Consider the following 72089-nt stretch of genomic DNA (forward strand, 5'->3'; position numbering starts at 1 on the left):
ATCCCGTGTTTCTTAGGCTGACAATGACTATGAACAGCACGCAATAAAATTTGAGACTCAACTGGATTGATCCGAGGAGAAACGAAGGTAATTAAGAAGTTCAGGTGGCAGTGATTAAATCATGTGTGTATTTTCGAGTATACCACCCATGTTATTTATTTTTTTAATGTTTTTACACTCGGCTTAGAAACTAATTAAATGTCGGAATCTAGTCGCTAATTAGGAATAAAATAAGTGTTTGCACTGGCACGTTTGTGTTATTCAATTCAAAATAACTCACTAGCATTTCTACTCGGACACCAGAAAAAAAAGTTCTTGCAGCAACAACACATTTACTTTATTAAAAAACAAAAACAAAAAGAAACGAGAATAGACGTAAGAACCCCGTGCCACCAAAACTCATGCCATCGGCATGCATCATGCTTTTGTGAGACTTATTTTTAGCAGTAATCGGGAACTGGAGTCTCGGCAGTTGTGGTTGTCACCGGTTCTGTAGTGGATGGCTCCTTTGGTCGTATTGACGGAACCTTTGGCGGAACCTGTGTTTGTCTTGGCGCTGCGGTTGTTGTGGTGGTTGGGCTCGGCTTGACCGGTGGTTGTGGTTGTGGTTGGGACGGAGGTCCTGGTGGGGGTGGTGGTGCTGGTGTACTCTCTTCCGGGGCTTTTGTTGTTCCGGGAGTAGGTGCAGGTACTTCTGGCGGGGCTGGCTCTTCAGGACTACTTGGGGGTGCGGGTGGTGAAGCTGAAAGAATTAAACCTTATGAGAATATGAGAATACAGTTTTTTCGAGAAGTGCTTTTTCTGACATGGGCTAAACCGCGGCAATGAAATTAACGGATGCTATTGTTTAACGTAAATTTCGCAAAATGAAATTCCCCTAAAACAATAAAATGTGGTAAAAAAACAGGGGTAGTGGTAATTTGGTTTTAGAGCGCAGCTCTTAGGCGCCCATTTCCGGCTTGAGCGGGGTCGCCGTCGGCGTCGCCGTTGGCGTCGGCGTCGGCATCGGCGTCGCCGTCGGCGTAACCGCGCGGTGCATTATGGGTAAATTTCCCCGCTAAACTTAGCGGAAAAATTTCCCCGCTAAATCTAGCGGAAAAATTTCCCCGCTAAATCTAGCAGAAAAATTTCTTCGTTAAATCTAGCGGAAAAATTTCTCTGAGGGTCACGTGACCCCCCGAGGTCACGTGGGGGGTCACGTAACTTCAGGGGGGTCACGTGACCCCCCCCCCCCCTGTGGACCCCGTACCCCAAGGTCACGTGGCCTCGGGGGGGGGGGGGGGGCCCATGACCCTCCAAGGTCACGCGACCCTTCCCCCAGGTCACGTGACCCCCCCCGGAGAACATGTGACCCTCAGTACCCTTCCCTCCTCCTCCTCCTCAACAGTTGCGCTCTAATTAGGCGTTATAGGGAGTCGTCAACGGCTTTCACTTTTTAGAGCGCAGCTCTTAGGGGCCCGTTCCCGGCTGCGTATTAGCAAACCATATCCCGTACAGTGCCTGGCCACGCCCCCTTCGGCGCGACGCAAAAGCGGCCATTTCATTGGTTTTCAAAATGTCACGTGACATGACGTCACTTCCGCGCCGTTTGAACGCATTTTCGTCTCGTCAAGATGGCGTCCGCCGCTACGCTGGTGGGTGAGACGCGCGTTACGCTGCGCCGCTGTAAACACTTCGTTTCACACGCGTGCCTAGATGGCTCGAATGCTTTCAACCTAGCAATGTGAACTCGTTTTTCGGTAAGATGAACGCCCAGGCCTGCACGCCGAGATGATGCCACCGCATACGCGCCGCTGCCGAAGTCGCCCATACGAGTACGACCACTACGATCGTCGAAGTTCGCCGCTGCACCGTAGCACCAAATGCTAGCAACTAATGCTTTCACTTCGGCGATGTGAACTCGTTTTTCGGTAAGATGAACGCCCAGACTGCATGCCGACATAATGCTACAGCATATGCTGTGGCATTATGTCGTGAGATGCGCAACTCCAACCTACTGCGGTATATTTACTGAAGGTGTCAGTCATTCTGAGGGGCCCGAGTACTTGGATGGTGATATAACGACACCTCCATCGCTTTCCGAATTCGCACTGGAACGCGCGTGGACATCAGGCGCACAGCGCGCCCGTGTCACGATTAGGCGCGCATTCGCGTAACGAGAACATATTCACGTATAAAAAGCATTGCGTCCGCGTCGAGCCGTCCTCCTGCTAGCATTTGGTGCTACGGTGCAGCGGCGAACTCCAAGAATAGTTATGGGTCGTACTCGTAAGGACGACTTCGACAGCGGCGCGTATGCTGTAGCATTATGTCGGCATGCAGTCCTGGGCGTTCATCTTACCGAAAAACAGTTCACATCGCCGAGGTGAAAGCTTTAGTTGCTAGCATTTGGTGCTACGTTGCAGCGGCGAACTTCGACGATCGTAGTGGTCGTACTCGATAGGGGCGACTTCGGCAGCGGCGCGTATGCGGTGGCATCATCTCGGCGTGCAGTCCTGGGCGTTCATCTTACCGAAAAACGAGTTCACATTGCTAAGTCGAAAGCATTCGAGTCATCTAGGCACGCGTGTGAAACGAAATGTTTACAGCGGCGCAGCGTAACGCGCGTCTCACCCACCAGCGTAGCGGCGGACGCCATCTTGACGAGACGAAAACGCGCTCAAATGCGTTCAAACGGCGCGGAAGTGACGTCATGTCACGTGACATCTTGAAAACCATTGAAATGGCCGCTTTTGCGTCGCACCGAAGGGGGCGTGGCCAGGCACTGTACGGGATATGGTTTGCTAATACGCTTCCCGGCTTGAGCGGCGTCGGCGTCGCCATCGCCGTCGGCGTAACCAAGGTCACCCCAAGGTCACGCGACCCCCAAGGTCATCCCAAGGTCACGCGACACCCAAGGTCAGCCTAAGGTCACGTGACCCCCAAGGTGTGACCCCCGAGGTCACGTGACCCCTCTGAAGTCACGTGACACGCCCCCCCCCCCGAGGTCACGTGACCTCCCCGATGACGTCATCGTCACTGATGACGTCACCGGCATCCGCATCGTCATCATCGCTGATGACGTCACCGGCATCCGCATCGTCATCATCCCTGATGACGTCATCAGCGACATCCCTGATGACGTCATCAGCGACGTCCCTGATGACGTCACCGGCATCCGCATCGTCATCATCGCTGATGACGTCATCAGTGACGTCACTGATGACGTCACCGGCATCCGCATCGTCATCATCGCTGATGACGTCATCAGTGACGTCACTGATTACCTCACCGGCATCCGCATCGTCATCGTCATCATCGCTGATGACGTCATCAGTGACGTCACTGATGACGTCACCGGCATCCGCATCGTCATCGTTATCATCGCGAATGACGTCATCAGTGACGTCACTGATGACGTCACCGGCATGCGCATCGTCGTTGATGACGTCATCGGAGTCCGCATCTTCATCGTCACTGATGATGTCATCAGTGACGTCACTGGTGACATCATCGGCATCGTCACGTGACCCCCAAGGTCACGTGACCCCCCTCCAGGTCACTTCACCCCCCCAGTACCCTTCCCTCCTCCTCCTCCTCAAGAGCTGCGCTCTAATTCGGTGTTACAGGGAGTTGTAAACGGCTTTCACTTTTTTTCATTGTGGTATTACTAATCGAAATAGCCACAGTCTATGACAACCTAAACAAAAAATGCGTAGCTTGGCTTATTATGTACACGCCTCTTTCTTGGTGATTCTTGGCGCCTCTTTTTTTTTTTGTGGGGACGTATTGGCGAAGACATGTTTGTTTGGCGCCCTCATAGGGTACATGTCCCTTTACGTCACGACGAAGATTATTGTAACCGAGCGACAAGTTTGATGGTGCGTACAAAGCGTGGTGGAAGCCTGGCCGTCACGTTCATAAATAAACACACTCAAATTTGATAGTCTGACTTTCCTCTTACTTGCGTCGACGGGAGTAGAAATAATTCTACTCAGGACGTCATAGTGCGCGTTTGACCAATCGTGAAAGGCCGATCACAGCGACGCGTTTGGTCACGCACGTCGCCAATAGAAACATTTTTTTTTGTGTGGGGGGTGGGGGGGAGGTTGGAAACTACCTTGCTCGATCCCCCCCCCCCCCCCCTTCCATCTTGGCGACCCCATGTCCTAGTGTGGGGATTGTTGTCACCCAATTTACTGAGTTTTTTGTAGTTTTAATTTCGGGGTGCTATTTAAAGCGGCCTCCTAGATCTGTGGTGGCCGCGCCTTTTGTGTCGAAGACTACAGAGGATGACGACTTGCGTCTTCAAATACGCTTCCACAGTTTGTGCGAAGTGTTTGGACAAATACATTAAATCAAATACCTCTCCTTCAAAAACGGAGTAACACACCAACGCTTTAGCATGCAGGGTAGCGAAATTTGCAAAAAAGATTGGGACATATTAAGCTAAAATGTGCATCCAGTCAAACAAAAAATAAATATTATATGTGCCACCAATCATTTTAGAGTGCCAGTATAAGATTGTCAAGTTTTTTGTATTTTGTGAAAAAACAGATGTCTACTCACGAGCTTCGGGAGGATAGATGCCAGGCTCATCTAGATCCAAAGATCCGTTGCACTTCCTGCATCCATTGGTGTACAAACATAAAAAAACATATATTACACCAAACTTACAAATGACGAGCGAGACTAGGTACAGTGAACCATAGGCCTCAGGACAGAACAACTCACGTTCGGTCATAAACGCCATAGCTATACATATACAAACTTCTAGAAACTAGACAGGAAGAAAGCCGTAAACATGCACGCAATTGTTCGCACATGTGTTTGCGGCCAGGTAATTGTATGCCAGCATTATCAAACGCCCAGCTATAGTCACTGACATCTGGGCAAAGCAAGGTGCGGCTTATTAAGTTTATACTTTTTCTCTCCTCAATATTGTTTTGGTGTTCTGATCGGCAAATGGCACACTCTTATCGGTTGCGGAGTGGTAGTAGCACTCTTTTATAGCAACAATAGATCGGACGCTTGAACAGATTCTTAGTGATTTTAACGGTTTTAAAGTTTTTATATACGTAGATGATTTTTTATTGTTCTTAATGAACGATCGGCTTTAACGTACCTTGAGGAGGTGAATTCAGTGTTGGAGGCTTTCAGACACCATGAGAAAAAATACGAAAACCTACAGTTTTTGCATTCGAGGTTTTAGGTCCTGAAACGACACACTTGTTGGATGCATTCCCCGCAAACCAAAATGAATGCTCGACCTATGATTCCGGTCCGTGCATTCTAAGGTAGTAAAAAGAGGAATCGCCACGCTCTGCCTAGAGTCAGCCTTCGAAAAGCCGTGTGCACACCGGATGCAGACAAGTTTTAAGAACGAAGTGACCAGACTATTGTCAGCAGGCTACCCTGAAACGATCGTGAAGATTGTGGTAGAAGGCACCCTTGAAAAAGTTAGAGGACATACGAGTACGGGAAAGAAGCAAACAGCACTGAAGACAAATGGGGCCTGACGTGGTACCTTATGTGCACGAAATGCCGCACAATAGAGATTTTTAGGGAACCGTCTTTGTACGTCCGATATGGTACGATGGGCCCTCCGGTACGAACTGCCCATATGCCAGTCTTCTGTGGCAGCGCATGCGCAGTTCGTACCGGAGGACCCATCGTACCGTATCGGATATGCAAAGACGGTTCCCTAAAACTCTCTATTCTCAAGGAGGTGGCGAAACGCTTCGGTGTTGGATTAACCTCAGACTGGGGTAGAGAAAAAACATCGAAACGTAGAAGAGGCAGAAAATAAGCAGGACGGCGTTAAATAGGCAGGACGAGGACGCTTCTGAGACGTCGTGCTGTTTATATTTGTCTCTTCTACGTTTGAATGTTTCTTCTCTACCCCAGTCTCAGCTTAATCCGACATGCTTAATATTCACCAGCTCGTCTGCACCTATACGATATTTTCTTCCTTTCGGAGTACCGCTCGTTTTTTTCAGCTCCGAGCAGACTCGGCCAACTCTGCTTTCTCATTACCGGTGGCGGGGGTATAAGGCGAGGTTGCACTAGAACGCATGTCAGACCGTATGTTCAATGCGTCAAGGGGGTTGCACATGAAGTCCCTCTTACGTGGGGAAAGTCCTACGTAGGACAAACGGAAATACATGCTTATGGCCGACTAAGGGAGCACGCGCCACATATAAAGAAGAATGATGGGGTACATTTGCTTGAACACTGCAGGAAAAGTAAGTGTGAGCCTCGCCTTTCTCAAAGAAATATTCTGGGATTCAGACAAAGATTCAAGGCTATTGAGTTAGTTAATAAAAAAAAGCTGGCTATGTTTCGGTTTCTGTTGAGTAAAATACTTGCTGATAATAATTTTATTAATCGAGACTTTTAGTAGACCCTACGCTAAAGCATAGCGTTGCTAACGGGAACTCGTGCCATCACAGGATTTAACACGCACCCGCTGTGCTCGCAATATGGTCTATTTAAACTCTCTAAGGTTACAATGTTCACACTCCGCGCATACAATAAATTTAAGTAATAAAAATGTGTCGGTTCTAGACTTAATAAATTGAGCGTATTGGTGAATCAGTACACATTTTAATATCAAATTAATGCTAAAGATAGAGAAATGCAAAATCATTACAGAGCGTTACTTTTGTCGCTCGTCCTTTACTTTTGTTCATGTATGTTTTTGTAGACATTTGGTATATCAATATTTTCCGTCATTTCACCTTTCCAATCTAGCTGCAGCTAGATTAATATCACAATTTATAGCTGATTCATTACGTGCATCATAAAGGATAAAGGCATGTATGTTTATATCTTTACACTGTAATTGTATTAAGCGATGAACATCTCTCAAAATATTTTGTTTGGTCTTCATGTAAGTATACGAAGTTTGTAGCGCTCATGATATTGCAATCATATGTTTAAATTATCAACTTCCGTCATGCCATTGGAATACGCACCTTAAGTATTTCTTCATTTCTTTGTCATAACCATTTATGCGGAAGTGCAAGTTTGGTACTTCTTTCGGGTTAGCGCTGAAAGATAGCAGCAGGTAAACTTTTAGTACATTCGGTGGTGTGTTTATTACTTAATGCCGCATAATATTCAGAATCAAAATCTCATGACAGAGTGATGTTAATACGTAACTTCAACTATGAATGATAAGGGAAACACAGGTTCTTAGCAAAAATATTTCATTTTTTTCCTACTAAACTACGGTCACAAGGAGGCCATATCCAGTACACGAAAATCATTTTTTATTTTATTACTGTTCTTACTTTTAGCTACAAATTTTGTTTTAGTCCCCTTAATATGATGATCGATATGAACGCTTTGAAGGATTGCTTCATTGTAACCTACAGACAATTAATACTCTGCTTTTAATAAATTTTGTTTTGCACTGCGTACAAATACCTGCGCGAGGGGGCCATGTCCGAAGAAAAAACAACACCAAGAATCGTACATGGATCGAATTTTGGAGGAAGGATGAGAGAATAGGAACCGATATTCTGGAAAGCATAAGAAATAATTAAGGGAAATTTGCACCTTCGCATCTTAACGTCAGAGTATGAGCAGCTTTGTTTAATTATGGTGGGGGTCATTTGGAAAAAGTACCACGAGCCCGTCGTCCAGTTGAATCCACCGCTGAAGAAATGTGCCGCAAAGTTAAAGACATCAATATGAATAATAGGCGTTTGATGGTTCTTGAGCTTGCTACAGAACTGGATATTAGCAGACTACCTTGCACAACAGTTTAGGTATGTCAAAAATCTATCGACGCTAAGTATCAAAAGTGCTAACTGAAGAAATAATATAGAAATCGAGTGGATTGTTGACATAAAATCTTGGCAGTTGAAAATGACGATGCACACTTATTTTACGAAGGTTTGTCAACGGCAGATGAAAAAAAAATGTATTACTGGATAATTGGGATTGAGTAGGTAAGCTTGGCATGGTAGAGTACAATTCTTTGCAGCCCTGAACATTCAGGAAAACACCTGCAGGAAAAGAACATGTAAAGACAAAAAATGACTGTAGGACTAAGATGGTGTATTTCTAAGTGGTTACGTTGCATCTCGAATCCTAATAATAGGTGGGTGCGGTTTACATCGAGTCGAAAGTTTCTGCGGCTTCATTACAGCGCCCCAGCATAACGTCCCCTCTTGCACAGGTGACTGTATGAGAATGTGACTTTGAAGTAGACCATCTTCGGGTCTATTCTCCAGAACTTTCCCTTGGTAACTCTTCCCCCTTCCTTCATTTGGATAGCACCCAAGAGAACACCGGTTGCACAAAAATTATGAGCTAAAGAAAGCAACTGAACACTTGGGTGTGACAAAAACTTCTTCGCTTGGAAGAAACTGAGAGCTTGCTAAGCTTGCTGAAAGCTTGCTGCTCGTCGTGACAGTGAATCTGGCCCTTTAGCTGCTAAGCCCATTGCGTGGGTACGGACTGCTTGTGAAGTCTATGGAACTTTTTCATGTGAAGACTACACCAGACGCGGGTGGATTCACACTTCGGCCGGTTGAATAAAATTATTCATAAAGGCCTTCTTGGGCCGGACATGTCAGCGTCATTCGCAGACGGAAATAGCTCAAGACAACATCGTACGTCGACTACTCAAAGAGCGGGAAAAGTTGATCGTCTGCTACGAACCGAACACCGGGGCGTAGTGAGGTGGCATGCAAGCTGGAAATCTAATCGTCTGCTATTTTACGTAAAAAGTCATTGATAACCGGTGCTTTATTTGCAAATAGCAAGCTGTTCTGCTGCCATACACAAGCTTCCATTGACCGATGAATGAAGGAGTACTACTCACTAGAAAGTTTTACATACTTAAGAGTGCACATCAACTTGTCCTAGTTCTAACACTCTAAGTGCGGTGCAGCAATACTTCTTATATGCTGGTGAACTATTGAAAAATGTAATTTTGGTAATATTAGCACCATTCTGGCAGTTTTTGGCAAGCAGCAAGTTTACAGGCAACAAGTGCTTCACGTTGGTCTTACAGGCACAGCAACAAAAAATACAGACTCAATAGATTACAAATAAAAGAAGTATCATGGTCCTAGTGCCTTCTGAACCAGTTTATATGCTCGAGAGTTCAAAAATACTCATTCGCAGGTGGCCGAGACTCCGCCATTACGAAGGTTGCACGTATGTTGCTTTCTTCTCGTAAATATTTCACGCATTGACTACTCTTAGGCCAAGGACTGTGTCTTCAAGGAAAAGGTATTGGGACAGACCGTACTTATTTGAGATAGTCGCTAAAACAACCTTGGCTAAAGCGAACGTCAGTAAAGAAAACACCTTTAGAAAAGGTTGTTTGCTTCACTTTGGCGTTGAACACTTTTTTATACACTTTTAAACTCTTCAAACACGACAATTTTTTATTAGAACAACCCACATTTTGCAAATTAAAAAGGTTTATTAAATTGAAACACGTGTGAAAAAAGGGTGTATCTATGGGTGTAAGTCCGTTGAACAACGTTTTTACATCTTGAATGGTGTAAATTGTTTAAGTGTGTAAGGACAAGTGCTTTAGAGGCAACGAGGCATTCGCTTTATGTATGTTGGTTGTGGCATTCTCCCAAAACTATTTTCAGATTGCAAACTATCGAACGAGTCAAGCATGTCTTATTGGTTGAAATCCCGCAAGCTATGGCGCCACGTCCATTCAGAGGCCGAAAATGGTCTCGCCCTCACGTTAAGCGAAATTGAAGCCCTGCGAGCGTTATGTCGTGCCCCAGCGACACAAAAAGTTTGTCCAAAAATCAACACCAAGCATATATTATACTTTTGTTGAGTGCGTTCGAAATAAAGTTAAATGCTAGAAAGAATAAAACATGAAGGACGAACAAAGCAACACATTTTTCGTTTCGTTTCGACTTGCAATCGTAATCGTAATCGCAATCTTTATTGGCTGAGGAGAGCCGTGGCACCGCGGAAAGGCTACAGCCCGTACCATAGAGGCCCGCGGTGCCACGTCTAGTGATGATAATTATGAGATGATATATACAAGGGGAGAGACGACGCGGTCTTCTCAATATCGCAAGCACCGTTGTTTGAAGGTTCGGGGTTTGGAAAGACACTTCTACCAGCTGTCCCTCCTTCAAGTTTTGTTCTTTTTAGTATTAAAAATATAGTATTATTGTCCTTATAGTATTTCATGTTATCAGATGTAATTCAACAAGGCAAACTGATTAGTGCTTCATTTTTCAATATTGTTTTTTTTTTTTTTAACGGGGAAGTTATGGCAAATTGATGAGAGTCTGATTCGCTTAGACGTACTTCATTGGAAACGGGTAGGCAAACAGTAAGCATTTTTAACATAACGTACGCTACTTTTAGGGCACGTTATCGCTAAATTTAACGCGAAGTCTGCTATGCAAGAAAATTTCAGAATAGCGTTTTTCCGCTGCAATCCTAAACCCAAGCATATGGCGCGCTCAACGACACTAAGATGCAGTAACGACTTTTAGGGCGAACTATGGTTGGTTATTCGTGCTTGTGAGATTTGCCAGCTGAACGAAGGAAGAAATATACAAGATAGAGAGAGACAAGGAACATACACATGCATGTACTCCGCTGGACTAACAATCATTTACTGAATAACATATTTTCCTTCGTCGACTTTCATTCACTGAATAGTTTATCTTCCTTCGTTAACTTTCATTATTGCCTCGATGGAAAAGGTCTCCCTCGTCTTCATCACTGCAGCTTTAAAATCTTGCATCCTCAGAGGTAACGTCCTCTGAAGTGATGAAGACGAGGGAGAACTATTCCATTTAGGCGATAATGAAAGTCGACGAAGGAAAAGAAATTATTCAGTAAATGAAAGTGGACGAGGGAAAATATGTTATTCAGTAAATGGTTGTCAGTCCACCGGAGTGCATATGTATGTTCCTTGTCGCTCTCTATCTTGCTTATTTATTCCTTTGTTTACTTGGTAAATCTCACAAGGTCGTGAAAGTTGCGAATACGGTAATTGACAAAGCGGCGAATGAAAAAACAAAAACAGATTAAACAAACAAACTCTGGTGATGCGGCATCGACTGGAAAGAGGCTGAAGCCCTGATTAAACGTTTAAGGATGATATGCTGATATTGTTTGAATATGAAGAATAAATTAACCAAGTAGGGCGCGATTTTGGACAGCTTCGAGAGCGTTGATTAGATATATTTGGTGTGGGCTCCAGATTGCAAACGCATATTCTTGCTTTGATCGGATAAGCGATGTTGATAGTCACTAATCTCTCAACCGGCTGGCACCCGGCTCCTGTGATTTCTCAAACCGCTGGCATGTCGCGCGCGCGTAGCTCGAGACCGCACGTTCCTGTGGCTTTTATGGCTCTTTCCAACACTATACATGACCTTCCACTGTTTAAGCTTGCTAAGAATGACGCAGCCCATCTGTGTCACATGTGTGTAACAATGACTTTATGAATTTCCTCCTACAGTGTGATAAGGGATGTTTTCTCCTGAATACCGAAAGCTCGGGACTCGTGAAACTGGCAAAGGCGGAACAAGCAAGAGCTTAGATACTAGTAAGGACGATGGTTGTGGAGCACACTATGAACCCAAGTAGGGCGTGGCAATATATTAGTTTTTTTTTTAATTTCTTAAATACAAAACATCTTATTAAAAGCCAATTTAGAACCGCTTGGAAAGAATTATATTTGTTCGCATCACAAGCAGATGCGTTGACAACGTATCTAAGAATAGTAGTGCACCGTTATTGTGTTTTTTCAATATTTATCAACAACATCAATTTAAAAAAGTCGTACCTTATTTTAAAAAAAATAATTCAATTTGTTCGGATTTTTAAATTTTTTCAGGCGCATTTTTCAGGAGAAGTGAGCAGCACTAAACATAATATGAAAAGGATAATTTAGCATATACTTGCCTCTTCTTGATCATGTCGGCCAACATAGTGCCGGCGTATCCCTCCTTGCCGGGAGAGTATGCTAGCAACACAGATACGCCTTTCTCACACAGCGTCTGCTGCGTGTAATATCCTGGAATGGGGCACCTCAAGTCAGAGTCAAAGCCGTGTTTAATTTATCACAAAGGCTCTAGTTGTACGTGCGAAATACTTTGTGAATGTTTGCTACTTGTGTTACACTAATTATACTAAGGTCCTTTGACTCCTTTTTTTGTGCGAATGTTTATGCAGAGCGTTTTTTAGGCTTTACATATTTGATGAAATAGATCGTGAATGCTTGATTAACACTGTTTGTGCAAGTAAGTTATTCGGACAGGGGGACATATTATAGGACGCTAATCGTCACGAGAATGTCAAATAACTTTTAATTAAAACATGTGATTATATTAAAAATGCATTGTCAATTGTTGGGCGATTGTGTGGCATACGTGAAACAATGTAGCATCACGTGAGATCAGGCCACGTGACGTTCATTTTCCCGCTTAATTTAGCGGGGAAATGGAGGTCGCGTAATTTGATGTCACGTGTCCTACAGACCAAATCATGTTTTCCGCTAAATTTAGCTGAGAAACAGAATTGGTGTGCAGGTCTGTGACGTCCCGTAACGCAACCCTGCGCGCGTTGCATTATGGGACGTCAAACCTTTACGTGTATAGACCTAGATCAGTAAATTACGGGTAGTCCTTGAGCGCGTGGGAACCGCGGTATCTGGTACTCTAAATTTAGCGGTTGTGCAACAGGTTCAAGGCTGGCAGTACAAAAACGAGAATAAGAAACGCAAAACCTGCTCGGGGTGCGTTCCCACGCCTTCAGGTTTGTGCCTGTTACCCCAGTGGTAAATTTCGCGCACCACCGCACAATCCCACGCCCTCCGATAGTTCCTGAAATTTTCCGATTTTCAGCTTTTTGATGACATTTAGAAAGTTTTATTTTGAGCCGTGTGTTTATCTTAACTAAGTAAAACACAATTTAACACATTTCGGTTAATTAGTCGACCCAGCCTGCAGATTAGCTCCCTATATTATGTCTCCCTGGATACACAATTCACCTGCACAGTCTACATCAGCGTAGTTTTCACGGCTTTACTAAAATAGTCTGTAAAACCCCAAAACACTGTATATTTAGGCACAAAGCTAATATTCGCGTTGCTTTGCTTAATGTGCCGCTATTTTAACTAATTCGCACGTCCTGGCTTCAGTTTGCTCCTGTAAAGCAGACTTGGGCGGGACGGGTGTTGTGTATCTGACCCCTTTGTCGTGTGGCAGAGTGTACATAGGTGAGACGGGGAGGTGTGTCAATGTTAGGGCCAGGGAGCATTCCCTTTCCCTTCGGTCTACACCGTCGGGACACCTTGGAGTTCACTGCGATAGCTGTTTTTAGACCGCAGCTCTTAGGGGCCCGTTTCCGGCTTGAGCGGCGTCGGCGTAACTGCGAGGTCACGTGACCCCCGCCCCCCCCCCCCCCGAGGTCACCTGACCCGTCCCTCCCGAGGTCACGTGACCCCCCCCCCCCCCGAAGTCACATGACCCCTCCCCGAGGTCACGTTACCCCCCTCCTCCCCCCCCCCCGAGGTCAGGTGACCCCCCCGTAGGAAATTGAAGAATGAGGGGAGGAGGAGGAGAAGGACGAGGAGGAGGAGTAACCCTCTTCTCAGCACCCTTACCTCCTCCTCCTCAAGAGCTGCGCTCTAATTCGGCGTTACAGGGTGTTGTAAATGGCTTTAACTTCTTTTTCTTGTGAATAACAGGCCAAAAACCCGATTCAAAAGGGAGCTTTCGTAGATCGCTTCTTTAGCTCCGAATGTCGTAGCGGAGGTAGAGTCTGCTACTGAGCATGCTCACCGCTAGCTTTGTCTGCACAATACCAGGGATCATTTCCGGAGGCCGTAAGCTAGAGGAATGGCGGGTGTAATTGCAGCTTTCGGTGCCTTGTCAGCTTACAGGTGAACGGAGTGCACCTACACTCTTTCTCTTGTAAACAATATTTTATTTTTATAAGGACTACAATAATACGGGCTTATGAGAAATGAAAAGTAGTGTTGCAGAAGATTTTTGAAAATATCAAAATTGTTTCTATTGTTTTCTGGATAAGTGAGCGGGAAAAAGTAACGTGAAAGTGATTTGTAACGAGTAAAGCAATCCGTTACTTTTCAGCGAAAGTATTTTGTAACGGTAATCCATTACATTTGAGGCTCGGTAATTTGTATATGTAATAAACTGCAGTAAAGTTGACATTTGGGCTAGTTGGTAGCCTGACATATTAAGGTATTTAGCGCGCAAAGTAGAAAGAAGAAAGACAAGACAGGACAAGACAAGCGCTCTTTTCTGTCTTGTCCTTCTTCTTTCTACTTTGTGCGCCAAATGCCTTAGTACATGTAATCCATTACATTTTTCAAGTAACAACACAAAGTCTGCTGTAAAGTTTCTAGAAGGCTAACTGCATTTCGTACAGCAGACATTTCAATCAAAATGCAATTAAAAAAATGCACGTGCCAATATCAGACGCTTCTACAATACCTATATTTTTGCGCTTCTTTGTGAACGTCTATTGTATTGCTTTGAGGTCTTAACATATCCCTAACAAAATATACGTAACAATTTTATCAATAAATTGCAATGATTCAAAACAGAGTGGTTGCGTAAATATTTAACTTCATAGATTTTCACGTTTTTAAAAAGTGTTCTCTATACTTTCGATGTAGTAGAATATATAATTGGGTTTAGTAAAAAGAAGTTGTGTTCAATCAAGGAATTGAACTTGGGTTCTTATAATTTGAATATTCAAATCTTCGTTTTATTTCTTTTTTTCGTTTATTTAACGAGGGAGCATCATATCAGAAACTGCACATGTGGGACCAAAGTGTAGAATCCAGACATCGTTTAATATTTCAGTGTGAGCATTTCCTGCACCATAAATATTTGGGTGTCACTATTCGAAGTAATTAGTTAGTGAAACATATTGTCACAAATCTTTGAAATATTTTATATAAACTCTCAATTTACCTTGTCTTAGAATATTGTAATAAAGATAAACTCACCATGAGCCTTTGTTACCATGTCTCCATCGGAGATTGTATAGCTGCAAAAGAGTGAATGTGATGTCTACGTGTATAATAAACGTAAAGAATCTACATTGACTTTCTCTTACTTTGTTAGCAAGCAAATGACGTCCGGATGTTTCATATCCTTAAAATATTTAGTTAGTGTATCAATTGCTCCATCCAGGTAAATAAAGTGTGTATTCTTATTGGACGTCATCAACAACATGAGGTCAGCCACCTCGTCCTAAAAAGTTGATAGAAAGACATGTGTTAGTTGTTTGCATACCTGGTTAAAGCATTTAGATTTACACAACTGGACAAGGCTAAACGCGGTCAAAATGTGTGCGAGGTGGTGCGTATTAGTTATGATTTTTAAATCCAGAGACTATAAAGGAACTTCAAGATTAATTAGAAGAAAAAAAACTAATGGTGGCAGACAGCCTCTCAAACTCAGCTAATAAAATTTATTTCATACAACGCGAGGCATCTTAGCCAGAGGGTCTAATTATTGTATTTATTTATGTTAAGCCTTCAATGTTCGATATGTTCTGGCCTGTACAGGCAATAGCTAGAATGGTGAATGAAGATGACAAAGCTGCCTTTATTGGTGGAACTTTAGGAAGAATGGAGAGGCTTATGAGAGATAAGTTTCCAAAGAAAAACAAGATTTCAGTGATATAAGCAGGATCGAAGAGGAATTGCAAGTCCGCTAGTTAAGGCTGTTTAAAACTGACAAATTGGGAGTATTTGGGATTTTACCGACATATGAGTTTCAGAAGAAAGCATACAACCCGTTAGTGTCGATCTTTAATAGATTGGAGGGAAATTTATCTAAGTCAAGGAAAAGTATATGCGTGGTTTTTAAAGAGGAAGATAAGGACGAAGTGGTAAAAAAGCCAAGATGGGAAAAGGATGTCATAAAATGAATTTACAAAAAATAAAAAAAGGTTTACCGCTATATTTACGGCGCGAACTGAATTTGTAGTTTGGCGCCCGCGGGAGCCGCCAGTAGTCACCTGGTAGATCTGCGCGCCGCCGCGCTACGCTGCCGCCACCTCACGGTTCAGCTCCGTCACTGAAGTCCCCAGGCCTACAGTTGACTAGAATATATGGGTAGTGGAGAAGCGTCGGCGGGTGCCCCATCGGCCGCGTAAAGCCAAAAGTGTTGACGACCGCGAGTTGCTCTGCTGTCGAAATCCGGAGGATCCGAAGGACATGACATACGGCGTCGCGTACGTTCCCGGGCGGTTTCGGGGATGCGTTTTCGCGAGTGGTTTTCATGAATGTGAAGTGTTCGACATTGTGATTATTCAGAGGTTCGATGCCTATCGCTAAGCAATGGAAACGAAGAGAAGGAAGGCCGATGCCCACTGCTACGCGCCAGGCTGCAAGACTGGGTGCCACGAAGCACACTGTCGCTTTTCGGCGTGCCGAAATACGATGCTCGACGCAAGAAGTGGCAAATAAATCTGTACCGTAAGGACAAGCTCCTATCAGAACCATCAGCGGAGGGTGAGAGGCATTTCGAGACGCAATTTATTTTGCGTGAATATGTGCACGTAATCGCTGATCAGGAAGCCAGGATTCCTCGAGTTAAACCCTCGAGGCTTATCATGAGCAACTTCACCCAGGCGTGTTGCTCATGTTCACCAATCGTTAATTTCAGCAACATGAGCAACTTCACCCAGGCGAAGTAGCTTGTATTCACCAATGGTGACGCAAATGGAGTTTTCGCTCGCCTTTACTTTCTTGAAAAGGAAGGCAAAGCGACTGTAGCTTTTCGACATAAATATTTTTCACAATGACACGTTCTTTAAAGGGGCGGTGCAACGATATTCAATTGGAATGTTTTTCACTTTACTCGAGCTTACTGGCAGTAGTGGGACTCAAGGATTCTCGCACGCAACGCCACTGACCAAGAAACGCCTTTGTTGCGCTGTAATTTCGAGGGCAAAGCCGAGTGTTTTCATTCAATCTCTCCTTCGCAAAACCTGATGACGTAGCTCGGCGGTAGCAGTACCGCCCAGTGACGATATTTGAATGCGGCTCATAGATTGGACCCGAGCATAGCGTGGACACTCGATTTGTTCTCGTGATAATCGATAGCTCGAAAAGCATTCGGGTAGTGTCCTGTGTCTAATCGCTGCAATGACGACAACAGCCGAACCATAACAATGTCTAGAGCTCAGCGCGTGTCCTGTGCTTTGCCAACCCCAGCGCGTGGCTATGATCAACATTGGCGCCATATAATCGGCTCCCGATCACGTGGCCGCTTGTTCTGGCTGCGAGTTGAGGGGGTGAACTCTGCTCGTTTTTCTTTATTTTTTTTCTGCGAGTTCGATTGCGTGCGGTGAAGAACGAACGGGTATTTCACAGGTCATTAACGTCAGGGATCCGTTCCAAGCTGTATTTGCGCAAAATACAAAAAATCGTTGCATCAAAGCTGAGCGATACACGCATTTCTCATTGCATATAACTGAAAAGAAGAGCAGAATAATAATAATGACATTTATTAGCGAAAAGACTAAGCATTTTGGGTGCCTTGCAAGTCTAGGCAGGTAGGCCGTCCCCCGGCCTCGCGACGGCGTGAGCGTAAACGCCGTTAGTTTCCCGCTAAATTGGGCGGGAAAATGGATTTCGCCTGACCTGACGTCATGGGTTCCCCACTAAATTTAGACGAAAAAATTACGTCACGTACTATCGGGAACAATATGAGCGTGAACGCGCCTCCGCGGCGACAAGCGGATGCGCGTTCAGGCTCATATTAGGGAGTTTTAGTAGACCGTATTTCCCGCTCCGCTAGCCCTCCGCTACGAAGAAACCGCCACTGCGCCTGTGCGCCGATGGCCTTGGCTGTAGAGTTCCGGGTAGCGGAGGGGCTTAGCGGAGCGGGAAACACGGTCTACTAAAACTCGCTATTGTTTCCGATAGTACCTATGCACCAATTCAGTTTCGCCGCTGAGTTTGGCGGGAAAACACACCACGACCTTGTGGGGATTCCTGTGATTTCCTTTATCCGGTAAAGGCCACTGGTCAGAATGCCCGGCCTCTGCCGTGAGCTTCGACCTGTTTTGTGAAGTGTAGGAGAGTCCGACATCTTGGGGGGCAATCCCCTCACTCTTTCCCGGGGGGGGGACCTCCTACGCTTCCCCAGCTCGGATGCGGCTCACGACCAACGGACGAGGAGATTTCGTCTCATCTTTTCCCGCTTTCGAGAACGGGACTTGTCAGATGGCCGCGAAAGCGATATGCCGTGTTATTCGCGGCTTCTCCATTTCTTTCTCGCCCTCTGGCTCTCCGGAGCACCGTGTCTGGAAGGTAAGGAGATTTTCTTACCTTGCCGGCGCGGGAGGCATTTCGGATGGGGGCATTGTAATCGTTTTAGGTGAGTGTTTTAGTAAATGCTCTTGAACTCTGTCCTTACTCTGGTACTTGTGTCTTCTTTCCCAGCTATATTCGAGAGAGTGAAACAAAGCAGCGATCGCTTTCACCGACGGAGGCATTTTGTCGAACCGACCCGCGGTAATGTAGCCCTAAACGTCGTCTAGATTGCCGCGGAGATGTGGAAACCAGGCCACTAGGTTTGGCGTGTATAACCCTTTGGTGACTCCATCGGTACCACTTGTTAAAGGGGCACTGACATCCCAAAGGTCGTATTTATTTTTATTGTCTAAAACGATGCAAGTTGCAGTCATAGACACGCAAAAAAAACCGCATCGCGAAAAAAAAATTTTCCCGCGCGCGCGCGCGCCTTTTTATTTTTGGCGTTTGATTTTCCCGCCTCTCGCCTCCTCGCTTCTTTTGATCGGTGACGTCAAGAATCATGAAATTTAGAAGCTTTCTAGGCGACATCTCTATAACATTTAAATACGGCAATCCTAAAACATGTTTTTTAACGCAATGCGGACGCAGTACGGCCCTTCTTTTTGAAATACCAAAAATCGGGAGTTCGTTGTGGTGCCGTCTCCTGGATTTGTATCCTCCAACGGAAAACAGGCGACACCGCTGAAAACCGGTCCGCCGGAACGCCACCGCTCGCTCCTTTCCTCCTCGCTTTGGGTCGCCATGGCAACAGCAGGGAGTGGTGAAAGAAAGTCGACTCTCAGGTCTCCCCAATTTTTGACGTCAAGGCACCGGCGCCGATCGCGCGGGAACTTCGAATTCGGCATTTGGAAATTGTTTTTTTACTTCACGAATACTGAATTCCCAAATTTCAAATTTTGAGGGTAATGTCCCGGCATCGTTTTCAATCGTTTCGGATAATAAAAAAAAATATATGATTTTGATGTGTCAGTGCCCTTTTAAGTATGTAGAAATCCTGCGTATTAATTAAGGTGACTTTTGTTACAAAAGTTGCTCTTGCCAAAATTGCGTCGACATTGCTGTTCTTTTTTTTTTTTTTTTTTGACTTTCTATGTTGGGTTTGGCGTTTTGGAGGGAGCATTAGCGGGGGCGTCGCGTCCGAGGTGGGAGAGTTTCCCCCGCGGTCGTTAAGAAACGTCTCGGGTTTCGAAAGGTGGTGTGGGAATGCTTGGAGCTGCTTGCGGCTTTTAACCGAGTGTGCCTGTATGTAGAGGGTTTCGCCGCTTAGTATCAAATTGACGCTTTTTGCTCGACACTATAAGTTAGCTGTTGGCGCCAGCCAGACTGAAAAATATGCAGGGGACGACTCTAGAAGGAATTTGGATTTGGCGGTTGGAGCGCCAGGCGGACAGCTCGCCGACCATTGGGCAACAGTGTACCACGTTGGAGTGGTGACATCTTAAGGGATTGGTGGGTCTCTGAGGGGAAAGGACGCTCCTAAAAGCCTACAAAAGGAGTGCCGTGAGTATTCTCGAGGATTGGCTTCGATTCGATTTTGGGGAGACTGGGAACAAAAGTATAGGGTTTAATTTTGGAATTTTAACTCACTGTTGAATTGTTGTGTTTCATGCTAAACGTGGCCACACTGGCCACTGTAAAGCCAACCAAAGTCGCAATGTGTTCAGCAGGATCGAACAACTTTTAGTGTTTTTTTCATCAACTTCCCGGGGGCTGTTATCGGGCGAACACCATCATCGGTCGTCACCATTTGGACCAAGAAGCCCGCTCCCCTACCACGAGGTCGAAGGGAAGTTGACTCCTCTGTTAGTAGCTACAAGTCCTATAACCTTAAGATCATTTATTTATCAACAATGTATCGACGCTAATCAATGCAACGTCATTTCAATATCAGATCGCCGTATGACGCGCGGTGGCGCAATGTCAATCGATCGTCATCGCCATATCATCGAATAAGGAGCCCAGCTGTCGGTGTCTAAATACATCACGTGGTGTGATCGTCGCGAAATTTTTTTTAAATTGTCGAGGGCTTTTGGAGGTGAATATAAAAGGGTTGGCGTTGTATGACATATGTTGTGTTAGCTGAGCTTGAGACGCTGTCTGTCACCTTTCTTCTGTCCATTATAATTTATCTACAGGTTACTTCCCAATATCAGGGATTAAACGTCATGATTGGCAAGGCTATCACTCCAGAAATATTGTAATCCTTCCTTAATTAATAAGGGTTAAGAATTTAGTTTAACTCATCGATGGAGAAGTAACTTTTTCACAAGGTATTTTGACTCCCGAGAAATGAGATGTCTATATCAGGTTTCTCCATACGTAGAGACGTCAAGTTCAGTAAAGTAGCCAGCAGTTCTTTTGTCTTTTTTTTTTTTTGGGGGGGGGGGGGGGGGGGCTGAGGTGGCTGGGATGTCCATGACGTGGGGTGCGGAGAGGGGGAGGGGGGTCAAAATGCATGTGTAGAATATAAGGTCGGCTAGATTTCGGGGGGGGGGGGGGGGGGGGGCTGAAGCCCCTTAAGCGCCCCCCCCCCCCCCCCTCCTGGCTGCGCTTCTGGTCACGTTGATGTTTTTAGACATTCTGGAATGGGTTACTTTACTTGTTCTAGATTAATGTTTATGTTTATCAACTAAATAAAAACGTCTTAAGCTGTCACTTAAAGCGAACGCATTTCAAGATGAAATGATCATTAAAGTTTAATTTTGGCAGGTTTTTAGTTGAAAAGTCACTTTTTCCAATGCTTAATGTTTATTAAAGTAACCAGATTTGGAATTCAGTTTGGATTTCTGTTGTCTTCACCACTATAATAGGCCGTCACCAAACTATTCTACATGTACGATACCAACCTCTCCTACTGCCAACAAGTCTTGAACTAGTATGTACATTACCCTAGAGATTTACTGTAGGATAGTAGTGTGCATTCTTACAGAATGTATGATCCTGTAAAAAAGTGTGATCTGGAAGTTAAACCAACTGTGGAGACTGTATTCTGCCTGCAAAATATAAAAAACAAAACGTTAAATTAATGTAAAATAATATTTGGTAACAAAGCGGTTTACACATTTAAAACTTGTATTCACTCATGTGAACGCACTTTCATAAACACTGTTATAGAAATAATTATTTGTAGAGTTAGACACCATTCTTTATCACTTTAAATAACGAAAATAATTATGAAAATAATATTATTAATATTAATATCAATATTTTATTTACCATGTAAGTATGGTGAGAACTGAGGATAAAAAGCTGTATAGCAGCTTGATTAGTCCTCAGCCCCCCCCCCCCCCCTCAAGTACAAAGCAAGAGTAAAAAAAGTAAAAGGACAAGACACAAGAAGTTGTACGTTAATACAAGGTACTTTTGTCACAAAAGAAAGAAAAAACACACACACAAAATATAATTGGCAACAGTGATGTTTGCTGACACTTAAGACAAATTGATTGGAAAGCTGAACACACACAAAAACAAAAACAAAATTAAACGAATTATTCAGCATGTGTCAGTAGCACAGAAAATAAAACTTTCCATGCTTTCGTACATTCCGCGAAGTTTTGTCTATCTGTAAGTGTTTATATCGAAATGAACAAGGTGTTAGATATTAAATAGATATGGCGATGAATAACAGAAGGACTCTTTTTCGCAGTTTAGTCGAGTTGTCGGTATACTGTCCAGTCCTCTTAATTATTGTCTTGCAGAAAAACTAAAGCTCTTCATTTGCAATAGGACCAGATTACGTATCCTTTTTATATTGTTTTCTGTTTCTGATTTATAGCTGACACTCAATTGATATCTATATAGGTTGTAGGCTCTGACCACGCGGGAACCATGAAAGAAAATTGCACTTATTTTTTATTTTATTTATTTATTTATTTCAAATACTGCCAACCATTGCGGGTTATAGCAGGAGTGGATACAGTAATATATCAAACAAAATACAGGTGACACAAGAAATTATACATAGAACAATCATTCTCGCAGGTGCAACTACTCGTCAGCAAACCAGTTCATCAACTTTTCTTCAAATTCTTCAACAGACGTGACGTCCGAAAAAACACTTGGGGGTAATCTGTTCCAGTCTTCAATTGTTTTGACAAGAAACGAATATTTAAAAATGTCAATATTGGGCATAAATGGGTCAACTGACAATTCATTGTTTAGTCGTCGAGACCGTCTTCCAGGAGATCTGATGTAAGTTTGCGTGTCAATACGAAGATATTTAAAATACAACAAATAAAAAAACTTCAGCCGCGCAATTCTTCGTCTTGACGCTAAGGACGATAATTGGGCTTCCCTCAACAATGCCGAAACAGACTCGTGTCTATCGTATTTAGAAAAGTTAAACCTTGCTGCTAGCCTTTGAATGCGCTCCACTTTATCTATTTTAGTTTGTGCGTAGGGGTCCCATATTATCGATGCATATTCCAATGTCGGGCGCACTAGAGTTTTATAAACGTTGGTCCGGTTATCGGAGTTCGTCCCTCTTAGAGATCGCCTCATAAAACAAAGTTTCCTATATGCTAAATTACATACATTTTTAACGTGCGTATTCCAGCTGAGATCACCCAAGATAGTAATACCAAGATACTTAATAGTGTTAGTTGGTGTACAATACTGCACGTTATAGATGTGCCATATATATTTCTTTTGCATTAAGTGAACATGGTGTAGGTTTGAAAATGTAGTTGTCCCCCACACCAGTTGACAATTGTTCAAATGTGAGCAAACTAGTGAATTATAAAGAAGAAAGATGACCGACTACGCCAGTAATTTTAATTGGAACTTGTAATCGATGTGCATTTAGTGCTGGATGTACAGAGCGCGACACTGTTAGTGTTGCAAGCCGTGTTGCAAGTTGCGCAAGGGAATGGTGACACGATAGCAAGGTAGAACAAGAGGTTTAATATGGCGATCGGCTCAGAGCCGGGTACGTTCTAGCCACTGGCGCAAGGCACGAGTTCATGCCCACAAGTCGCGGAGCTCTACCTGCTTGGCTGCTCAGTGTAGCGCTATCCAACATATCCCCCATACAGAAGAGTCCAAGTCTCTGGGGAGCCTTGACGCATCGGCCACTTCTCGTGTGTAAATGAAGATTGCCTTCGCACTCTTTACGTGGCTTTTGAGCATCTCCGCTGTCAACGACTTCTGCATCCCGAGCATTTGCAAGAAAAGGAACAAGATGAGTTCGGTTACGTCGCACAACCCCGTTGTCAGTGTCTACGAAGTAAGACCTGGGTTCCTCTGCTGGTCTCTGCAGTGTACTTTTCTGCTTGATGTCAGTGATCCAAACTTCATCTCCATTTAGGACTTCAGGCAGTGTGCGTACGCCATGCCATCGATTGAAGTATTTCTTCTGGTATTCCCGGTATAGTTCTTCAAAGTCGCGAAGTTTTCTCATGTCTGGCATGTGGGGCATAAGCATCTCGGGAACAATAGGGAGCTTGGTTCGTAAACGTCGACCCATAAGTAGTTCAGCGGGGCTGTAGCCGTTCTTCAGCGGAGTCGACCTGTAGGAGAGAAGGGTCAAGTACGGGCTTTCGTTTTTTCCATTGATTTCTTGATGCATTTCACGGCTGCTTCCGCAGGTCCATTACTTTGGGGATAACATGGGCTTGAGATGGTATGTTTGAACCCGTATTCTCGAGCAAATGTAACGAAATCTGATGACAAGAACTGATGCCCATCGGACACTACCACCTCGGGAATGCCGTGGCGAGCGAAGATTGATTTGCAGTGGTTAATGACGGTAAGCGATGTAAGTTTCTCAAGTCGTGCTATATCGGGTTACCTTGAGAAATAATCTGCCATGATCAACCACCAGTGGCTGCTGAAGTGGAAAAGATCCATTGCAACGCGCTGCCATGGTCGGTCAGGAAATTCCGTGTTTAGAAGCGGCATCTTGCGATTGCACGTGGTTTTGATGCGTTCGTTGCTTTGCTTCACTGTGGCAGTTATCTCTGCTGCTATTGTTGGCCACCAGACACAGTCCCTTGCTCTTGCTTGTGTTATCGTGATGCCGAAGTGGGCTTCGTGAAGGAGGTGCATGATCTCTTTTCCGCACGAGACAGGAACGACGAAACGGGCTGCATAGAGGAGCAAGTCGTATTCTACGGTGAGCTGATGTCGGTGCTCAAAGAAAGGTTTCGGTTCTTGTGACAAGTCTCTTCTGGATTGCCACGCCACTCCTTTGAGCTTAGTTTTCGTAGCTGGTTACAAACTGTGTCCGATTTTTGGCTTTCTTTTAGCCATCGTAGGCAATGGTCCTTGACTGGGATAGCTTTGTTCAATAAACAGACAAAAGCTTCGACGCCTTCTTCAAGGTCTGTGTCTTCTGCCTGTTGTAGAGGTGCTCGGAAAAGTGTGTCAGCGGCTAGCAGGTCCTTCCCTGGTACATATACTACGCTGTACTGGTAGCGCATCATCCTTATCTTCAGCCTCTGGAGTCTGAGTGCCAAGTCGTCAAGAGGATGGGAACGAGCGGCTTGTGGTCTGTCTCCAGCTTGAACGTTTTTCCAACCAGGTAGTCCTCGAACTTCCCGCATGCCCAGATTAAGGCAAGAGCCTCTTTCTCAATCTGCGCGTAGCGCTTTTCGGTGTCTGAGAGTAATCTTGAGGCGTACGTAATGACAGCAAACTTGCCATCTGTTTGTCGCTACCGGATCAGTGCTCCGAGTCCGAAGCAGGAAGCGTCTGCGCTGACGACTGTATCCTTCCCGGGGTCGTATACGCCCAGTACGGGACGAGAAGATAGTACTGTCTTCCATTTGTCAAATGCTTGTTGCTGTGGAGACTCCCAAAGAAACTCCTGCTTCTTCGACAACAAGGATGAAAGTGGCTGAAGAACCTCTGAAAGGTTTGGCAAAAAGCGGGCAAGGTACGTGGCCATACCCAGTACTCCTTGCAGCTCCCTTTTGTTTGTCGGGCGTTTCATTTTCAAAATAGCTTCTACCTTCCTTTCATCGGATCTGATGCCGTTGTAGTCTAGTTGATGGCCTAAGAACGTGAGCTTTTGGACGTTATATAGGCACTTGTTTTCGTTGTGTGTCAATCCAGCTTTGGTTAATCGCTGCAGTACGGTGCGTAGCGTCTTGTTGTGTTCTTCTTCGGTTGAGCCCCAGATGAGGATGTCATCCATGTGACAGACCACTCTGTTAATGCCATGCAAAAGACTAGACATCTACTTTTGAAAGTGCTCTGGAGCAGACGATATGCCGAAAGGTAGTCTGTTGAAAGAAAACCTCCCGAACGGTGTAATGAAGGTGGTGAGCCTCCTGCTGCTTTCGTCCAGTGGAATTTGAAAAAATCCCGAATTAGCGTCTAATTTTGAAAATATCTTCGCGCCGTGGAGCAGTTCGAGTGTATGCTCGACGGAAGGAATGGGATGCCATTCTCTCAGGACGAGATGGTTTAGACCAGTAAAATCGACGCATATTCTCACCGATTCGTTTGGCTTGAGGACGACTACCATGGGCGCACACCATTCGGTTGGTTCGTCGACAGGAGAAATGGCACCGATTGACTGCATTCGCTGTAGCTCCAACCTTGTTTTCTCGTACAAGGGTATCAGGATGCGGCGTGGAGAGTTGATACAAAATGGTTCCGCTCCATCGCGCAAGCGAATGCGGTGTTCTTTTTACAGCTTGCCGAGACCTTGGAATAGTGAAGGAAATTCGACTTACGGGATTACCTTCTGGGTGACGGCATTGACGAATGTAAGTATCTGTTGATCATTGATGGCGGGCTTTCCAAGCAAAGACGTGTGGACGTCGTGAAGCACGTAGACGTTTTGAATTGTTGTCCTGTCGCGGTAAGCGAGTTCGAGTCTTGCAACGCCCTTAGTTGCGAGAAGCTTTGCGTCGGGCCCGTAAAGTTGACGAGGTGCTTCTGAAAGTAGAAGCTGACGTTTGAGCATGTCGAATGTTGCTTGTGAAAGGACGGTTTCGTCGGCGCCCGCGTCGATTTTGAATTTTACGGGTTGGCCTTGAACCAGGATCGCAATCTACCATTCCGAAGTTTCGAAGGACTTAACTGCTCCTAAAAATCTTTGTTCGCCGTTGGTTTCAGACGCTTTAACGTATTCAACTCGTCGAGGCCTGCAAACAGACGAATAATGTCTTTTCTTGTGGCAATTACGGCACACTTCCGACCGCGCTGGGCATTGGGCGCGTCCGTGCTGCTCTTTTCCGCACCAGCGACACGGTCTCTGAACGCCGCTCCTGCTCGAGCTTGGAGATGGCTTCACTTCTGGGGGAGGTCGTTCGTCGTTCGAGTGAGCAGATTTCCCAGAAGTCTTGACGAAACGTCTTTGATTTGCTCCTTGTGGACGCGCCGCGGCGACCTTGTTGACTGTCGACTTGTCGGGATTGAGCTCAGCTTGCTGCTGACGTACGCTTTCGACCTGTCGGACCGTCTCAAGCGCCTTCTGAAGCGTGAGGTCGGCGACGAGTTGAAGTCTTGTTGAAAGCTTCTGATCTTTGATTCTTACTACTACGCTAAATTTAGTGGGCAATTTGAATCGGTGTATAAGTCACGTGACGTCGATGAATTGGTCTGTAGGTCTCGACGTCAGGTTACGTGACATAAGTTTGCTTGCTAAGTGTAGTGGAGAAACTGAATTGGTGTAAAGGTCACGTGGGGTCAGGTCACGCAATTTAAATTTCCCCACAAAACTAAGTGGGAATCTGAATTTGTGTTTAGGTTACGTTACGTGAACTTCAACTCAAATCTTAGCGGGGGAATCTCAACTGATAAATGAGTCATCTGCCCTAATTGTTCTGCTAAATTTAATGCAGAAAGCGAATAGCTGTATAGGTCACAAGACGGCGATTGTCCCGCTTTATATTTGGCGGAAAAACAAACAAATCGAAAGACGGATAAACGGAAGGACGGACGGATGAAAGTTTAGGATTGAGAAGTTTCGGTAAAAATCATTGCATGCTTTAAAAGTTGAAGCTACTCGCTCGCGTTACTTTCACGCTGCGCGGTGTCAGAAAATGTCGCATTTAATAACTACTGCTTGTAAACTTTGCAATGCGTAGTTTTTGAGCGTAGTGCTCACGATCGGGGTCATGTGTACGATTCCCCTCGGGGGACGCTCGGTATTTTGATCGTTCTTATTAATATAAAGCCATATCAATCTCTGGCGCCTACTCATGTATGTAGTTGTTTACAAACAGGACGACGAAAGCAAAAGTGGGAAGGCTTCGCTCAAAACTAATATCGCATGCATGTAAAAGCATGGATATACACGTAATGCTACAAAAAATAAAAATACTCCTGAGAAACAACAAGCGCATACCACGTGGCAACAACTGTAGTTATAATGTTCCACGTGATGATATGTGCTTCCAGAATACCTGTGATTGGATACATTCCGTTTAGGAGCACTTAGTAGATAACCAGGACGCGGCGAAAAAAAAGAAGTGAAGTGGTGAAGTACAAAAAAAAAAAAAGAGGCGATGAGGTTCAGTAATTATTATACCTGACCGATCACAAAGAGATTCAAAGCTCAAATACCGGCGCCTCTAAAGATATGATCTTTAGAGGTTTCGAAACATTTTACTCAATCGATGGGTATTGTTATTTCATCTACATGTTTCGATCCTATTTCGATTCAAATACAAGGTGTCCATTATATAAAGAGACCGGTGGAAAAAGTATGGTTTATATATAAAATATTAAAATAAGGCTATCTCCTAATGTTGACTGTTGCATAAACATTTTTTTTTAATGTTGCGAAAAGTGCTGCAGGTCGTCATGTATCGACACCTCCAGCAGCGCCGCTGTATGTCTACCTCGTTATCAGTTTATGCCTCGCAATTTATATTTTCGCTTCTTTCGTGCATTGATCTGATCTTCGTTTTAAGACTAGTGGAAAATCGACGTGTCGTTATATTTTATAATCGTTTCCCGCCAGTCAGGTTCCGCTTTCAGTTGCTCCATGAGGTCAGTACAAAGGTCCTTTCAGGCTTCTTTTTTTCCCCTGAATGAGGATTTTGATCGCCACTTTGGTGCGTACGGTACGCATGTTCAGTTGGCCGTGTAAAATTCGTTGTACCATATTTTATCATTGTGAACCATGTCTTCTATCATTTGAAATGTTAATCACAAATACTTGCAAAAAAGTTTATGAACTTGTGCCACGCTTTGTTCAGTTCAGAAAAAAATGTTGCCCTTAAACAGATTTGCACTGATATCAGGAAACGACTTGCAGCGGAACCTTACTCGCCGGGAAAGAGTTGCATGCTAAAAGAAGTGGATTCTCAAGTACAATCTGGAAACAAAGAGGCACTCGGTGCACGAAAGAAACTAACAAATCCCTGAGAAAGAAACTGGCATGGAAATAACTGTGCATAATGTAAATAAGAAAACAGCGGACACTGATGGTGTTAACCTTAAACAGTGTTTAGCCATGACATTTTTGAATATATAGGTGTATGGGTAGCCTTCCCTCCTCTTACTTCCCTCTCCCTACTTCCATCTACAGTGTTTTCCCCGCTAAATTTAACGGGGTAGCTGGATTGATGTAGCGGTCACATGACGTAAATTACGGCGTAAATTTCCCTGCTAAATTTATCGAGGCGACTGGATTGTTCAACAATCCAAGTGTGTCGCTGGTTCTAACACTCGTTCTCCTCAAACACGACCCATAAAACAGATATTGTGGTCATGAACTGCACTTTAGCCAGCAGTCTCTGAATCTAATTTCACACACCTTTCACATTGTTTAAGTTTTAATCCAACAGATTTTATATGAAAAAGGTGAAAGTTACACGGGTGTTGCCTTCACCATCCTCACGTTTTTGTCAGACTCGGCGGAGATTAGATGAGATAATAGGTGTCACGGTAAGTTGGGTAATTAACTAAAATTTTTTACAGCGAAGCTGTATATGGGGGGGGGGGGGGGGGGGTTCACAGGTCGGATTTCTAGAATTGTTTCGTCGTCGTCCTCAAAAAAAAAAAAAAAAAGAAACCTTCAGCGATTGAAGCGAGAGGTGAATATCACATACAACATATCATTCGTTTCAATAAAGGAAAAGCAGAAAACAAGCATCCGAACCAGATAATTGATGATAAAGCGCTCCTGATAACAATGCAAAGTAAGTAGCGCTCACCGCATACGTTTGTCGGTAAAGAGCACTGTTGCGCAAGCTGCCGCGGCGACGGCAGGTTGTGACGTGGGAAGGGACGTCACTAGCCTTTCACATATAGAAGGATTTGGTACAGTGCATTTAATTTTCTTTTATTAAACATTTGGTATAGACCTTTTTGCTGTTTACAAACATGAACTGCCGCTTTCGTCCCAAGCGAGTTCAGGTCACACCGTCCTTGCAAGCCTGTTGAGCTTGCTTATGTCACCGGTGCTAGAAAGCATAAATGCTAAACGAACAACAAAGTTGGATATTGAACGACAGCCTTCGGCTGTACAATATTACACCTTGGAGGAGGAAAGTTGATATACAAGAATACTCAAAACATTTTAACAGATGTCGCACTCCTTTCTTTTGGCGTTCACCTGGATAATTGGTGGTTAAACATTTCATCTACTTTTCGAGCAGCGGTGCTAAAAAGATACTGAGCCGAAGTTTGTATTTCGCGAAATAAAGCCGCAGGAGCGTTGAACGGGACGCTACGGACTCCAAAACATCACTTATACATCGATGTCTCAAACGGGTGGTCGTACTTTTAGAAAAGAAGGGCGCGATTAAGCGAGGTCTTTCACGTCATTGTCCTCCGGGAGAATTTTAGAATGAGGAAAAGCGGCCTCGCTTCTCTTTTCCTCGCTTCGGTTCACCAGCTCGACGAGACGTAGCGAAGAGGAGAGGGAATGGGAATCGGGACGTGCTTATCTCGTCGACCGTGTGCAATCGCCGCACTTCTTTTGCAAAAATACAGTGATCCGTTAGAGATATCGCTGTATGGGTGATGTTTTGGGGTTTTTCAGCGTCCCGCCTATTCGTCCAGCGTTGTTTTGTGAGCTCAAGATTTCGGTTCAGTATTCTTTCAGGTAGCCTTTGTTCATTCTTTTTATAAACCTAAAGTTCTCTGGGACATCGAAGACTGGAGCACCACCTGGTGGCGTTTGCCATAAAAAGGGTCTATAGTGTAGTGGGCAATCGTTACAAGTAATATACCACAGCTTCTCTGTTGAACCATATTCACAGCATAAATTTGTAAGCCAAATTCTTTCGTAAAACATTTGCAAGTATGCTTAATATACTTTCTAAGAAAAAGTACGATCACTCAAATGTCATCTTCCCCTCAACTAATGTGTCGGATTCTAATCATGAGATACATTTTTTAGCTAGGCTTTCGTCTGGCAGTTAATCCCTAGATCAATACATTAATTAATTCAGATGCTTTTTGTAGAGAAACGTTCAGGATCTGAAACATTCACGGTCGAAGTAGAGCTGATAATTATTTGCATGGGTGCACAGAAATACATTTAGCAGTTTCTTTTTTGTCCTTTTCAGAAAATATTAAAGTGTTGTGGGACCGTTCATATTCGTCATGTGTTGACGATCTTACAATAATTTGTAGCATTAAACGAGTCACAAATTGAAAAATATATGGTCAGAAAGAAATATTTACGTGTGTTGTGATCAATTGTATCCAGTTATTTATAGTCCCTTTATCTAAAGATGCGAGGGAATCATCAACAATGTAACCTATAGTGAGAGTCCGTGGTCCTGAAATATAGAAAACGTACAGAGAATATTTTATTTTAAATCTGTTTATAAATCACAGATAAAAATAGCTAATTTGGCAAAGCGCCTTGAAATAGAGCAGTGTAAGTCCAGTATACATTTTTATAAAATTTGGCTATAAGGCGGGCACAACAAATTATGATAAAGGAGCGTTGCTTGACTGGTAGCCTACGCGAACCCAGCTTAACATACCCAGAAAGGAAACTTTAGAAAAAAGTGGATCGCTCGTTCAGCAGTGGTATCTCAGATTTTTACTGGTCCCTGATTTCATACGCTCTGGGCGACCGAACGATTTTCGTGCGCCAGTATTTCACATTTGTTCAACAATGTTAGCACATATTGATTATATCGGATATTGCGAAAAGGCTTGACAGTTTACTAGAGAAACATCGTACGGGTGTGCGATGATCTTTCCCTACTACACGCCTCTTATCAAGTGCTACGTAGTGATTAGGTAGTATACGTTTCTGCTTCACTACTACTCAAGTCAGGTAGCGTTTATGTCCTACTCGACTGAGAAAGGAAGGAATTGTCGTGTATTTAAATCGAGAGGCCTATACGAGTATATATCCTAACATTCAGGTGGTCAGCTCGTGCGCTGCCGGTAGCTGGGGAGCCTGGGCGATCTTAAAAGGACTCCCATAGTTGATGATGGTTCTGATGTTAATTGTGAAGCCGATCAGGAAAGATGCTGGGCGGAAGGGTCGCGGCGTCGGAGGGGAGCGGTAGCCTAGATCCTGAGCTCCCCCTAGGATACGTTGTCCTAGAACGTTCTTAGGGTCCTGACCCTCATCTCCGCGTCTTCGGTCGGGCGGGCCAACTCCGCCATAGACCTTGGCTTGTCCGTTTTACTGGCAGATGCTAGATGACGGTCCGTCGAAGTGCTGCTAGGGCTTCGCACTCCCAGACTTAGTGGGAGAGCCTAGGAATGGCTTCTGGAATTGTAACTCTGGCAGTTCGGATTGGGCGGGACGGTGTAAGGCTCTCTTTTCTTTAGGGTGCTGAATTCAATATTCTAGATCACCCCACCCGTCCGGATCCGGTTTAGATTGATGGTTTCTCGCAGCCGGAAGGTGTTGTCTGGGATCAGATCGTACGTTGGTGCAAAGATTCTTGCTACTTCTATTGCTTTCGGAGCAGTTCCCTTCTCAAATCTTCTTCCAGGTCGTATTCTTCAAGGCCGTTATGTCCGCCAGTGTCGTCATCGTTGGATGTGGGTTGCCCCTGGGGTGGTGGCTGAGAACGGGGGGGGATGCCGGTTTTGAGCTGAATAGCACAGCCTGCCCCTCGCCGCCCCGTAGGCAGTCTCGTTCCCGGGGATCACTTGATGTGCGGGAACAAACTTGATTTCGAAAGTCAGACCATGGGACCTCTGCAACCGCATGGCCGAGGTGTACAGCGCATCGGTGGTGTGACTGTATGTCGTCCTGTGTTTTGTGACTCCTCTTAGTGTTGACTGTGAGTCCGTGTAGATGATTACCTTGCAGGTATGTGCTCCCGCCTGTGCGGCAGTGTGCATTCCCAAATGAAGTGCCTCGGTTCCTAGGGTTTCTGGTGTGTGTTCTAGGCATCCGCGGGGGCGTGTCATTATCGCCTTGGTCATCGGTGCCTCGAGGGATCCTCGATACACGGCGGCCGCCACGAACCATTTTTCGTTGTCTGGCTCCAGTGCAGCATCTTCGTATACTAGCACACAGTCAGCATCTTTAATCAAGATCAGGGGGGGTTCTCGCTCAGCATCCTGGTTTGGTGTCTACACAGCGCCGGCCTACGGATCCCCATGTGGCGGGTACGAATCCCGACCGAGGTGCCCGCAATCTGACGGAGGCTTATTGCGGAGAAGGCGCCGTGTAGCCGAGCTTTCGGTTGCACGTCAAAAGATCCCCAGGTGGTCGAAATTAATCCTCAGTCCTCCGCTGGGGCGTGCTAGATGCCCGTCGTAGGTTTGGCACGTAAAACCCCCAAATTTGACTTCTGACTTTCAGCTTTAGTTCAGGCGCGGCCGACGCTACGATCTAAAAGGAATAATAGGGGCTCGGTGCAGACATCAAATGCTTCGATCGCTTAGGCTTCCTTCTACTATCGGGGAAAAATGAAATGCGAACAGAGGAGCGCATGGCTCGCAGTACATGGTGCGCCGCCTGGAAGTGAGCTTAGGAGCGAGGGTGCGTGGCCTACTGCGACGTGTTCACGCCCCTCCCTCTGCGTTCCCCAAGCTTCAGCAGTGCGCCTCTTAGTGCGCTGAGAGCTATCACCGCTATATTTGCTGGCTCAGCGCGTGCGGTGCAAAAAAGCTCGCCGCACTCGCCGAGCAGGCAAAGATAGCGGTGACAGCTTTCAGCGCACTGAGAGGCGCACTGCCGAAGCTGGGGGAGCGCCAATCAAAAGGCGTGAACACATCGAAGTAGGCGACGCACCCTCGCCCCTCGGTTCACTTCCAGGCGGCGCAGCCTGTACCGCGAGCCACGCGCTCCTCTGTTCGCATTTCATTTTTCCCCGATAGTACCTCAGGCTTTCTTCGCTGCCTCGAACATACAAGACGGCACAGCAATCCTTCGGACCACAACAAACCGGAATGACATTGGCATTATCGAAAACCTGGATGACATCGGCATTCCCCCACCACTCGATTTCCTACGACTGCCTACATCTGATGCCTATCGGCTGGCGCTGATTCGCATGAACTTCGACGGTAGGGGAACAAAAACGGGCACGGCCTTTGATTATAGCCTACAAAAGGAGCCACCGGTCACTGTGTGGACGGGGCTCGGTGCCGACATGAAGTGCTTCGATCGCTTACGCTTCCTTGTACTTCAGGCTTGTCTCTCTTATTATGACGTTAACTACCGTTCAAAACAAAGTTGCGTGTCGGTGCCGTGCCCCAGCACCATCGTGTATGTGTGTATTCATGCCATCTGTGAAACTTTGCTATTTCAATGTGCTGTTGAAGCGTATGTAGTTAAGCTGTTACTAATGATGTCCGGAGATGTCGAGTCCAACCCTGGGTCATACACAGAGCGACAAGCGGAACAGCTGCTCAAGGCTATTGCGATCCTGCCAAAACTATAAAATGGGCAAGATTCTCTTAAGCGAATTCAACAGTTATAAAACAAAACCAACTTACTGTTGACACAAAACTGGATACCATATCAGGCAAAATGACTGCACTAGAAACAGAAAGGCGTCATTAAGTACTGTGAAAGTAGAGATGCAAGAAATAAAGAATCTCGCCTCAGAGCTTGTGGAACAGGTCGATCATCTGCCAGCTCTACAGGACGACTTGCGAAAATATTTCGAGGTGTTGCAATCTTATCTTTCACGGAATTGAGGACGACCAAAAAGAAACGTGATCCCAAGCACAAACCAAAGGTATGGAAATATGTGAAACTAAACTCGGAACAAAACTTTCCGAATCTAACAAAGACCGCTCCTATAGGCTGGGATGCTCTAGATCTGACAAGCCAAGGCCCATGATTGTAATTTTTTTATTTTTTAAAACAAAACAAGAAATCTTCTACCTTTGGGATTTAAGCACAATGATTTGGGAATTGCTATTAGCGAGGATTTTTCCGAAAATGTGCGTTAACGAACGAAGGCAGCTTTTGCCATTTCGGGAATCGCAAGAAGATAGGTTGAAACTACGTTTTAACAGGCTTATTATCGGTGACCATGTCTTTTTTTTTATGACCACGATAAACAGTCTGTTGGAGCTCAGTCATAACAATCCCGTAATCGGCATAGTCACCCGTATCTCCAGTGCGTGATCTTCTTGTTCTGCTTGTAAACTGTCGTAGCATAAAAAATAAGGTCGACGACTTCTCCTCTCTTCTTGCATCAATAAAATCTAGCCTAGTCATTCACAATGAATCCTGGTTGGAAGCGTTTATTACTAACGCCGAGGGTTTTCATTCTATTTTTTTGTGTCTATCGCAAAGACAGAAACACAAAGGCCGTTGGTTTTTTTTTATCCTGGTTTATCACAACTTGCAGAGCACTAGAATCACTACTAATAACAGGGCTCAGTCAGTATGGTGTAGGGTAGCACTTAAAAACGGTCCATTTTTGAAGGTTGGTTCCTTTTACAGACCTCCGAGTTCTAGTAGTCAGTCGCTGCTAGAAATATCAAACACGTATGCTGCTAACTGTTTGCCCTGAATACTTGATACTAGGAGGTAATTTCAACTTTCCCAATGTGCAATGGGAATCTGGTCTTCCTTGAACGACTAACACGTCTTCCCTTTATTCTTCATTCACCAATTTATTTCCAGTTGCAAATCTTTATCAAAACGTATTATCGCCAACAACAACTGGTGTCCAACGGGCCAGTGTGCTAGATCTCCTTTTTACAAATTAAAAATGTCTTATGTCTCCTGTATCGGTTCTGCTAGGAATCAGCGACCACGACGTCATTATTGGTAATTTCGAATGCCCTCAAGCTAAAACTTCTAAATGTGTTCCCAGAAGGGTTTACTTCTACGACCAGGGTGCTTACTTTAGCCTGACGGAAGAGCTATATTCCTTTATTTTGGAGTTTGAGGAACTCACTTTATTTTTAAATATGGACGATCTTTGGAATGCGTGCTCATGTAAATGAAAGCATTTAACTTATATTTACGTACCATCAAAAATACTACGGTCAAGGCAGCACAAAAATAAACCCTGGATAAACGGAGAGCTGCGGTCCATCATAAAGAAAAAAGGCGTGCTTATTTACGCTATCGTAAAAACCAACCCACTGAGAGTCTTAGGCAACTAGAACAAGTAAATAGTATCTACAAACAGCAGCTAAAAATAGCGACACAAAGCTTCCATAATTCTCTTGAACAACGTTTAAAAGCAAACCCCAAAGCTGTATGAAAATATATTGGGAGTAACCGAAAAGAGGATGCTGGAATACCAGCAATTGACGGTAATGATACGATGACATGTGATGCTTGTTAGAAAGCATTGTGCTTCAATAATTACTTCCAATGATTTTTTTCCCAAGCAGTGACTGACGTGCTCTATCATTTTCTGGCTGATTCATTCTCTCCAATGTCAAAGTTATAAATAAATGCTGACGGAATTCGTAGCTTCCTTCTAAAGTGGAACATAAATAAGGCCACTGGCCCTGACGAAATCCCAAATCGCGTTTTGGAGGAATGTGCTGACGTGGTTTCCTCTTATCCCTTTACTATCTTCACAAAATTCTTATCATCCTCAAGACTGCCAGCAAAATGGAAGATCGCCAGCGTTGCGCCTGTGCACAAAGGTGGATCTAAGAGTAAACTAGATAACTACCGGCCCATATCCCTTCTACCCGCACGCTCGGAACAACTTGAGCACATATTATTTAGTACTTTGGTCAATCAGCTAAACACGAGCAACTATTTTTCTCCCTTCCAGCATGGGTTTAAAAGCGGCTGCTCGTGCGAAACGCAGTTACTCGAATTTTTTCATGATGTGGTGTCCTCGTATGATAGAGGTTCTCAAGTGGATTGTGTTTTTCTTGATTAAAAAAAAAAAGCGTTCGACTTTTTTTCACACCAATTAATATTACTTAAATTACCCTCATTAAATATGCGAGTTAATCTGTTACTGTGGCTAAAAGATGGCCTTACTGAGCGAAAGCAGTGCGTTGTAGTAAACGGTAAAAAATCTACATATATGGACGTCACTTCGGGTGTCCCGCAGGGATCCGTTCTAGGTCCCCTTTTATTTCTCATTTCAATATTGACATTACCATGGACATAGAGACAAGTATTCGTCTTTATGCCGACGGCTGCGTGATATATCGACCTGTTCAGAATTCTGTTGGTAGCACTGCTTTGCAACGGCTTATAGACCGCAATTCAGACTGGTGTGAAAGTTGACATATGAATCTAAACATCGATAAATGTCATCATGAGCGCGTCACAAAGAAAAACTAAACCGCTTTTTTTAATACAGCCTAAATGACACTACACTGACCGTCACTCCAGAAGTAAAATATCTTGAGTCAACTCTTACAAAAATGTTATCTCGGCAGTTCCATATTAACAAAATAACCACTAAAGCGACTGGTATATCGTATTTTTGGACGACACTTTAGAATCTGTCCTCCCAAAGTTAGGGAGACATTGTATTTGACAAATATAAGGCCCACTCTTAAGTATGCTTGTGCCACTCTGGGACCCCCAGATATATTATCTTTGTGATGACCTTGAAAGGGTTCAAAACAGGGCAGCGAGATTCGTGACCGGAGATTATGATTATACTGTATTGTCGAGTCTCCTAGAAAACTGTCTTGGTTGGCAGCCGCTAAAATGCCGAAGATTCGGTTTGACGTTTAAATTTTTTTCATAACATTTATAATAACAAAACAGGGCATAAACAGGGGATCGTTTTTTCAGCTACCTCACTCCATATAACGCAGGGTAGAGTATCGAAATAAGGCTCGCGAATATTCGTGCCGCACTAATATCTTTAAACACTCTTTTTCTGCTCTTACCATTCATCAATAAAACTGTGTACCTGAGTCGCTTGTCACGATATCATCCAACAATGTGTTCTTTCCAGACTTATCGAATAGTGCTTGTACCTCATGTCCTGATTGTGTTAAAAGTGTTAATAATTGTATAAAACTTACTATTCCTCTTCTTCTTGGCATTAGCAAACTTTATGTCACAAACCTAGAGTTTATTTATTTCTTTTCCTCTGGCTGTATACCCCCCCCCCCCCGCTTTCTGTAATGCCTTTGGGCGCTGAAGGATATATTAAATAAATAAATAAATCAAGCAGTGTCAGAAAAGCAACTATCTTTTTTGATTATAATTGGTTCAGTGATGACAGAAGACGTACAGAAACACGACGAACACCATGACGGTGCCCTTTTGACACTGTCTGATTGGTCCCATCAACTCGTAGTGTCGGCTGCGTCTGGACTAAAGGTGAAACGAAGCTAAGAGAGTTTTAGAATAGCCTGAAGACCCTAGCGTTAATAGTGCGTACGACGCACACAAGCTCGCAGCGAAACGCTGCGGAGTGCGTCAAACCAACGCTTTTAGTAGAACGGAACGCAAACGCATACGCAAACAGTTGCAGCGCCGTCCAGATGTGCTTATGCAATCTGCTCTAAACAATTTAAGGCCGGGATTCGGTCAAGCCAATCTGAATATCGCGCTGTCTTACGCCTGGCGACAGCAACTAGACGGGAACGCAGAAGACCGCTATATATGCACGTAAAAATAAATAGAGAACGTATGTACCAAAAACACCGCGGCGTTGCGTACGTGTGGATCATGCGCAGTGTGGAACACGCAATGCAAGCCCTGTAAAACGCACAGTGCTTGCGTTTGCTCCTATACGTAACACTAAAACTCCGCTCTGTTTTGGTGTATTACGTTTGACCTATTTCTGAGGTTTCTTTTCCTCGTAAGTTTTACTTTAAACATTCAAGTCATAGTATACAAATTAAGAATATATTGATATAGTTTATGACTGAGTAATATTTGCGAAATCTTCCGAAACGTATTTAGAGCTGCTTTCGATTAGATTTTCGAACTAGTGGCAGTGTTATCTTGGTGCGGTTGGCAAAAATAATCGTTGTGAAATGCTGGATGCCTTTTATTGATGCGTGCGTGAAGGTCAATCCTGTTTGAGTATATATTTTTTTTATTTTTTTTTTTTATTTTACGTTTTAAGTGGGCCTTATGTGGCTTCAGGCGTCTTCTTCAAGATAACGCTCGCGTACATTTTGAATTGTTTGTGAAGAAATTTGTGACTTAAAATGAGATACTTTCACTGGAACGAGCTGTTTATTTTTAAAATCTGGGCCCGGCTGTTCATGTTTCTTCTTCAGTAAAATATGACTATATCAAAGTAACGCGTTTTTATGGCACTTGAAGCATTCAAAGCGCTGCAACATCGGACCTTTCGGCGTTTCGATATTTTGTTTGTTATTTGACTAACAAAATGTAAGATCTATAGAAATAAAAAAATATATTTATGGAGAGTGAGCCCCAAATTTTAAGCTTGTTAGCGTTTTAATGTTTATGGATAACGTCAGGAAATTATATTGACAAACCGGTTAAGTAGCTAGCTAGACTAATCCGCATTAAATTACAGTTGTGAGTCCACAGCTTTACAATAGAGTGCGAGTGCGCACAGCTTCACCATACGGTAAGAAATATTGAAACAGCAGGACGCTATTTGCAATATAGGCGCTCGTATTCACCGAGCATGTGTAGAGTATTTACTATCTGCCTAGGTGCATGTCCAACAAATTGTGAATTCTATCAAGTCTTATTACCGGCAGCTGGCAGTAATTTATCTGCTACCACCACGTGATGAAGTTACTTGGGGGCATAGGTACGGTAATTAAACGTGCCAAATTGATCGATAAATGAACACGCATGGTCGTGGAACAAAAAGTAGAAGCCTAAAGACGAACAGCTCAAATAGTTAAGCGGCTACATCAAATGGGCCTGAAAGCATAAACACTATCGAACAAGCTTCCTCGTTTAGTTATGGCAGGCTTTTTAGTGCATACTTGTAGTTGTGAATTAAATACAGGATACATAATCGATATAAACTTTTTAGTGCACGAAAAGATTGTTTTTTCCAAAGTAGTTTTTGTTTTAATGTCAAATGTATGCAGTACAAAACGCAGCTAGTACAGAGATGCGATTCCCAGTTTCCCTCGTGTTGATTTTTAGGTCAGAAGCTCTAATTATAATATTTGGTTTGTATCAACTTGCTCGTGTGGGGCCACCTAGTTAATGGTAGCAATAACTTTCTTTTACGACACTGCTGAATATAAAAATGGGTTTCGTGTTCGTTCTTATGATGTTCCTGTTCCGTCTACCTGTTCCGCCATTCACAAACTTCAAATTGCTGCACGAGTATTGGTAATTCTACGACTGAAAACGCTAAATGCACGTGGAGAGATATGCTTTAATGGGCAGATAAGATGTATAACACACCTTCTAGTTTTGACATAGGCATATGTGGTTTGTTTTTATTCTGTATTTGAAAGCAAAGAGATGCCCTAGCAGCTCTATATTGAAGAGCACTCTTCGTAGTTCATCTTGAATAATAAATAATTTTGTACTGATTGTATACGTTGCGTTCAAATTTTATAATCATTGAGGTTAAATTAGCTTTAAGTTCACAGGTAGTATAAAAAACGGCACATTTCAGATGTAGTACTCCGTGACTTACCATCATCTTCGTTCCTTGAAAGTAACCTTAACTTAGGCCAACATTCCACTCCAGCATACATAAGCCAAAGCCAGAGGCATAAACTCCACCGTAGTGCATCCATCGAAAAGCTCTTGCAGCTCAAACCACAGCGTATGCTAAAACAAAACAACTGTATATAAAAGGTTACCGATCTTGCGCTGTATTTTTGGGCAAGGTTGGGAAAGGGTATCGCGCTTTCTTACACAGACCCCAGATGCGCTTTAGCACCTCGAATCTGCCTAGCCAAGACAATAATTTATATATATAAAAAAACTACACCACTATCCACTTTAAAAAAATTCCTGCGCGTCTACTTACCCGCAAAACAATAAAGAGCCAATCTCTGCGATCTACGAAAACAGCCGAGCGAATGATAAAACAGAACATCTGTTTAGACCTCATAATTAAGTCTGCGCTGTGGCATTACGCAATGCAAGCATGACGCTTTGCATTGCGTAATGCAACAGCGCGGACTTAATTATGAGGTTTGAAGAGATGTTCGGTTTTATCATTCGCTAAGCTGATTTTGTAGATCGCTGTGAACTGTTTCGTTTCAGATGGTTTATAGCTGAATCTACGTGGGACCTTGGAATAAATAAATGAATAGATTTAAGTACACAAAATATATATATTTTATGGAATATCTTGATCGCTTTGAATATTTTTCTTCTACAAATTGGTCACAATTTGTTTTTCTTGAACATTTTTATTGTTCTACTCTTTACATTCAACAACAACGAAAAAACACAACATGTGGCTCGCATTTTCAGGTATTTTAGCTTCACGTATTTACTGTATAGCTTGCTCGCTAACATGATCAGGCTAAGTGTATACCAAGGAAGTGGATGCATTAAATATAAGGGCTGTTATGTTTTAGCATTATGCTGTGTAAGTCTGTCTCAAGTAGCCTCTAGTATCGAACAGAAGGAAAAACAATCTAGCCGAGCCCTACTATTATGAAATGAAATATTATAAATGCAACATGGATGAGCTTATACGAGTAGTGAATGTTTATGTTTAAACATTGATTCCTAGAGGATGCTACCCGTAAATAGCACAATTTAGCTTGAGCTCAAAAGTGACACGTGTATGAACTTTGAACCCGTAATTTTTCGTCAGAAAACAAATGCACATTAAAAAAAATGAAAGCCGTTAACAACTCCCTGTAACGCCGAATGGGAGCGCAGCTCTTGAGGAGGAGGAGGGAAGGGTACTGACGGAACGGTACTGAGGGGTCAGGTGACCTGGGGGGGGGGGGGGGGGGTCACGTGACCTGGGGGTCACGTGACCTTAAGGTTACGCCGACGGCGACCCTGACGCCGCTCAAGCCGGAAACGGGCGCCTAAGAGCTGCGCTCTATAATCTGGACATGGATTAGTGCTGCCGGCCATCATCAAACATGCATTATTGCAAGCCAGTTTTTTGTCTTGATGGGCCATATACGTTTCTAAGGATAGATGTATTTTCCGAAGAAACGTTTTTAGTTGTGGTTTTGCACTCAGAGTAAATGAACCATTTGATATATAAACTCATTTTCACAGAAGCAATCTACTGTCTTAAAAATATTGCGAAATTAATGCCAGTTTAATTAACAAAACTTTTGAGATGTAAACATGCCAAATAAGAACCATAGCAGCATGATTACTTTAGTCAGTTAAAAAAAAATTCTATGGGCTTTCTTTTTCATGTTCTGATTTGCATCACGTCACTGACGAATGAAGATGAAAGTACATAGAAATCTCAATGCTCCGATTGCTTTTGAGTGCAGTCCCTTTTGTTCGTGTTCAACCTTACATAAATATTTCTTCCTTCATAATCATTTGGTATACATATAATCTAGTGGTCATAGGCAGGAAGCATAAAAAACTCAAAAGTACATTGTGGAATTATCTTTGTGATTAAGGTTTGGTTTATATCATCATGGTAAAACTGCTGCCTTTTAATTTATGATTTAAATAAAGATTTATGCTATCTTAATTTTTCTTCTCCAACCTGCTCCTATAAAAACAATGGCGCCGTTTGTTGAACGCTTAAATTTACATAAACAGAAGAGGCAGGTTTCGCCTGACGTTTACGTCGACACGCGCTTATTCCGACCTGCGACATTTTAAATACATGAATGTTTCGTAATTTCCAAGTATATCAAACTTATGCGGATATTTTACAAGCGGTACAAGTCCCAATAAAGTTTGCTATTTTTTATCAAATGCAACTTACAAGAGCCTGATAAGGAATGAATATATTGCGAGACAAAGTCTCGAAGAAATTAAAAGAACATAGAAATATTAAGCATTTAATGTCAATGCAACGAAAGGTTGAAGCAGGCCAAGCAACCATGACAAAGAACACACAAGCTGATTTTCTGTCGAAAGTCGCCAAAGAATAAACGAAGGGAAAGGTTTCTTGTACGTGTGGCTCAGGAACGGCAAGTCTTTGCCAGGCGCAAATATGTTGATGACGCCTACGTGATAAGAAGCGAAGATTATCTGCAAGCGATTTCTTCGTAGCTCGAAGTTTATATCGCTTAGATACTAGGGCCTTCACAATTCATAAATGATTCACCGAACGTATTTCTCGCAGATTTTTCATCGTATCTTGAACTCAGTTTTGAGTCTTCACTGAAAGCTTTTCATTCAAATGTAAGGCTGCTAAAAATAAAGCAATAGATCTCGAGTGTCTTTTGAGCCCTATTTTCAGCTAAATTCAATATGATTATATTTGCCGAGACATGGTATTCTGAGTAAGATGTTTTTAGTCTGCCATATTGTAACCACTGCTGTTTAAATCGTGTTTATAATTGTGGTAGAGGTGCATGTTTGCTGATTAAAGAAAGCGTTAAAAGCGAATTATTATCTACCTTCTGTACTATGACAAAGGATTATGAATTTTCTGGTGGCAGAAAATATACTTACATCTGTGGTTTACCCCGCAACGAATGGCAATATTAACAATTTCCTTGCATGTTTTGAGGGGCTTTTAGGATTCGTTAGTGATAATAACTTGAACGTAACCACTGGAGATTTTAATATCAATATGCTACTTGATAATACGAATAGAACTGAATTTGAAAGATTACTTAAAACGTACGGATACGCTAACATAGTAACTTGACCAACAACAATTACAGTTCAGACGGAAACTGTTACAAACATTGATTACACATGTCTGAAAGGTGGTATTCTAAGTACCCATATAAGCGACCACATTCCTATATTCCTATGAGTAAAGATGGTTCTTTCCACAAAAAAAAGTCAGTCATTTAGACACTTTCAACATATCACGCCTTATATTCTGGACGTGTTTCAAAATGATATTGACCATGCCAACTAGAACAATGTGCTTGCCTCAACACACCCTGATGTAGCTTACGGTACGTTCCTAGAAAGTTTTAAATGCCTCTATATAAAACATTTTCCTTGCAAAAGAACTAAAAATCACATCGAATCCGAAAACCATAGATTTTCCAAAATTTTTAATAGAAAACAATGAAAAGAACAAGTTATTTCAAAAACTTCAATCACGAGATCAAGATGATTTCACAATGTTTAAATCTAATCGCAACCAGTTAATGGAGGAACTAAGAACTGCTAGGCAACGGTATTATCACAAGTTTTAGATTTTCAACTGGACGTAGTGATGTTATTTGTAAAAAGTTAATTCAATTAGACATAATAATGAAAACCATGTCAGCATATATAAATTGCGTTTTAACAGAGAAGTTAAAGATACTGGTTTAGCTAATATATTTAATGCTTACTTTGTAAATCTAGTTTTTCTAGCTTACGATGATAAATCTTGCGGGTATATTAAATATAGGAACTTAAATTCAATATTCTTGGATCCCGTTAGCGATTTCGAGGTCTTTAATACATTAATGAACTTGAATATTGTATACGGAAGGGATGTGGATGATATCCAAATGAAACCCGTAAAATATGTGTTAGACTAAGTCGTGCATCGTTTAACTCAAAACGTAGTCTGATTGCCAAAGTTTCTGTACTGCATAAGAACGGTGATAAGAATGACATTAATAACTATAAACCTTTTTCAATATTTCTCGTGCTTTCAAAAGGGCTTGCAAAACTTATTCATGTAAGATCGTCAGAATTGTTCGACAAGTATCAACTCATTCCAAGGTCGCAATGCGGATTTCAAAAATGTCGTTCTAAGGAACTTGCCTTACTTGAAGAAAAGGAATTTATCTTACGTAATTTAGAGGATAAGAAACTTGTCTTTGGGGTTTACATTGACTTGACAGAAGCTTTCGCTTATTTGTACCGCGAATTATTATTACGAAAACTCGATGAATGTGCGAAGTTCATCGTAACGTATAACAGGCGCAACATCCATGCTCCGGTAAGAAGACTTCCGTGGACTGAAAGAGCGTGCTTCGCGCATATGCTTCAACTGGCGATTAATGACGCGAGATCCCGTTCGTCGGCCATTGATCGCCTCTGTAAAAATGTAAGGCATGTTGTGGGACATGAAAAGCACAGTTCATCAGCTCAGAAAACGCTTGGGGAGTGTAAAAAAATAGAGAGTTTTAGTAATACGTATAGGGGCAAACGCAAACCCCCTACGTTAGCGTTAACGTTGCGTCGACGGAACGTTACGGAGCGCGTCGAATACGCACTTTTAGTAAAGCGGAAGAAGAACGCATACGTAAAGACTTGTAGCGCCATCTAGATGTGCTCCTATAAACTGCTTTTAACAATCCAAGGCGGGTATTCAGTCAAGCCAATCCAAAGCCCCGATACCCCTCGCTTTGTTACGGAAATGCGTGTTTCCGTGTACCTGTTGTGTATATGTTTTGCATTTCTTTTTTTTTTTTTTTTTTGAGGCCTCTGCAATTAGCAGTTTGAACTATGGTTCGCTCCAGCGTTTTGCCCGATTCATACTATTTGTCGGAGCTCAGCTGGGGCTCACCCTTCGAAAACGGGAGCCAAAGCGGAGGCTGTACGTGTCACGGAGGGGGCTTCTGAATATCGATGCTCTTTCAGAGCAGACTTTTCGAAGGCGGTTCCGCTTCGAGAAGTCGGATTTTCCGACGCTGGTGAGGGCTCTAGATATGCCTGAGAGCGTGGCAAGCGCCCAGAGCGTGCGCGTATCAGCCCGAGAAGCTCTGAGCATGTGCCTGCAAAGGTTCGCGTACCCAAACCGTTTGTGCGATCTCCAAGAGTACTTCGGAAGGCATTACTCAGTGATATCCACCATCACAAACAAGGTGATGTTCCCCATTGAGAGAAACTTCGGCTTCCTTCTGGACGACCTGACTGTTCACAACTGGTTGACCCTCGCGAACCTGAAGATGAGCGAGGTAAGCTTGACACTGACGACTGCAGTAGCATCCTTTGGTTTAGGCAAAAAATAATTGCTCTAACATAGTGCTTCGCATAACCACGTAACCTAAATATCAGTAACAACCGTGCTCGAATCATGAAGCGCTTGTGTTGCGTCTAGCTCTGGTCTCGATTTACTGCATAGTTATAATATAAACAGCGCATAGTTTTCGTTGTTATGCGTGATGAAGCCCCTTATGAAATGCTTCGCAACTGCAGTATGTTGTTCTGTTTGCAGGCAGTCCATTGCAAAGGAGCCCCACTCACAAATTGCTGGGCTTTCATAGACAGCACGGCAAGGCCGGTCTGCAGGCCTTCAGAGGACCAGCGACAGTTCTTCTCTGGACACAAGAGGGTGCATGCACTCAAGTACCAGGCGCTGATGTGCCCGAATGGCCTAATCTCCGAACTGGACGGCCCATACCCAGGAAACAGGCACGATACTGGCAAGTTCTAGACTTTTCTGTACTTCTCCAGTTTCGATCATGTTCATGTCATTTTTTTAAAAGACATCGCAAACAAAGGTAGAATCACTGCGGATAGCGGCTGTGATTTTAACCATTCATGCGACGCCCAGCAAGGTGCCTTCACTTATTACTTGTTAGCGACACTTGCATTCAATGCGCTTTGGGTATTTACTACACTTGGTGTGCGAAATGTCAAACCACTGAAAAGAACAGGTGGCTGTTGCCAAAAGAGTGTCGATTCTAGTTGGTGGGAAGTTATTATGTCAAGCTGCTGTTACGAACACCATATCAGGCAAGCATCCCTGGAAAAGTTAAGAAGTTTATTATGTTAGCGTGCTCACTACATCAATTTGTTGGCTCATTTGTTCCAGTTAATGGCAGCACAGATGAATGTTGTTCTTTCACGGCTGCAGTTTGTGTTGTATTGTTCACATGCTTGACATACAGGGATCCTTCGAGACAGCCATCTTTATGAAAAGCTGGAGGACCTGAACGGAGACCACCAGTTTGTGCTTTATGGAGATCCGGCATATCCCCTTCGCCCGCTCCTCCTGAAGCCCTACGGAGGTGCAAAACTAACAAAAGAGCAGGAGGACTTCAATGCAGCCATGAGTACCGTTCGCCAGGCTGTCGAATGGGGTTTCGGAAAAGTTATTTCTGAGTTTGCTTTCCTAGATTTCAAAAAAAATCAGAAAATACTGCTACAAGCAGTGCCTCGAATGTACAGAGTGGCCCGGTCCTCCTCACGAACTGCCATGCCTGTATGTATGGTAACCAGGTCTCTTCGTATTTTATGTGTGAATCCACCCTGCCTTTTTGATTACTTGAAACCGATCATTCATTAGACTTTGGTCACTTCAGAGCTGGATAGGAGTAACTGATGGTAGTTCCTGGAGGGGAGACAAAGGACAAACAGTACTCCAAACACAACTAGATGACTGGTGCGTGGCTGAAGGCGTCCGCCTGGCCCTGGTTTCGAACCGTGGACCTTTTAATCTGCAGCAAAGTGCTCTACAAACCAAGCTAACCTGGAGCTAGACGTCAGTATTTTCTCATAGTTTTGTTTAACCCGAGACTGGGGTATTTCGGAAAAGGGGACGAGAAGAAAAGAGGCCACAAGGAGGCGACGTCTCAAACACAGCTAAGGATTTTATCCCATCGTATGCACTTTTATACACACCACGTCCGCACACCACCAACCAAGTCGACCAATGACAACATAACACCCGGAATACACTAAGCCAAACATAGGCCCAAAACATTACAAAAGAAAAATCTTTCAGCCAGACAAAAGGACAAGATAAGCCTCCGACTACACAAAGTCAACAAAGAACCGTTAAAAGGTTTGTTGACTTTGTGTAGTCGGAGGCTTATCTTGTCCTTTTGTCTGGCTGAAAGATTTTTCTTTTGTAATGTTTTGGGCCTATGTTTGGCTTAGTGTATTCCGGGTGTTATGTTGTCATTGGTCGACTTGGTTGGTGGTGTGCGGACGTGGTGTGTATAAAAGTGCATACGATGGAATAAAATCCTTAGCTGTGTTTGAGACGTCGCCTCCTTGTGGCCTCTTTTCTTCTCGTCCCCTTTTCCGAAATACCCCAGTCTCGGGTTAAAAAAAACTATGGTTAACTTCCACCAGCTCGCCTGCACCCTTACAATTTTTTCAGTATTTTCTCAGCTGCGCACCAGTCGCCTAGCTGTGTTTCGAGAATTATGTTTGTCCTTTGTTCCCCTGCTCCAGGGATTATTATCAATTACCTCAGTTTTCTTCATTTTGTTTCTTACAGTTGCAGACTTTGGTTGTCAGCGCCTGCAGCACACTAAGCAAAGCCTGCTGATTCGCGTTCAATAGGCGATTTTGCTTGTCTTTACGTTGAAGCTCTTCTGACCGGAGCTCGAGTTCCCTTTCAAGGAGCTTCAACTCTTTTTCTAATCTTAGCCGTTTTAGCTCGTAAATTTTTTCAGAGCGCCTCTCGTTGGCGTCTAGCTGTGCCCTTTGCAAGGCTATGTGTTGTAGCTCCACTTCAGCCTCCTTGTCCTTGAGCTCTCTCTCGTGGCGCCACCTTTTCTCCAGGAACTCATAGTCCACGTTTGCATCTGCGGCATGGGTCCTCCTTTTTCCTGGATAATGCATGTTGTTATGAAATGTTCGACGTTGCGCGGTGTGTAACACTTACTGCAAGCTGCCCGGATTCTAGGTGCAGGGAGCTCGTCTCTGGCCTCCGCCCTTTCTCCCTGAGGCTCCGGGTGCGTGGCACTGTTGCTACAGCCGAGGCTTTGTAATTCCTGGGGGCAACTTTGGACACTTTGAGTTGCTGTTGCTAGTACAACAGGTGACAGAGGCTGCTCAGTATCACTGTAAATGCCCTCAAGGGTGGACTCTGCTGTTTCTGCCGGGTCTGCGCAGGTGCTAGAAGCCGCTGGCCCTGAAAAGAAAGTGAAGTGCAAGTAAGGTTCTGATAGCTTTGCGTTGAATAACTGAACGTGTTACTATTTGTCACGCAAAGGTTAAGCGAGTAAATTGATATGCAATAAAGCTTAAAGCAACAAATGTTTTCTTAGTGTGTTGCACTGTCTTCATTGTAGAAAAGCTTAAAGCAACAAATGCTTTCTAAGTGTGTTGCACTGTGTCCATATATCTTCCAATTCATCTATCCCTCCTCCTGGGAGATAAAAGTTTAGTTAGTTTTGGTCACATTTTAGATTGTCTTAAAAGCACTGCCTACCCGCCCCATTTATAAATCGTTTGCATAGCAATTCGTTTCTTTTACAATGGACTCTTTTAATTAGTTTCTCGCCACTGCTTGGCCTAAGATGCTTTTTGCGCCATTAAAAACTTAATAATGATCATCAACCGTCACCGACTATATTTGGCATATATTACACTCATAACTTTCCCGTCCGTAACAGTCGACCAGGTTATCTGATCGACTGTCGTGATCTTTTATTAAAATCATTTTCAGTTGCTGGTAAGGCAACCTGTACGTAAAATATCAACAACTGCAAAATCAAAAACAGCTGGCTCCCGGATGCTTGCGCATAGTGCACTTCCCGGAGTCGGAGACCTTTTGAAGAAAACCGGAAGGAAATTCACTTTGTATTCACTTCAAGTGCTTTAAGATTGCGGGAGGGGTGAGAAAACTGCTATTATATAAACGCCAAGAAAAGTCTTCACACAAAAAAAAAGTATAAAAAAACGAATTGATTGAATTATTCACTAAAACTTCTCTGAATATTAAAACTTCTCTGTGACCAGCCTTCGCTGTAGAATGTTCTGGGGTAGCGGAGAACGCTATCCAACAATTTCGGCAGTACATATACTAACGGCATTTTACATCTCCTGGCTAAAAGATTATGAGTGTCATGTGGAAAGTTTTTCTCAAACAGCCATTTTTAACGCTGTTATATAATTCGCGCCGTTACGCTAGGTACAATATTTTAGTTTTGAGTAAGGTCTCGTGATTTCGGTATTATTTTTTTTTTCAAATTCCTTTCCTTTTTTTCTTTCCTTTTCTTTTTTTTTTTTTTTGTAGAAAAAGAAATGGTGTTTATGCGGGTTTGTTTCGAAGAAAAGAGGGTACGGGCATGGGAATCTCCAACCTACAGGAATTATACACGTGTCCCGAATACTTAAAAAACGCCCCGGTCTCAATGAGTGAAGGAGGCAAGGTAAGGTGGTTGGTTCCCAAGGAAGAGGCAGACCGCGGACAGGTCATCGTCGACTGTGTTCTCGTTAAAAACGAAATAAACTTGTAGGCGAAGCTCATCTTTCCGCAAGTCTAAGCTTTTTTGTATTCAGGGCTTCATCAATTCAGAGCTTTTCGGTTCTCGTGACATTTGGATAAAACCAGTTGAAACCCTAATAATGATTTATGAAGAAGCACCTCCGTCGGTACTATTGTAATTGCTGGGCCTGTTTCAGATGTCTGAGGCCATGTTAGATACTTAAAATCGTCAGGCTTATATATGACACATAAAAAAATATCTCTTAGAGCTGTCTTTTTAGTTTTTCATGCTATATTATAAAAAAGACGTTCTTTTCCAACTTTTTTTTTTAAGAATAATAGGCAATGCTTTACGGTGCAAACCTGGATTACTGTATATAATAATTGCTTTTTATGTTTACACAAGAACATTAGATCCGATCCTAGAAAGTGCCTTAATAGGAATAATGCGCTTTGCATTTTTTATACACCGTATAATGACTTACTTGCGTCCCAGTGTTTGGCGCCTTTTATAGCTAGTTTTAAATAATGCTTTAGTGGAACTAGAATTTTCGGGACATGCCCCGATTTCGACAAATGTCCCAATAAGAATTTTAGCTACAAGCAGACATTTACCAAGCGATTTCCATCTGGTTTTTATCTACTTTAATGTTTCGAATTTTCTCAAAATTATGTTGAGCATTTTGGGTAATGACAGATTATCCCGAGCCTGCAATAAATATCCCGTTTACACACAATGTGGCCTTCCACCGTTGACAATACTTTGGTGTCGGCTAGGAGCGAACGTGGCATTGTTTCACGGCAAGGTGACACAATTTGTGAAGAAATTAAAGGCTACAATTGCTGCCCCAAAACTTTTCTAAGAAATTATTGCGAGAGACACGCTTGCCAGTGAGCTATACTGTATCCAGAAGTACAGATTTATTCCAAACGCAACTGCAAGGTTTGCAACTGCCGCGCTTGATGCAGGGACAGAGGTTGAAATCTTCGACTATGTGGCAGAGGAGTTAGACTGTTCTGCAAAAAACAAACTTCGTAAGTTGCATTAGAAATACCCCGACATCCTGTGTGTTCCCGGAGATATTCAAAGGGCGCTTATGACTTGGATGGAAAACGAACAATCAGGTTTTTGAGATCTCAGGTCCCTGTAGAAGTGGAGCGACCGTTCTCCGACTCCAAACATCTGTTTTACGGAGAAAGCCGATGACATATTTTAACGTGAATAAAAATCAATTTCAGCATATTCACGAAATCGAAGGTTCTCTTAAAAGGTGTCCTGATTGTTTGCCTTCTTTTATCCAAAAAAAAGTCAAATTTGGGGGTTTTACGTGCCACACCTACGAGGGCATCTGGCACGCCCCAGCGGAGGACTGAGGATTAATTTAGACCACCTGGGGATCTTTTGACGTGCAACCAAAAGCTCGGTTACACGGCGCCTTCTCCGCAATAAGCCTCCGTCATATTGCGGGCACCTCGGTCGGGACTCGAACCCGCCACCTGGGGATCCGTATTCTTTTATCCAATTTTGTTTCAATCTAAATAATATTTTGGCCCGGTATTCCTAGCTTTAGTTATTACCAAGCACGATTGGCTAAGGCTACTCAAGACTCCTCTTGTCACAAGAGCTGCTCTAAGATGCAGGAGAACAGGGTGGAAGACGATGGGGTGGAGGACACGTGACAGGCGGGCGGCCGAAGACACACGAGATGGCGCCAGACAGAGCGTGCTGCGCGATGCTGGGGCCGGCCAGCAACGATGGTGCCGGCCTTGCTGGTCTGGCCCATGGCGATCCCCGGAGCGGTCCACCAGCGAGGTTAGCACCAAGACCGCGGGAACGGCGAGCCCTGGCCATTCCGGCATGGGACATGACGATCCCGGAGTCGTTCAGCAGCGAGACTCGGGCTAGAATAGCCCAGGACAGCTAGGCTGCGTAGCGCTGGTGTGGGGAGGACGATCCGCAGACCTGGACACGGACTCTGACTGTGAGCTCTGAGCGACCGGCGGCAACTAGGGTCGGCGGGCCCTGAGTGCCGGCTCTCGAGGACGGCAACTCGGGAGTACGATAAACCTATTCGCTGCCCGTGTCTTGCCGCGGAACCACCCAGGGATCGTCATGGCCCAGGCCGGAATGGCCAGGGCTCGCTGTTCCCGCCAGTCCTGGTCCGAACTTCGCTGGTGGACCGCTCCGAGAATCGCCATAGGCCAGACCAGCCAAAACGGCTCCATCGTTCCTGAGCGGTTTCAGCCTCGCGCTGCACGCTCTGTCCGGCGCCTGCTCGTGTCTCCTCGGCCGACCACCTGTCACGTGCACTCGACCCTCGACGTCTTCCACCCTCGTCTCCCACAAAGAGTAGATGAAATTATTGTTATGCCACGTGCATTTACAGTGTTTGTACGGAGAAAGCCCAGTGCGCTCAGTTTATGCACCTAAACTTATTATTAGTACGTGAGGTGTTTGACGCGCTACAAATTATTTCGGAAGAACTGCTGGAATAATACCACAGTGACTTTGGCTCGCCTCGCTGAGCCCCTTTTATACACACGTGAACTCCTGAAACAATGGGCCTAGAAGATTCGGCGCGTAGACATTCTGACCTCGAACATACAACAGAGTTCCCGAATTTACCAGAACACTAAATTGCATAAATAAATAAAAGACGTGTCACCATCAAGAATTGAACCCTGGCTCTTCGCGTGGGAGGCAAGCATGATAACCGTTAGGCCACGGCCGCGCTGCCCGGTTGGCCAGCTAGGCGCGCGGTAAAATGCTTTATCTATATAACTGTTTTACGTAAGGATGACGAATTTGATATTAAGATTGACTGTACTCATTTCATTATTTATTCTATGGCGACATGAAAGCTCAAGCAATAAAACTTGGAAGAATAGAACTTTATACCACGGGTTTCATTTATAGCTTCAGAACACAGCTCTTTACTTTCACTTTTATTCTTTTTCACGACTGCGCAGCCCCGACTTGCCTTGATACTACATACTAACAATTTAATAAGAATTTGATTTTAGCAAGGTAATTTAAGTTCGTTAATTTTGAGATAATGAACGTTGATCAAAATAATTAGCAGCCACCTTTCAACAAAAAGCGCTGTCAAAAAAAGCAGCCTTATTAATGTTTACAAAGAAAGAAATAGAAACAAAATATAACAATAATATATTGAATCGCATAAACTAAAAAATATGAATTGTTGCGACAATCATTTTGGGTTTTCAAATATCTACGCACCGCCGCGCATAAAGCCATTGGCTGCACATAGACCGAATTTTATAGCACTCCGTAGAACACAAGGAAAAAAACGCAAAGAAATGAGACGTTCACAACTTCCTGTAATGCCGAATTAGAGCGCAGCTCTTGAGGAGGAGGAGGGGAGGGCACGGACGAGAGAATATGGCCCTCCTCCTCCCCTCGCCTCCCTTCCTCATCTCCTGCTCCCCTTTCATTTAGCGGAAACTTCTGCCCGCTAAATTCAGCGGAGAAAATTTCCCCTAAACTTAAAAGTGAATTTTTTCTGCAAAATTGAGAGGGGAATTTTTTCCGCCAAATTTAGCGGGAAATTTTTTCCGCTGTGGTTCCGGTAAATCTAGCAGGGAATTTTCCCAGCTAAATCCAGCGGGGAATTTTTCCCGCTAGCGTAGAAACTTTTATCGTCCTCCTCCCTCGTGACGTCATGATGGGAAACGTCCCGTAATGAAACGCGCGGTTACGCCGACGCCGTCTCCGACCAAGCCAGAAGCGGGCACCTAAGAGCTGCGCCCTAAAAAGGGGGCGGGCGATACGTAGCCGAGTGGGTTAGCACACCTCAGCTGGGAGCACCTGGAGTGAAAGATCGCGCTGCAGAACCCAGGGGATCCTGGGCCCAATTACCATCCCTGCCCGTTTCGATCTAGATGAGAATCGTACCGGCTTACGGCTGTGTATCACCACTGCGTGGTGCGCTTTAAAGAGCCCAGTGTAGCAGTCGCACTGCACTGCCTAAATTTCTTGTATACAGTGAAACCTACAATGTCGCCGGACCGCAAAGAAAGATTCACCTCACGCTTTCAAAGAGAAACGTCAAACTTGGCTTGGCCTTTTAGGACGTTTTTCTGTACCTTGGTTTTCTTTGGGGCTTTAGGTCACCTTAGTTTCAAACAAAACAATTTCTTACCCAAATAATTGGGCAGACTTGGAATGTACCACGTAGTACAACCGATGTATTGAGTGACCCCCAAAAAAGCAACAAAAAGGATGCCAAGGCTGGGATTAAGCCAACGGGAATGAAGGCAACTTTTGCTCTCCTCCCGTCAGTCCTTTCAAAGTTTGACCACTAGGACTAACTTTTGCGCCTTTGCCTTTAGGCCCCTGGGATAAGCTGGTTAGTTGGGCAAGTTGGTATTGATTGAACATGGTTAAAATTGTGCGCAAAAAGAAAGGAACAGGGGAGAGAGAAGAGACAAGCGCAAACTCACAACTCGAGGTTTTGAAGGAAGAAAAAAGAACAGCCGCAGTCTCAGCTCGGGCCGAAGCCAGACTGGCGCGGGGCGACCCGGGCGCGCGGAGGGCACACAACATAAACCACACCATATCTTCCTCTATACTCAGAAAGACTGGCAGTTTGACGACAGAGCCATAGAGTACCCGGTCGCAGATTTGGATCGCGAGGATCTGGTAGCACATAACATTTCTTTGGGAGCCTGTAGCCAACGCACAGCTTTTGCAGCGGCGAGGACCCGAAACATGGTTTTCGAACCCGTCGAGAAAAGAAGCGGTAGCCCGATCTGAGTCGGAACGATAGATCTTCTATCTCTAGAATTTGCTATTCTACGCGACTTCGTCGGTCCTTTGGACTTTGGGGTCTACTTGGACTGCAGGAGCTAGGACAGCTCCCTGCACAGCAAGAGAAGGGACGCATGCTGGTATGTCTCTTTCCGAAAATGACATATCCATCACGGCAGCACAACGCCAGGACAATAGCGAACTCGATGAATCCCAGGATTGCAGTCAATCTGTCTGCTGAGAGACCGGCAACATGGAGAGCAAAGATTGCGGAGGTGAATGAAGGAGATCCGGCAGGAAGCGCTGTCGTCCAAAGAACAGCGACTTGTTTTCAGACGTTCCGCAACTACCAAAAAAGCAACATAACACTAGCCTCACCGTTATCTTCGTTCCTGTAAAAGAGGAGACCAGGCTTACAGCGCTTAACAGCCTGAAAGTTTCCGAAGCTCTCGAGAAGCTCCGCCAAGAGTGCATCACCCAAGTGCGCCCCAACGACCGACTGAACCTGATTGCTGTTGATGTTCGCAACGGGCAGGCCGCGAAAAACTCTTCGAAACACTGCAATGCTTTGCGCTGTTCCAGTGAGAGCCTACTCACCACTGTCAGGACCCATTCTGTATGGTGTCATCCAGGGCGTCGGCGCTGAAATCACCGAAGTCGAAATTGCACGAGATCTTGGCGTTGAAGACACATGCTGCAAGATTGCCAACGTTCGGAGACTTGGACGCCCCCGCGTCGTGAAGATCGCCTTCACCAGTACTAACCTACCAAGCCACGTGCTTCAAGGGCACGTGCGTTATTCGGACTCGCCGTTCACAGACAGACCGTTGCAATGTCACAGTTGTAATACATTTGGCCACAAGAAAGTCGCCTGCCAACGTCCAAAGGCCTGCTGCCGTTGTGGGCAAGACCATAACGGGACGGGTGCTGAATGTCTGTCCACGACAGTAAAATGAGCCAACTGCAGTGAAAAGTACCACGCCACATCACGTGACTGTCCAAAATGGATTAAAGAGCGTGACATTATAGTCTACTCTAAGAAGAATTCAGTGGGATTCCGCGAAGCGAAGTCAGCCTTGGATCTTCAAAAGAAACAAAAATCTAGCACCACTGAGAACATAATGCAGGACGAATCAGAGCCAACGATCTATAATGCATGCGCCAAAAGCTACGCTTCCGTCGTCACTGAGGACCGTCAGACAAAAATTGTTATCAACAAAGTATCACCGAATGATGTTCCAAGTGACGAAAGGCCAATGTCGCCGATGCAGCAGCCTTCCTTGCAGGCGCTTCCAAGAAGTCAGACAACAAAACGAAGCCCTGAAAGGAAAGAAAGCAACAATACACATCGCAACGAAACCCGCCTGGGTCTTTGTTATCAAGACAGTTGCAAACATATCCCTGGCAATATTGTCTGAACTGGGACCAAGTAACACAAATATGCGACGCCGTGGACAGAAGACCTTAATCAAACAAACAGATTCAATAACTCGCCGAAAGAATAGCCCTCGTCAACAAAGGCGCAGTCCAGTGTTTCCTTGTATTCCTCACTGGAATGTAAATGGGCTGCGCACGCGCCTACCAGGGATGCGTGAATCTTTAATAACTGAACGTTTTGACGTCCCGACTTTTCAGGAAACGAATGTCGTACCTGGAGAAGAGCGCCTTCCTCCATACGTGTTCCACCACAGTGCCCTTCTAGATCCAAATGATAGGTCACGAGTGGCGATACTTGTTCGTGATGATGTATATCATAACCCTATATACCTTTCGGACTTGAATTCGGGCATGGAGAAGTACTCAGGCGCGATTGTTAGAATAAGAGGATAAGAAACAACGATTCTCCAAGTTTACATCACATCAGACGGAATCTGGAAGACGAAAGTGCTGGAAAAGAATAAAAAGAGAAGCCACGGTCAGATCATCATCTGTGGAGATTTTAATACGCACAACGAGGCTTGGGGTGGTAGACGACCGGATGCCAGAGGACGAAAGCTAGAGGCTACTATGGCAGAGATTCAACTTCGAGCTTTAAATGATGGGTCCTCCACCTTTCGTAGGAAAGGGCTCAGCCCCACTACCATCGACCTGACGTTGGTATCATCCGAAATATTTAGGTTATGGACGGCTTGACCCGACACAGAGGGAAGTGATCACGTGCCTATCAGTGTGACACATCCAACTACGAGCCCCAAAAACGTAAAAACCTGTCAGGTGAAAAACTGGGATTTATTTCGTCAGCTTGTTGCTGCCGCCATTGAAAGCGGCAACTATGAAGATCTGCCATCTTGTATTGCGGAGTGCCAGCGACTTGCCACGCGCTCCTTCACGGTGCCCGTTACATGTCCTGTACCTAATTTGGAATGGCGAAATCTCCGCGCAGCCCGAAGACAGGCACAACAAAGGGCACTTAGCACTGACACCTCATGAGACTGGACGCGCTACAACCGGATCGATGCTAAGTTTAGAAAAAAATTCAAAGATGGCAATGGAGACAAGGATGCGCATCGCTCGGCGGTGCTGGTGGTGGTAGACGTGCTTAGAGACTTGCTCGAGCCCTCGCCGGGGCGGAAATACCGCGTCATCCCATTGTAGATCTTGCAATCGAGTCCGGTTGGCCAATGGCAGTGGTGACGGAGGTATTAGCGGGCGAATTTTCTCGGCAATCATCCACTCCGTTACAGTACCGGGAACAGTTAGGACGACTACCTCAAGTTCCACTCATCGAAGATCAAAATAAGGAGGCAATGTTGCCAAGCCATTCCGATTTCACTCTGGCGGAGCTCACTGAAGCCCTTCATAAGTGTAACAAAAAGAGTACTCCTTGACCGGATGGTATAACCTACCGAGCGCTCAGAAATGTCGATCCTGCTTACCACCTTGATGTTCTTGAAAAACTGAACCTCGTATAAACAACCCGCATCATTCCAGGCGCACGGAAGAAGTGAACTATTATCCCAATACTAAAACAAGGGACACTGGCGTCGCTGCCGTCGTCTTACAGACCATTCTCACTTACAAGTTGTGTAGGCAGACTGCTTGAACGGATGGTCCTTGAACGCCTCACCTGGCTATTGGATAGGAAAAAAGCGTTTCCACCACAACTAGCAGGCTTTCGAGAGAAAAAGTACACCGGCGATGCCATTGGAGATATCGCGTTGCGATATCTCCAATGGCATCGCCGGTACTCAAGTTGCGACATCAAGCAATGTAAAACGCCACGCTTGCATTGCTTAATGTCACGACTCAGACTGAATTTTTTGGTCTAAACATATGTTTCGACATCGTCAATCGCTGAGCTGCCTACGCAAGTTGCGGTGACTGGCTCTCCGAGCGTTGTGCGGAAAAGTAGACGCAGGAGATTTTTTCAAAGCGTACCACACTGAATGAGATCACACAGCGCATGGTACGGAAGATCTACTCTCTCACATTTGGACGATCTGGAGGCAGCGCCTTGTCCTACCGCGTTCCGTCGCCGACCATCCGCGAGCTCGCTACCCAACCACTCCCTCTCTTGCCGTCCTTTTCCTCTCACTTGGCCCCGCGGGCTCATGTCCAGCCCCCTCGCTGCCGGGATCCCCACAAGGTGTCAGTGGCAACATAGCAATCGTGTCTTGCATACCGTTTCAAGATAGTAGGGAGTTTTAGTCGACCGTTTTCAAGGGCCCGCTACCGCTACGAGAGCGCGCTTCAGAGCATGCATCGAAGTGGCAGCGCGAGCTCCCGCTACGATTACCGTGGCCTGAAAACACGATCTACTAAAACTCTCTAATGAATCCTATAATTCACCTCTATCCTGAAAAAAGTGGCGCCATTCATTACTGTGGAAATGCTCGAGACCTTCTGGGAAGAACATGGCGTCTGAAATCCAGCTCAGTGCTGCGTTGTGCCGCCATGATCTTCCCAAGGGCTGCATGTTACACGTGCCTCGTGCATTGACACACGTTGCGCTACTTTTGAAACATTAAGAAGCTTTGGTGTAAGATAATACTCTTCAGGCGCGCTCCTCGCGACGTGCCCGATAAAGTTCGCTCTTCACTCTCTCTCACTATGGTTTCAAGCGGCGCCGGCAGGTGACTCGTCGACCCGTGGGCACATACAAGACGGCTCGTGCCGCCTCATGTACCACACGCGCAGAGCTCCAGCGAGGTTGTCGCACGTGCAGAAAGATCACGGTGTACCGGGGTGTCATGGCAACGAGATCATTTTTTCCGCTCTCAAGCGTGTTTCACATGCAGCGATTTTAAGCGGCGCGATTTCTGCCGTCGCGGCGCTCGTGCCGCTCAACCGCTGGTGCTGGCCAGAGCGCCGCGACGGCAGAAATTGCGCCGCTCTAGGGCCAAAATCCGCTGCATGTGAAACACGCTTCAAGGGCCGCCCACACTAGCGAGAAAACGCGCCCGGCGCGCCGATAAATCGGTTAAGCGGCAAGATAAAGGGCGTGTCTCTGCACGCGCTCGTGGCGCTGACTGTGCTTCGGCGACATTTTGTTACTTGCCGCGATCGGCGTGCCACGCGCGTTTTCTCGCTAGTGTGGGCGGCCCTTCACACGGTTTCGCCGTTTGGCCGCCGGCGACACTGTAAGCCGCGGGCACGTAGAGTAACTGTATATACAGCCTATACAGTTACTCTACGGGCACGGTGGCAGCGGAATGATGCAGCCTTTTGGATGCCCGTCGAACGAACACTATCTGATTCCTCGCGCCGCGCGTTCAGCCCCGCCGTGTCCTCACCTAAAGAGTGTATCTTACACCGTGGTTAGGAGTGCGCCCTTTCAAATTGGGCCGTCTGGATGAGACATAAAGGATGAAGACGTTTTCCATATAAAAAAAACCAGCAACATGATTTTGAGAAGCTTTATTTAAATAAACTTTATTTCGTGAGGTTCTCCTGTTCCTCCTCAGAAATTGATGACGTCCCAGCAAGCGGCGCTTTAATTCATAAAAATCTGAGCTAAAGCTTCAAGCAAAAGAAATAGTGATGCGTCTCATTGTCATCACCGTCTTTTATTAAACCTTGAGGGCCCACAAGGGGATTACATGAGAAAGGAGGACATATACTGCATCGTAATATTGGTAGAAATATATCAAACAAGCAAAGAAGTGAAAGTTTGCACTAAAACGTCCTTAAACAAATAATTCTAAACGTTACACAAAGCAAGTCAAATATAATTCGTTCGTTTATTGCCACTGTTCATTTTGCAATATTATAACAAAACTGATCAGGATATTACACCACGGGATCAGGAGTCAGATTTGCCGACCTATGAAGTAAGAAAAATGTACAAAGCGAAAGATAAACTAAATATAAAAAAGAAGTGTAGGCACCTTTCACTGCCTGCTCCAAAGTCAGGAAGTGAATGGTGCGTGTGTGATCATGGAAAAGAGGGGGGGGGGGGGGGGGGGGGATCGTGGAGCAGGAAAGTGCAGCTGCACACGCTGATCCCCCGCGGTATATCTCTTTTACAACAATGTAATTTCTCTTTTATAACAATGCTTGAACTTGTGTTAGTCAGTGACCTTTCTTGCACGAAATTGCTCGTTGCATCAACTTACTGTTTCTACCGCCGAACTTCGATATATCTAAAGTTCAACTCGGCCACAATATATCGCTATAGCTGTGTATTCGTTCGGGATTAGTGGCGCACACCCAGGATGTGGCAAGTGGTGACACCTGCCCCGATCGCCACATGAAATGAGAGGGGGGGGGGGGGCGAGCGCACGGGACGGGGGATACCCGAAAAGAAAATCCAAAGTGTTAGGATTGGACCAAGGGCACAGCTGGCCGAAAACTCGGTGCACGAGCGGCTAGTATAGAACCCCTCCTATGCCAATATGTGGCGGCTGCCCTGTCGTCAACGCCTAGGTACGCCTTAGGACGCCGCACTAGACAGCCAGCGCAAGGAGCGCTCTGGGCCCTCTTCTATTCTTTTCATCTTCTGTATAGACCCCTACATCTCTGTAGTTTACGATGTAAAAGTAAGATCACTCGCACCGGGCGAAATATTTAAAATAGGTCAATGCTATAAAACATAGCAAGGCCAGATGGCCGGATGGTGATGGCCGCTAGTTTCAGAACTTGCCGGCGCCCGGCTCGTGTGTTTACTTTTGTCGCCAGCATGACGCGCGTGTGCATCTCGAGACCGCACGCTCCTGTGGCTTCGTTGGCTCTTTCCCCCACTCTACCATGGTGACTTCCACATATATATATATATATATAACCGCACGGATTTAGTCAGTTATGATGACGTGGCACAAACGTACGGATGCCTTTATCACAGAAGGTTACCGCCTAGGTTCGCCCTCATTCCATAACCAGTCCATCGACCACCGGTCGTCAAAGACAACCTTCCTTGACTCCCATTATAATGGACATCTGTTCGTCCTTCCCGAAACTATGGACAAAACGCTTGTGGCGACAGTCGGTCTTGCGAAACGCGCGATGTAATGTCAGAACCTAGGTGGAAACCTCTTTCGCTGAGGGCATCCAAAAATGTGTGCCACGTCATGAATACTTGCTATATTTGTGCGGTGATCACGTGGAGAAGCAGCTACCGGATGTATAGAAGTTGCGTGCGTATTAATTTTTTTTTTTTTGTAAAGGTGATTGGGAATTCAAAAAAAAAAAAAAAGAAGAAAAACTGCATTATAAAAAGGTTATGCCAGTATAACTGGCTCACTCGTAATTTCGCGGCAGTTTGGAGCAAAATAGTGGTGAGAATTGTGCTGTGATAATAAGAATAAAGTATATGTACGCTGGAGAAGACGCCGAAAGCTTGAAAGGACTGCAAGATGGTGGTGAGGGTTTGGATAAAGGCCAAACAAGCAGGTGGCTTCGAAGTTCGCCAGTGCTGCTGGGTTTTCGCCTGGAAAGGTCTCCCAAATTTTATCGAGCGTCAATTATTTTTTCTAGTTGATAAATGCCGGTTTGGCGTCACGGACAAACTTGTACGTAAGGAGTTACAAGTAAATGATTACTTGTATTCAATTACATTTTGTTGTAACTTTTTCACGCTTCAATCAATTTTTTTCTGCGGTAACGTTCGCTGTAATTCAATTAGTATCGTCCTGTAATCAATTACAACTTGTCAGTGATATGTTTCCGAAATAGCTAAAATTATTGAGTTGAGTTATTTTTACGCAAACATTGCTCTGTCTGCCCATGCGTTAATCGTCTAGTTGCACCAAGGTTGGACACTTCTTTGCCCTATAAGATACCAGAAGGATTAGAATATCAACGCGCTCGGCGACGTTTTGACTGTCAAGCTATTGAGGATGCCTCGTTTTTTCTGTATGGGTTGTTCAATTCAAACTTTCGCGGCCTAGACGACTATGTTCTGCATTGACCTCATCTAGAAACGTCAAAAAGGAGCGTGAAAAGTAAGTTTCGCCGTCTGGTAATTTTCCAATTGCTTTTGTGATGCAGTAACGGATTACTGTAATCAATACCACATGCTGCAGGATTCTTTAGAAAGCCCAAGACAGCAGGTGCACAAACTGCACACCTGGAAGCTCGGAGACCATGATTGTTGACCATGGTTTAACGAGAGTTAGGAAAAATAATAACTAACTTTTAAAAATGCAGTAAAAAAAATTGTTGACGACATCGCCGCGCAGATTGTCGTTGAAATGGAATAGATTTTTGTACCTTCTTATAGAGCGTAAGTTTTTTTTTTGTTTTTAACTGCTTGCTAACCGTTGTGTGTCATATAAAGAAGCGCACGATAGGAAACGTACGTGCAGAGAAAAATAAAAAAAAATAAAGAGGTCTCAGTACGTGCGAGATAATCGCACATACTAAGAACTTGCGATTGGCCAATCGCAAGTTCTCAATACATCCTTCTAATCGGCCTGCGATTGGCCAACGAGCGCCCATCGTCACCGCGCTGACACAGTTTCTAGAGTGCCTTTCCTGAACGAAAAATTGGATCAGAAAGCGGTGTGTCCTGACCTTTCATCACATTTTTAATTTAAAAAAATCGGCGTCGCGTGGCTCTAATTTTTGGATTTTTAGGATACTTAGGATCCGTAGAGTCAGTGATGACCAAGAACAGACGATCGCAGAATAATCTTTTGTGCTCCTTCGACCAAATGCGCGAATAGAACTGAAAAAAGAAGCCAACATCGTTTTCAGTCATAATGTTTTCTGCTTGCACCGTGCCACTCTTACGCAATGACTAGGACGTTTTTACCCTTAATAACCTGCTTTCCCTCCATATGCAACACTGATTCTACGCTACAACACAAGACATCTAAGATGTTTCGCGCGCTGAACGATAAAAACCACCTCCTTTCATTAAAACTTTGGTTTGGGCTAGTTAGTCCGTGGTAGGTATAAGGTTTAAAAGCGGAAACAGACAGGGACATTAGAAAATAACGCAAACGACCGGGACAAGCGCCTTGTCCCTGTCGTTTGTGTTATTTTCTATTGTCCTTGTCTGTTTGCGCTTTGAAACCTTATACCCACGTCCTTGAGTCCGCCGTTTTGCCTAGTCAGCGCGCCCCCTATAATTCTCTGGAGTCACCAGTATCAATCACATTCGTCGGGCTGTATGGATAATTTAAGGCCGGTTCTCACATGCAGCGAAGCGCTGATGTAGCGCTCCTCACGTGCTGTCAGCTACTTATCGTCTGCCATGAGCAACAGTTCTGATGGTGCGATGCAAAGCTGGCGAACGCTCCCGTCAGCACGCGCTTAGCGCGAGGTAAGCGCTATGCTTGTAGCGCTCCGCTGCATGTGGGAACAGGCCTTAAAGTAGGCATATGAAAGATACGTGCTATTTCATTCCTTGGTTGAGCACCAATATACAGACGCGAGAGCGCGTAGGGTTTGCTCAAAAAAGTTGAAAATGCTGATCTATCAGTAGCAGACTTATGCCCGTTACTTGAATAATTATAATAGATTACAATCACAAATTGCCGAGCCTCAAGTGTAATAAATTACCGTTACAAATGAATTTCGTTGAAAAGTAACGGATTACTTTATTCGTTACGTTACAAATTACTTTCGCAGTACTTTTCAAGTACACTTATCAAGACAACAATAGAAATAATACTGATGTTTTAAAAAAAATGTTCTGCAACACTAATTTTCAATTCTCATACGCCCGCTTTGTGATAGTTCCTGTAAAAATAAACTATTGCATTTAAGAGAAAGTGTGTAGGTGCACTCCGTTCACCTGTAAGCTGACAAGGCAGCGAAAGCTCGAACCACACCCGCCATCCCCTAGCTTACGACGACCGGCAATGATCCCTGGAATTCTGCAGACAAAGCTAGCGGCGGAGGTGGTCAGTAGCGGCGTCTACCTTGGCTAGCATATTCGTAGGTAAGGAACCGATCTATGAAAGCTTCTTTTTTGAAACGAGCCTTTCAAGCGTGTCCGCAACGTCTCAAAGCTGCGGTCTTGTGCCTGTAGCTTGGACGCACTGTTCTGCTGATACACGAACGGTACATCGTTGCGCCCAGTACAGAAAAATGCTTGGGGGCGAGCGGTCGTTTTTGAGCTTTGGTCGAGCGCGTGGTCGCAGACTTATATTGCTCCATTTTTTATGTTCATATTGTTAAAAAAAATTAACGAGTAATTAAAGTAATCTCTTACAAACAGGTTTTGTAACGAAATTACATTATAAATTACGGCAGTTATAAGTAACATGGGGATTACAAAATAACTTCAAAAAGTGACGGACTACAAGTAATCCATTACTTGTAACGGATTACTTCCCAAGTCTGATCAGTAGGGATGCTGCGCATGCTCATTAGTTTAGCGGCTCCCAATTTTAACGACAGTTCCTTTTGGCCGATCAATCGTTGCTCAGGAAGCACTAATTTCGGCACTGATGTTACATGAGATTGGCTGCTTTGGGGTGGAAAAAAGCGTGAGTAAGCGCTGTTTGTGTAAACGGTTGCGTAGTTGAGTATTCGATCTTTGTGCGTTCCAAGATCGCGGTATAATAAAATCGGATTTGGTCTGAAGAATTTGGGTATTCTTTAAGCTAGTTAATTTGGACACGTAAAGTGCCACGAGCAATTCTGAACGGTACATTCGCGATCAATTCATTTTGTGCTAAATGCCACCACCATCGAAATATCTAGAATGTTTAGCAATATCTCCATGATCAGCTCCAAAACCAATGTCGAATCAGTAATGACTCATTGATTTCGAGCAGTGGTCCTCAACCAATGTTGTTTCGTGGACCGCTTGTAGAACGGCAGAGATGACGGCGAACCTCGTTCGTGGCAAGGGGAAGGAGAAGGTATAGGTTACATATGATAATGATTCATTAAATTGATATACTTAAGACCTAGTGTGAAATAGACCTCTCTTATTGACACATACGACACATACAAGAAAAACGTCACCCGAAAATTGAAACGTTTCTTCTCAATCTGAGAATTGACAACTTTTATTCCCGGACTTAACTGATGAGGCTGGACTTCGCGGACCCCTATATGTCTTCACGGGCCCCAAAAGTCCGCGGAACCCCATTTGTGAACTACTGATTTAGGGTATTGTAACGAAAAAACTAATCAAGGCTTTGACATGTCCCAGGTGAGTATCATATATATATATATATATATATATATATATATATATATATATATATATATATATATAGTTAAGGTGAGCTTGAAGAGAGTACACAAACCGTAAACAACACAGCGGTTGCGGTTACAGTTACAATGGCGTTTATGAACTTGGTTTGGCTGCAGTGTTTAGGGAGCTTGCGGTTTTCATGTACCGATTACCGGTTGAGCTTTCCCCCGAACCGGTTTATCTTGGAAAGAGTACGGTACGTAAAATATCCGTTTTTAAAAAGTTGCTTAAGTGACAATCAAAATTGCCTGTTTAAATAGCACACTGAAACTGCTATTTGCTTTCTAATACATTGCAGCCACAAGCTGTAACAGACTTTTTTCAAAAATCCGCGTCATGTAGTGGCCTTCGTGCCTGTTCGTCATTGCTTGGAAGTGTACTTTATTTGATCATGCATTGGAGACAAGAGCTGCGGCAGCATTCAGCGTCTACTCGGCTGAGCTCGTAGCGAGAACGAACGATCTGTCAGCGTTCGGCGAGAATTCGAACCCAGTCATGCGCTTCGTGCCCAAAAAACGGAGACCAGTAATGTTCGTTGGCCATTGGACGTATTGGACGATATCGTTGAATATGGTCTAGTGGACGTATGGAATTGTAAACCAGACACTGCACACACCGAAGGATTAAACACGCCTCAATTATAAGCCAAATATATTGCGACAACGATAAAGGAATATGCCGGCGTTCAACTTTGTAGAAAGAAAAGGAATTGAGCAGTCCTGTGTCGATCTCCAGCACAGCCAAAGCTATATCTGCGACACGTCATGGCGAAGCCGTTGGGCATCGATGTCGCGTTCAGGCACCGTGAGGCAGTGGGGTGCGCGTACAAAAACGTTCAAAACAAAATTGACATATTTTTTGTTTCGAACGCTTTTGTTTGGTTAAAACGTTTTCGAACGCTTTTGTTTCACTTTTGTTCCGGAGCGGAGGAAGGCGCGTCTACCAGCACGAGCTCTTAGCACAGACAGTGCTATGACACAATTTTGTTATAGGCTATTTTTTTTTTTTTTTTTTACAGAAAGCGCGTGCAGTGCTTATGGGGTACTACAAATATCTTAAAGGCCGGCTCTCAGGTGCAGCGAAGCGCTGATGTAGCGCAGCTCACGTGTCGTCAGCTACTTCTCGTCTGCCATGAGCAACAGTTTTGACGGTGGGACACAAAGCTGATGAATGCTCCCGTCAGCACGCACTTAGAGCGAGGTTAGCGCTATGCTTGTAACGCTCCGCTGCATGTGTGAACAAGCCTTAAAGGGGTCATGAAACGATTTTCCTATTTCTTCATCCTTAGCTTTAATCCTCAACTCAAATGCGAATTGTGAGATCACGTCGTGGTGACATTCTTCGGCACCAGTGCAATGACTCCTAGCTTCCACCGTGATTTTTAGGCATACCATAGAACTTGTCATTCGCCAGTGACGATACGTTTCGTCAGGGCACTCATTGGTCACGAACGCGAATCCAAATATTCGTCGACGGATTAAATGTTGACGAGCGCATACGTCCGAGTGACGCAGTTCTCGTGTCCAATGCGTGAGCTGGGCTCGGCTGACGTCAGGTTGGCACCGCTGACGCGCTTTGGGAACCGCGGATGTATCACAGTGGAAAGGCGGAGAGCTTTCGAAGGAAAGAAGGTACGAAATAGTCCGCTATATCTTCACATGTTCGTACCGAAAAGCTGGCTGTTGACTTTATACCCTCTTTCTTTTGGCCAACTAAACGATATGCGATTAGTAAAGTCCCAATTTAAAACCATTTTTCCCAGCCCAAAGTCGTTTCATGGCCCTTTAAAAGCTGCATTCACGCTGCCGTTCGAATCGCGATCACGAAGCGGATCCACTCGATTTCGTCATCAAATGAGCGTGAAGTCGTACCTCTTCTTTAGGCAACCGCGTTCGCGACCGCTTTGCGAATGCGGTTCAGCTGCCAGTGTGAATGCGGCGTGATGGCTGGTTCACATTTGCAACGGTTGCGTTCACATGCAACCGAAACGACCGTAACGACCAAAACGCCGCAACAAGCTATCCCGATTGCAACGTTCTCCATGCTGTGTATATGGCGAACACTTGTCACGATGACTTTGTCGTTAAGGTCATTTACGTCGTTTCGTTTGCATGTGAACGCAACCACCGCAGCTGTGTGAACCAGCCTTTGGTGCAGAGCGGGTTATTAACGCTGTTTCGTAGCTGATTTGTAATGCCTCCGCTTCGCACGCAGCAGACCCAGGTTTGATTTCCGCGAGCTGCCGGCGAACTTTTTAATTGATTTGGTAACATCGACGACGGACTCCCTACATCACCATCTACAACATAAACAACAACTACTACAACTACAATTACAACTTCAACATCAACTAATACAACATCCGCAACACACGTCATTTCAAGTGATGAGAGGAAAACGTACAGCTATCGCTGTAAAAAACAAACACCCTGACATTTGGTAGCTCCAGATGTGAGCTACGCGAACAGGATCCTTTTAACAATAGATTTTTTGTTGAAAGTTTCCAGATGGAACCCACCGAAGGCGTGAAGCGACCTTTAACTAGCGCGTGGAACGAACCCGAGTAACTAATAGCAAAACTTTTTAAACAATTTTTTATCGATTTAAATTTGGTTATGTAGACCCTACAAAACCGGAGTATTTCAGACGGCTGCATTTCAATGTACCTTTCTGTATTCGAGTCTCGCTAGTGCCAGGAAGCTTGTGTAAAGTGAGAAACATTACTACCCAATATCGTTACGCGGCGCCTATAGCAGATTTGCCTTCCAACTGTGGATAGTCATGTGCTTTTCTGGAGTCACTTGAGCCGTAGATTGTACGGGTTTGCCACGCTGAGACGACACGATGAATAACAGGGCACAGCTATGCAAGGACAGAAAAAAGAATCGCACGACAAACAAGCTTAAATTCAGAACTATAGGCTTTTTTTTTTTTTGCTTAAAATCTTTTTCTTTGTTAATCCTACATGTAACTATGCCTACACAGGATATATCAGCTCAGAATTCCTAGAAAAAAAAGACACCAATCATCGCCTCTTTCAATCTATATTACAGTTATAATTGCTTTTCATGTTTATTTACAAACATGTTGCGTTCTTACGTGATACGTGCTAAGGAGTGTACAGTTATTAATCTGAATTCCATCTGCTTCAAATAATATTTAAACATTCCACTCTGTAAAGGTGGATGAGCAGCGAAGCTGTTTAGCAGACGACACAGACCCGCCCCGTGGAGCCGGAGGAAACTAGACACGCGCGACGGGACCGCCACCCCGGAAGAGCGGAAGGAAAGGAAACCATGCACGCAAGCGCTTGGAGCGACGACAGAGAGAGGGCGGTGCGAGCGTAGACATGGCCGACGCGGGTCGCACAGCAGCAAATCTTTGAGAAACCTTTATTATCTACCTGAGCGTCTACTGATCTTCATAATAGTGCATATTCATAACCAATGTAGTGAATAGACACATTGCTAAATTACCCAAGCATCAAGGGGAATGCAGGGAATGGTGTTCCAATGCGCCGCACGTGCCGGCGTCTAATGTTCTAATGCAAAAACCTAAAAGAAAGGGCATCTTGCACACGCGTTCGTCAACGCTTTATTTCGGTTATTTACTTAGAATATTTTATACGGGGAAGGTGTGCGCGAGCGGCGCCTGGTGTGTGGTACGAGCGTAGAGTTTTTGGTGACGCAAACGAAAAATCTCCGGAAGTCTAGCCCATTAACAGCTTCGTTGTAAAGAAGATCTCATCCGAACGCGCTTCTTTGCGATGCGCTCCAAGCTATCGTTACTTACTTCCGGGAGAATTTACGACAACCTCTGACTTTTTAGTTCCACGTATAAGAACAAGTAACAATAGCTTAGCAAATACAGATGGTGTTTCATAAAACGCAGGTCCATATTTTTTCACAGTGAATTGTTGACCACAGTAGAATTGTTGATGGAACCTTGGCCATCGGCAATTTTATTATGTGTGTACTTCTTTGGTTAACGTAATTTTGACTAGATTTATTTAAAGGGTAACTCGTGTCAAAAGTAGAACACAAAATAAATATTGCAATTAATCTACGAAGACAAAATACGAGCTCTTCGAAAATATTACACTGAAAAGTAATCGCGATTCCCTCTGGAACCGACATTCAACATGCTTCTCAGCGGGCATTCAGCGTGTTGACTGTTGGTCAAACCACCTTGCGCCCTGAGTAGGGTGGTGATTTGGGTCAGTTGGTAACAGGGCGTTTTCACATAAGATTAAACAACCATGTCCGGTGACCATTTTTAATCTCAATGAAAAAATAAATTTTGCTGGCTTTATGCCTAGAAGAATACCCCAATCCTAGCTTTTAAAACAAATGTTGTTCTTGCGAACAAAAAGTTGTAAGCACCCTCTCTGTCACGTGCGCGTTTTGCGTATCGCGCGATATTGGCATTTCGGGCGGCTTCCCTCAAAAAACTGTTCTCGCAGCGGGTCTAGAAATATTCACCGACAAATTAGGCATAGGAAGAATCGACAAAAAGTATTATTCACCGAGTATTGGGGTACCTTTTTTTTAGAAAACAAAATCGCCAACACGGAACGTTGCGCAATAGCGCTCTGGATTAAAGAATATTTTCCTCCTTATCAACAAAAGCTAAAGTCTTAAAACATTTCCGGTGTGTTGCTTTGTATATAGTTAATATTTGCCGGAAATATTGTCCTGGTTATCGGGAAAAATTTACAAGAACTGCTCACACAGGGGCAGTTAACTAAAACTGCATTATTTTGAAACCATTTAAAACAAAAGGCTATGTTTGAAATTCTTTAAACTCTCTGAAATTAACGTTTATAATATGTACTAACAGAGTCTGCCAAAACATGATGCAATATTTGTGAGGATTTTAAGTTATAAAGGAGAAACATGGCCAAATTGACGCTAACGCGGTTGCCGTAAATGGGGCCTGCACATACACCGTTCTTCACAATTTCATTATTATTAACAAGCGTAAAAAAGCTACGGGGTGGTCAGGAAAAAACAAATTGACAGTACAGAGGTGGTCGGTAGTTTCGTAAGGAAAATTCTTAATACATTTTTGTAGAACCGACCCTAAAATTCCCAGGGGTCGGAGCGATCGAGGTGCGCCACCCTGTAACATGGTTCGCGGTGCCTGTTTCAACGGCCAGCGTATAGCGTCTCCGTCTACGCGACGTACAGGGAGCAACCGGAACGACACAGCAAACAGATCAGCGTAGAACCTTGACGGTAACACGCCGTGGAGGGCCGCGCAACGCGGAGAAAATTAAGAAAAAAAAATAATAAAAAGAGTTGCGATTGAATGAAATTGTCTGTAACTTAATTTATAAGACAACGGTTCGGAGAATCGTGAAATCCAATTTGGATATGCTCATGTCATTACGTAAGTGACGGTGCAGAAAGCCATTTTAAGAACAAGTATCGACTGCACGAGCTGCAGAGCCACAAATACACGTCAGCGAGGTGTATTTTTTCCGCAAGTTGACATGGAAAGAGTGTCTGTGATTGAATCGGGGGTCGTGTCAAGCACCAGACAACGTTGTACAGCCTCCGACGACCCACCAAGTCCGTGATCAAGTTGGCGTCCGAGACGGTTGCCCACTGAACAGTAAACTGCCGAACGTGAAACCAATCCACCTCCCGAAAGCTGACGTCAAAGCGTTCGGGGATATGCTAGCAAAGGACTAGGACTCTGTTTCCGTTGTGCGTGGAATACAGTCCTGTCACTTGTGGCAGTGTACACGGTCCGACACTTCGCAACCACAGCTGTTTTAGCGAGAACAGTAGCCGCAAAAAAAAAGATTTATCTTTAGAAGTAAAGTCTCCTCCTATGGCTGCGAAAAGCACATCGAGGTCGCGAGCTTGCGGTGCCACTGAGAAGAAATGAACAGTGATCGCTACAGGCAAAACGGGAAAAAAATATTCCCCCTCGGAGTGGCAGGAGAGCGCCGTGACCGACTCAGGTCGGCGTCCGACAGAAAGAATTCACGTGACAACCTCTGAATGTGCGCACAGGATCTTGATTAATACGATGTGTTCTTTCTTATCACTATTTAAACCTGGTCATCACCAGCCCAGCCTCCCCACGAAGGGTAGGCTCTGAAATGCACTCATCCGAGAAATCTCTATTTAAATTGTTGACTTGTGCTTCAAACTCACCTGTAATCTTTTGTATAAATTCTTATTTTTCACGAACTCCTGTCAGAGTGCTTTCTCTTCACAGACTTCCTACATTTTTCGACCGCTTGCTTGAAATCAGCAACGTCCTATCTTTCTCTACTCCCGTTACGACAATGCTGTATATTTAAAGCCCTGTAGGAAAAACAATATTTCAATGTATTTTTGAAGGGCTTGATTGGACAGATTATGAGCCTTGACCTGTGAAGAGTAGAAGAAAAATTGCGATGGTCTTCATATTAAACTGATTTTCCAATTATTGCAAAATCGGTAACCTGTCTAGATTTCAGTGTATTTTTTAGAAATTTTATCGTTTTCAATTTCAATGACAATTTCTGCGAATATACAACAGAAGCGTCCAAATCATTTAGAAAACAAAAATTGAATTTCCCGTCTTTTAAGATCGGATCCATAAAGCTCAAAATTCCTTTGTAATCAATAATGCGTGTTTACCTCATTTTATTTTATGTAGAGAAATATTAAACCTAAGACGACAACAGTTCTTTAATAAAAAAAGCCAAAAGACACCTAAGCACTCAGGGGCGAATCCAAGGAGGGGGACGAAGGCGGCCGCCTCCCCCCCCCTCCCCCCCCCCCCCCCCCCCGCCGCGCCTCCCCCCTTATCGGAGGGCAATTTGACATGGCTAGACCGCCTCGAAATAAAACCGACTACCGGACCACCAGATGGTAGAACGCTCGGTACTCAAGGACGACGGTTCAAAATAGGGTAGGTCGTACCCTAACACGCACAAGCGTACTCTGAACTGGGAGAACCATTCCTTCGCTTCAACCGAGACTG

General features: G+C 44.4%; 1 pseudogene; it reads right to left on the bottom strand.

Moving 5' to 3' along the window:
* Positions 1-381: 381 nt before the first annotated feature.
* Positions 382-40294, bottom strand: LOC115333155 (annotated as a pseudogene).
* Between the last annotated feature and the right edge of the window lie 31795 nt (positions 40295-72089).

This window comes from Ixodes scapularis, unplaced genomic scaffold (assembly GCF_016920785.2).
Source record: "Ixodes scapularis isolate PalLabHiFi unplaced genomic scaffold, ASM1692078v2 PGA_scaffold11__112_contigs__length_91849675, whole genome shotgun sequence".
In the NCBI taxonomy this organism is placed as follows: Eukaryota; Metazoa; Arthropoda; class Arachnida; order Ixodida; family Ixodidae; genus Ixodes; species Ixodes scapularis.